This window comes from Triticum aestivum, chromosome 1A (assembly GCF_018294505.1).
Source record: "Triticum aestivum cultivar Chinese Spring chromosome 1A, IWGSC CS RefSeq v2.1, whole genome shotgun sequence".
In the NCBI taxonomy this organism is placed as follows: domain Eukaryota; kingdom Viridiplantae; phylum Streptophyta; class Magnoliopsida; order Poales; family Poaceae; genus Triticum; species Triticum aestivum.
In genome coordinates this window covers 262,695,194-262,767,282 of record NC_057794.1, presented here as the reverse complement: position 1 = coordinate 262,767,282, position 72,089 = coordinate 262,695,194, and the positions used below count along the sequence as shown (strand labels likewise).

At 45.5% G+C, this 72,089-nt stretch overlaps 3 protein-coding genes across 3 annotated transcripts; 1 reads left to right on the top strand and 2 right to left on the bottom strand.

Moving 5' to 3' along the window:
• Positions 1-47,027: 47,027 nt before the first annotated feature.
• On the top strand, positions 47,028-47,647 carry LOC123045228 (uncharacterized). The gene has a single exon (XM_044468192.1). The coding sequence runs from the start codon at positions 47,114-47,116 to the stop codon at positions 47,447-47,449; it is 336 nt and encodes a 111-aa protein (XP_044324127.1). The 5' UTR covers positions 47,028-47,113; the 3' UTR covers positions 47,450-47,647.
• A 464-nt stretch (positions 47,648-48,111) lies between these two features.
• Positions 48,112-51,417, bottom strand: LOC123045220 (uncharacterized). The gene is made up of 5 exons (XM_044468185.1): positions 51,126-51,417; positions 50,951-50,993; positions 50,729-50,826; positions 49,136-49,452; positions 48,112-49,030 (listed from the first exon to the last, which is right to left on the bottom strand). The coding sequence occupies exons 1-5, from the start codon at positions 51,161-51,163 to the stop codon at positions 48,252-48,254; spliced, it is 1,275 nt and encodes a 424-aa protein (XP_044324120.1). The 5' UTR covers positions 51,164-51,417; the 3' UTR covers positions 48,112-48,251.
• A 777-nt stretch (positions 51,418-52,194) lies between these two features.
• LOC123045212 (tyrosine--tRNA ligase, chloroplastic/mitochondrial) lies at positions 52,195-58,262 on the bottom strand. The gene is made up of 3 exons (XM_044468178.1): positions 57,608-58,262; positions 55,467-55,778; positions 52,195-53,919 (listed from the first exon to the last, which is right to left on the bottom strand). Exons 1-3 carry the CDS (start codon positions 58,260-58,262, stop codon positions 52,496-52,498), a joined length of 2,391 nt encoding a protein of 796 aa, XP_044324113.1. The 3' UTR covers positions 52,195-52,495.
• Positions 58,263-72,089: the final 13,827 nt, after the last annotated feature.

Here is a 72,089-nt window from a genome sequence, read left to right as displayed (position 1 = left end):
TGTACGTGCATGCATAAAGCCTAGTGTTGGAAAGGTGCATGCATGCAACCATTTCATTGGTTGTATTGAAAGCTATTGTTGTTGGTGCCATGGCTGAAAAGTTAATACACTTCATGTGTGCTTTTTCATTGGCTGCATGCATGTGAGAGAATGCATTGGGAGTGGAATGGAAGAATTAATGTGAGCAAATTACTATGTGTCTTGGTCTAAGAGAAATTGTCTTTAGGCCTAATAAACCTGGATGGAGGGAGTACGTGCAAATGCATGTTTTAATATTACGATGCGGTTTTTGTAAAAGTAGAAAAACAACACTAGTCAAGCTTGTGAAACGATTCAATGCAAAACAAATGCAAAAATGCTCATTTGATTGTTTACTTTTAGCTTCCTTCTCTGTGGTTATTTCTCTGTCGTACTTTGTACGGAGTATCTCACTGGTTGGAAAGGCATGCAAATTCCCAAGCCGCTTCCTACACCCTGTATCGAATTTTTTGCCTAACAAGTTGTGTCGTGCAATTGGAATTCCAACTTGAGTACTACTACTAGTAGGAGTACCAGGGGCCAGTTCTTTTAGGCTTCTAGATTAGTAATCCCATAACTACTACCTCCGTCCTGGTTTATTGGTCCCCATTGTAATCTGTGTCAAATTTTGATCATAAATTTAACTAATGAAATGTTAGTGCATGTTACATGCACTACTCCATCCGTCTAGGTGAGTAAGTCATCTTAGGCTGTGCACCGTGACCAAGGAGGAGGAAAACGAGAAACGTTAATGTTTATTTGCTAATTAATAGTATTGCATGCAATGAACTAACCACTGCATGTCGTGTTTGATATCTCAAGTCATTAAAAGCATGCACACTCTTTATCTCTTATTGGTTGATATGTCAAGAAACAAGAAACGAGGTAGAAGTTAATGCACCGCGCCTAAGTGTTTTGGGATTATTTGGTTTTCGTAAGATGACTTACACACCTAGACGGAGGGATTACAATGGTGAGGAATAAACCAGTTAAATCTTTGGTCAAAATTTAGCACAAATTACAATGGTGAGGAATAAACCAGGACGGAGTAGTAGTTTAGAAGCCCAAATAAATGAGTGAGGCGCTTATTGTTACTCTCCACTATGACTAGTCTTGTGGGAAAAGCTGGGAAGCCGCCAAAAGAACTGGCCCTAGGAGTAGTAGCTAGGGATCGAGTGTGCGAGATGAACCGGAGAAAGTAAATGCAGAGAGATGAAATGCAAAAAAGACGGAGGGATGTGATGGTTGCTTGTCCGTTTATTTTACCAGGCCACTTATTACTGGGAGTGGTTGGGTTTTGTGATATGACGGCTTTACTGCCGCGCCACGAGCGGGGTGAGAGGTGAGACTCCCGTGCAGCGCCGCCCTCTACACTTGTACTGCATCGGTCATGGTTTATTAGTCCCCATTGAATTTGACTGAAGATTTAACTGACAAAATGTTAGTGCATGTCAACAAAAACTATATCGTTGGATTCGTATTTGAACATAGTTTTGAATGATATAATTTTAGGTGACATGCATCAGCATTTATCGTACTATATATAATGTTAGTTCAATTTTTGGTCGTACTAATCTATAGTAGTAAGGTGCCCAAAACTTGCATCCAAAACTTGTGAAGAAATAACACTTATTGTGCTTTGCAAGAAATGATCTTTAAGAATTAGTTTTTGAGTATCGATTGTTATACATGTTGGCTACAGATGACATGGCACTTTCTTATAGTCAACAGTTGGCTATACTATTAAGTAATATTAACCATGCCCTTATACACCTAGACGGAGGGATTAAATCAGGATGACTTGCAAGCGGGCAGAGGAGATGTAAGAAATGGTTCATCGTAAGTCTTTCACCAGTACTGTAGTAAAAATTCATACATGGAAGATTCTAGACTAAACCATAAACGGATACACTTTTATTCATGCGCGATACTCCAATAGAGCAAGATCCTGCATGGAAGTCTCCACATGCTTAGACAGCGGATTACATTGAGCGAAGACTAATGATCAACATTTAACTTGATAATGCGTATGTCCAGGTGAACCTCCTTGGAGTCCCCGTGCACCGCGTCGGCGGGTAAAGGATGCCATGGGTTTTCCAAGTCCACATTGGCGGGATAGTCCCAGCTCCCCAGAGTCCAAGTCCGTTCGATGAGGCCGGTGTCGCCGCCCACGCGACCCAGAGGGGTAGTAACACTGACCATGCACCCGTACATCGGCCTCGTGTCAGTGTCAGCGTCAGCGGCGTCGCCCCTGACGCACATTACAGAGACGGGGCGGCGGCCTGCGCGGGCCTCGCCGGTGCCCACGATCAAGAGGAAGACGCTGCCGTCCTCCTCCAAGACTAGCAGGTGGCGGTGATCCTCCAGCTACTCCAGCATGGTGAACGGGTAGCACGTCTCGTACTTGATGTTCTCCGCCAAGGGCCAGCAGTGACCGCTGCACGCATCCGTGAGGTGATGCACCATGTCCGCCGGCGAGCCACAAAACGGCATCGGGCACTCATAGCAGTGGACGAAGGGCTCCTTGGAGGCATCGACCAGGCCGTCCATGAAACGGGAGTGGTTGTAGGGACGTTGCGCCAGTTGAATATATGAGCAAGTTACTATGAGATTTAATCTGAATAAGCACAAAATAAATCATGAATTCTACCACAATTTCGAACAGGAAGGACAGAAACACATACGGTGCAACGGGAGCAGCACCGTTGGCGTTGAGGTTGTCGCCCATGTCCAAACACCACGTAGACACGGTCTTTGAGCACGGTTCGTAGTCATTCCACGCTCGGGCATTGAAGTTTGTAACTATTTTAGATTAGAATATACCACTCCTCCGGTGCTAGTAGTAGAGCAGAGTCCTACTCTACTACTCTACTCAAGCAAGTTAGGGCATAGCAGCGTAAGGAGTACCAGTACTATGAGCACTCAAGCAAGTTGTCTGGAATCGACATGACCCTATGCTGCTGGTATGTGTCTCGTAAGTCAAGCGGCGTGTTGTAGTCATCATCACCTGTCCACTTCCCGCAACACATATCTGCTTCTCCATCTTTGTCCGCACATAATCTCGTCCAATCTTCCATCCCTGCTAAGGCGCCTCCCCCCCTCATCCGAAACCCAAGCACTAACAATGGCAGAACCGAGCAGCGTCCGCCGAAAGAGTGGCTGGAATTCGCTCCCCAAAGAGGTAATCAAGCTCATTGTTTCGCGTGTGGACAATCTTAGTACCATGCCGCTCGCCGTGTGCTCGTCAGGGTTGTACCGTTTACTCAAAGCCCTCAGGCCGGAGCTTTTTAAGCCAGCTCCTTGCTTGCTGATGCCGCCTAATCTTCATAAACGGCGTGTCACGTAGCATAACGACCGTAGGGTGACGAGCATCAACCCCCTTGACTGCGATCCGATCCCCGTCAGCCTCAACTACATTAACGGTATGTACTGGGTCGGCATGAACACGTCTTGGATGGTGATCGTCGATGGCCGCGGCAGCTGGATGCTCGTGGATGCTCGTGGAGGTCTTCACTCTTCTGGCCTGCTTACTGCTTCTGTTGCACCACCAGCCCTGGTTGCTGCTGTTGCTGTTGTTTTCAATGTACAATCAGTAGTATATTTTGTCTGTTGGTTGAATAAATGTGTTGTTAGAATGACAAACACAATGTTTTGGAAGTCGTTGCACGGTTCGATCCTTTAGTGCCCCGTACCTTACGTAGCGCATACTATTTTTTGTACGGAACACATTTTCCACTTGTTGATAACATGCAGCCCACTGATGAAGGCCCAATAGAGAAGCCCATAATTAACTGGAAGGGAGGCTCTCACATGAATCCAGCCCAGGTACATGCTCATGGTCCCCTAAACATAAATAAGTAAATAAATAAATAAATAAATAAAGCTAAATTCTCATGCACCAGTTCTTTGGGAAAATAGGTAGCCCAGTATTTCTTTTTGAAGAATACCCAAGCTAGGCCTATTTGTTTTCTCTGAATTACTGGGCTGCAAATCTTTCAAGACGAGGAGGGATGCATTCCGGCCTGGCTTAAGAGTATGGTCAATGTCTGTTAAAAGTAACATTAAAAGGGGTTGAAAATTCCAAAAAATTTATAGCAAATGGGATATAAGTTTCTTTTTTTAGTTTTTGTTCTTCACTGATACCTTATACGTATTTCATTGGATTTAACATGACATAGTACTAATTTATTTTTAAATTTGTTTTAGTATGGCTATTAGTTTTTGGATTAAGAATATTTCGTTCCCCAGCAAAAATTTACGATTTTTTTCAAAATTTCCCACATATTTAGTTGATTTTTTGATCCTCGTACTGACCAGAAAATGGCCAGCAATTCTAAAAATGGAAAACAGTCTGCAATAAATTCCATATGAATTAGAAAATGAGTAAAAAATTATAAAAATAATAGCAAATGGGCTGTACACGCCACAGATTTCGAGGTTGACTTGTTTATGCAAGGCTTTGTCAGTGAACACACGATTCTAGCAGCAGTGAATGTTGGATGTCCATCCAACGGCCGACGTGCTTCTTCAATCTCTGATCTTCCTGCTCTAGCTGCCTAAACTAGCGCTGGCGGGACTGCCTGCTCCCTCCTCTTGTGGCCTGCTGTGATGCCGCGCAGGCTTCCCCGGCCCACCCTACTCCCTCTGCTGGCCTAGCTGCACGCAATCAACTGCCTCCTTATTACGCGGAAAAAATGATTCCTCCCACTGACATCTGGGGCACGCCGGTTGGGAGGCTGACCTGTGGGCCTACTAAGTTGACACGTACGCAGGGCTTGTCAACTTAGTCAACAAACAATTCTAGCAGCAGTCACCGTTGGATTTGAATCGAACGGTCCTGCTGCTTCTTCAATCGCTGCTGTTCTTGCACCAACCGCCCAAACCAGCGCCGGGGAGACCGCCTGCTCCTGCCTCCAGTGGCCGAATGTGCTACCGTTGAGGCCTCATCGCCCCCTACTACTCCCACCGCTAGTCGGGCCGTGCGGCGACGGCAGCCTCACACCAAAGCCGAACCAGTGAACCCTCATACTCCTCTTCGCGTGGGCATCCACTGTCGCGTCTTCCCCGGCTCCACGTCGTCTCCTTCCTAGGCCTCGCCGTTGTCCACCGCCTTGGTGCTCTCGGCGCGGCATGGTCAACGTGGTCAACGACATTCCATCGAAAGAGTATTGTACGTGGAGAGGTTGACAGCTGGGTCCATGGCCACAGCCCAGTTTTTTTGTGATTTGCCAAGTAAGTCGCTTTGTCAGGCCTATTGGGCTGCAAATCTTTCAAGACGAGGAGAGCTTTCATTCGGCTGGCCAAGAAAATGGCCCATCAGTAATGAGAAATGGGTTGTACATTTTTAAAACACATCAAACCGACAATTAGTTTCAAATATCTTTTTTTTCATTTCGAGATTTTAAATTAAATTAATTTTTATGCGTGGAGAATTTGTTGGATTTTATATTGATATACATTTATTTTTAAAATCAGTTTGAATGTGAGTCGAAATTTCGGGATTAAAAACAGTTCGGACCGCACCGAAATATGTAAAATTTCGTATAGTTTTTTAACCATGGCCACAATATGGGCTGTAATGCTAACAAAAAGAATATGGGCTCAAAAAAACCTTAATAATTAGCAAATGGGTTGTAAATTATTAGAAATAATGGGAGATGGGTTGTATGCTGTTTTCCACAGATTTGAGGCTTTCCTAAAAAAAGGTTGACGCACAAGCAGTGACTGTTGGATGGTCATCCAACGGCTGTCATGCTTCTTCAATCTCTGCTCTTCCTGCTCCAGCCGCTCAAACAAGCGCCGGCGGGACTGCCTGCTCCCTCCTCCCCGTGGCCGGCTGTGCTGCCGCGTAGGCCTCACCGCCCCACCGTACTCCCATCATTGGCCTAGCCATCCCTCTACTCACCCACACCTGCTGTTATTCTCCGGCGACGGCAGACGAACCCGTAAACCCTCGTATAGTCGTACTCCCCTCCGTGTGGGAAACAACTGCCGAGTCTTCCCTGCCTCCGTGTCGTTCCCTTCCTAGGCTTCGCCGTAGTCCACCGCCCTGGTGCTCTCGGCGCGGCCTGGTCAACATGGTCAACGACCGACATGCATCTGAAGTGGACTGTACGTGGAGAGGCCGACAGCAGGGTCCACGGCCGCACGCAAGGAAATGCCTCCTTATTACGCGCAAAATAATGATTCCTCCCCCTAACATCAGGGACCCACCGAAAGGGCCTCTGTATTTCGCGAAAAAAACATTACCGTCGCTGACAGCTTGGACCCACCAGCTATATCTTCGCACGCAAGGAAGTGCCTCCTTATTACGCACAGAAAAATGAATACTCCCCCTGTTAGCTGGGACCCAGTATAGTGGCAGGCTGGCTTGTGGGCCTACTAAGTTGACGGGGACGGAGGGCTTTGTCAACTTAGTCAATATGCACGATTCTAGCTCCAGTGACCTTACGATGTCCATCCAACGGCCGTAGTGCTTCTTCAACCTCTGGTCTTCTTGCTCCAGCCGCCCAAACCAGCGCCGATCGTGCCTCGTGCTCCTGCCTCCCGTGGCCGGCTGCGATGCGACGGAGGCCTCACCGCCCCCTACTACTCCCACCGCTGGCCAGGCCATCCCTCTACTCACCCACACCCCCCTGTTATTCTGCGGCGATGGCAGCCTCACACCGCAGCGAACCAGTGAACCCTCGTACTACTCGACGTGTGGGCATCCACTGTCGCGTCTTCCCCAGCTCCACATCATCCCCTTCCTAGGCCTCGCTGTCGTCCACCGCCCTGGTGCTCTCGGCGCGGCGTGGTCAACGTGGTCAAGGAACGACTTCCATGGGACATGGACTGTACGTGGAGAGGCTGACAGCTGGGTCCACGGCCGCAACAAGGAAGTGCCTCCTTATTACGTGCAAAATAATTATTCCTCCACCTGACAGCGGGGACCCACTGCACGGGCCACCGTATTTCACGAAAAAAACGTTTCCCCCCTTACTGCTGGGACCCACCAGCTACATCTTCGCATGCAAGGAAGTGCCTGACAGTCGGGACCCACTTGGTCGAAGCTTACGTAGCGTTGTCATTCTGGTCGCGAACGTGTACATACATATATACTGGTGGATGTAGAGGCGCGCACATAGCATGTACACGTACATACAGCGGCCAGGGTGCAAGAAAGAAAATACGACCACGTATGTGTACATACGGGCGGGGTCTCGAACGCCTACTCGCGCATACGTACGACCAAGGCTTGTGTACATGGTTGGGTCGGAACGGAGAAACAGCGTCGTCGTCGTGTTCATGGGGAGGCAACGGAATACGTCGTGTTCATGGGGAGACAACGAAATGCGTCGTGTTCACGGGGAGGCAACGGAATGCGTCGTGTTCATGGGGAGGCAACGGAATACGTCGTGTTCATCGGGAGGCAACGGAACGCGTGGGAGCCAACTGGCTGTGTCGGAACGGAATGTGTGGTCGTGTTCATCGGAGGGCTTGGACAGAACAGGCGATGGAAATGAGGCATGGCGTACCGCAGAACGGAGGAAACGGCCTTGTGTTCAACCGGCCACATTCGAAACGGGATCCTGTTGATCAAGAGGGGTGTGGCGTACCACAAAACAGAGGAAACGGACCTCCTACGGTCGAAACGGGGTCCTGTTGATTGGGAGGGGTGTGGCGTACCGCAAAACGGATGAAACGGACCTCCTATGGTCGAAACGGGGGTCCTGTTGATCGGGAGGGGTGTGGCGTACCGCAAAACGGACGAAACGGACCTCCTACGGTCGAAACGGGGGTCCTGTTCATCGGGAGGGGTGTGGCGTACCGCAAAACAGGACTCCACAGGATACTGTTCATCTCCACAGTCGACCTCCTCTAGCCTCCACGGGCTACCGTCGACCTCCTCCAGCCTCCACCGCGCGCTACTCCACCAGCTACTGTTCAACCACCCCTCCACCGTCTACTGTTCATCCAGCCCTCCACACCACGGGGTCCTGTTCAACCACCCCTCCATGGGCACCCCTCCACCGTCTACTGTTCATCCATCCCTCCACACCACGGGGTCCTGTTCATCCAGAGGCAACGCCACCGCTCACTGTTCATCCACCCCCCCCCCCAACACTCACTGTTCACCCAATCGATTGGCTTCAGTTAGCAGCAGTAGCGAAGGAATCGCTCGATCGGGTTCAGTTAACAGCCATCTATCGATCGCTCGGGTTCAGTAATGCGTAGCCTGCAGTGCAATCGCTTGGGTTCAGTTAGAGCCCAACGCCTCGCTCGGGTTCAGTTAGAGCCAACGCCTCGCACACACGCGCGTATGTGTACGAGAGAAACGCGCATCGCTCGGCCCCCGACCTCCCACCATAACCGGGAACTCCCCGAAATTTTCCTCCCCTGGCTTCTACCACGGTTTTTTCCGTCATGTATGGCCCAAAGAATTTCATGCAGTTGCGTCTCCGGCTTGCCCAGGACGAAAAGCCCATTTTCTATCATGATTTTTTGTCATAGAAGTAGGAGCCCACCACATCTATGATGATACCGGGTTTTGTCACAATTATCGTCATAGAAGTGTCATATGTATGACAGAATTTTTTTCATTCGACCCAAAATGTCACGGATGTGTCTTTTTTTTGTAGTGATATAAGGAAATAAATAATAACTTTATTATTGCCTCTAGGGCATATTTCCTTTAGCTATCACATAGCATCCCACCTCATGCGGTAGTACCGTGGCATGCCACGGTAGTACCGTACCCCAAGAAAGTGCAAGTTTCGCAAAAAGAAAGGGAAACGGCCTTTGCAATGCAACCTTCAAGTCACCGAACACACACACAAGAGAGGCGAACACACGAGGCAACTCAAACACGTGCATGACAAAAAGAGAAAGGCAAAAGACAACAAGAACCAAACACGAAACACAACCTCTCTAAGGAGAGGGCGGTGGCTGAAGCCACCTATGTTTGAGTCAATTGGTATGGCACCACGAAGAATTATCCTTGGGCCCATGACCAAAACTCATCTTTGAGGCACAAGTACCATTAAAAATGGCTAATGTGAAAGAGTTGATCGATTTATGCATAATGGGGGGAGGGGGAGTTCATTGAGAGAACAACACTCCCTCCTATGTCCATGCCTACACCAAAACAAGATATCAAGTTGAGTATGGTGGGGTGTGCAAGGGTTCAAGCCACATTGGTCGAATCAATGATATTTAGCTCATGCCTTAACTCGCGAAATCTTGCTTCATCCAAAGGATTCGTTGTAACATCCCAATTTTCAATTTGGATGTCATACATAGGTCATCATATGCATATCATATTTTTATTTATTTTTGGTTGTGATCCTAGAAATTTTAAGCAACTCAAGGATCCAAGGAGAGAGTTGGAGGTTTCACAAATTTTCATATTTGAATTTAATTCAAATTTGAAAAGAGGATCAATTTGATTTTTATTATTTTCTCTCCAATTACTTCTTATTGCAAAACAAAATAAAAGAGAGAAGATAATATGACTTCTTCAACAGAAGAGAAATATTGGAGGGGAAATTTTAAAATAAATTTCTTATTTTATTTGTATTTTATTTGAATTAGAGAAAAAACTTGCATTTTTAAAAATTTGCATTTAGTCCACAAAATGTTCATCATGTCCTAAATATTAGGTTTGGACAGTGAAAATTGTTTCCAGGATTTTTAGGAATTTTTATATTTTATTAGGATTTTTCTTCCGTGGTGAATTATTTTAAAAAAAATCTCTTGGGCCGGCCCTGCTCGCCGCCGCCTCGACGAGTCTGCCTCGTGCACGTGCGCGCTGCAGCCAGAGTCCGAGCAAGACTCCTCTTCGCTGCCAACACCGTTGCCCCCTCCCCAAGCCACCACCCCCAGGCTTTAAAAGCCGAGCCCCCTCTCTTCTCACCGCAGTCGTCGTTGCCGCAGCCCCTCGCGCCGCCTCCCACGTCGCTAGCCGTCGCCACCTCGTTCCGCCTCGCTGGAGCTTGTCACCACCGTCGTCGGATCTCGCCGGTTTTCCGGTATAAACCGAACTGCCGTCTCGGTTTTTTTGGTTTATTTTTTAGATCGGTTTTCATTTTAGTTCGTTAGTTGACGAACATTCACCCCTTAGTTTATTATAGTGAACATGTTCGTACGTTAGCCTATGTTTGCGAACATTCGTTCGTTAGGTTTTTCTTTTTAGTTTTATTTTTGGCCAGGGACCTATCTGTGAATACTTTTATCATAGATTAGTCCCTGAACTTCAAACCTTTACTTTTTGCTCGTTTATCCAAATCCAATGAAACCAACGCCAAAATTTTCATCTTGTTCCCCTCTTTCCAGATAATCAACTTGAACATGATTTTGACAATTTAAAATTTGGTTTCAAGCAGATTTGATTTCGAACTTCTTTTGATCGAGTCTTGTGGGGAAAAGTGCGCAAACCTCTGTAGAGTGTACAAACTAATCATGATTAGCCATGTCCCCGGTTATGGACATCTTGATTATCTGGTACTTGAATTATTGATTTGATCTCATCACTTTACTTAATTAATTTGTTGGGTTATAATTATTATTTTGGGATTGAGTTGGAGGAACCTTCTCAATAATTTTTCAACCAACTTTGTAGTTAAATAAAATATATTCCTTTGTTGTACGGAAAAATTAGCTTTATGCTAATGATAACCATAGATCCTCCACCAGCCATATATGCATGTAGTGATAGCTGTTATTTGTTCATTGCTCTATAGTGTTATCTTGCCAGCATTTTCCATGTGCTGACCCACACAGGCTGCAACATATTATGTTGCAGAGTTTTCAGACGAAGAGTAGAGTGCGCTAGGTCGTTTTCATGCACTCAGTTTTGCCCTGGAGTTGGATGGACTCTTCTACCTTTGAAGCTTCTGTTGTTATCTTATTTAGATGGCCTTCAGCCATATTATTGTAATAAGTTCTCTTTTGAGACATTCGATGTAATAAGTGTGTGATTGAACTCTATTACAAATCCTCGAGTAATGTGTGTGTCAGCAATACCGATCTAGGGATGACACTTAAGCACAGAGACTTGACCGTTTGAGGTCGGGTCGCTACAAGATGGTATTAGAGCACATGTTGACTGTAGGACACGACCACTAGGATAATCCATATGACACTCTTCTCTATTCATTTCTGACTCTTCTCCATTTTCTACTCCATAGATGGCGGACCCAAGGAACAAGTTTGCTCAACCGGATGATGACACCCCTTTCGGATGACACTTGAAGGAAGCCACTAGGTACCTGAGCATCGGAATACCAAGCTTCACCGGGACCTACACCGCCACTCTACCTGAAGAAGAGTGTTGGACGATTCGAGTACATGTTCCAGGAAGGACATTCACACCAGTTACTGAGCTCGTAGAGTTTTTCTTTGATGCACCAACCTGGAGTCTAGGAAAGAGCATGGCCACCCACATCGCCATTGGACGCATAGGAGAGGTATACCACAAGGATGTTAAGGACACCATCTACCAGATATGTGGATGCCTAGATGAGCAATGGGAGATGATTTGCACCAGGAGGGATAAGTCCATTGCAGCCTACATCCAGGAGTTAGTACATTCGTCGTCGGGAGAACCAGATGTGCGCCAACATGATAGACATGAAGAAAGTGATGGCCAGGAACATGGAGCTAGAAGAGGAACTCAAGTCTACACGCGATGGATATGAAGAAGAAATTGCAGTATTACTGGAGAAGAATAAAGACCTGAAGAAGAAGCTAGGAGTATTCATGGGAGATCCCGAACCTGAAGAGGACAACCATCCTGAAGACTACATCATAATCGATGACACCGACTTCGACCCCGATAGTGATGATGATTATGAAGACGAAGCTGGAGTGGATATCATGGAGTCTTCCGCCAATCAAAATTTCTAGTCGGCCACCATATTACTATTAGTATCCCCCATGTATATAGTAATAGTCTGAGTATTTTGTAACGGTATTTTAGATCGATTGTATGATCTTGTTTGAATTGAGTGGTGTGAAATGAATGTGTTTGTCTCATGTGCATATGGGTAGTGATTTTCTCTCTAGACCTCACTCTATTCTATTCTCACCCCTCTAAACCCATCAGATGCCTTTGAGACATGACCCCGGATTTGTCTTTCCACCAGAGCTCACTCAGTTGATCCAACAACAGAATGCCTTGATGTAGTTGCTAGTCCAGAACCAAGGCAACAACAACAACCCACCGCCACCACCTCCAGTTGACAACTTAGCCCGTTTCCTAAGGTTGAATCCACCGGTGTTCTCTAGTAGCACCGAGCCGATTGTGGATGATGATTGGCTCCGTAGGATTGGAAGGGAGCTGACCACTGCATGTTGCACAGATGCTGAGAAGGTGCGCTTTGCCGCACATCAACTGGATGGACCCGCAGCCTCATGGTGGGAGAATTACACAACCACTTTCCCCATAGCCAATGTCACTTGGGATCAGTTCCAGCAAGCATTCCGCACTACACACATCTCAACCGGAGCTATGAGCATGATGAAGCATGAGTTTTGCAACTTACGCCAGGGAAACCATATCGTGGGGCAGTACGTGGATGAGTTCAGTAAGTTAGCTCGTTATGCCCCAGATGATGTGTCCATAGATGCCGCAAAGTAGGAGAAGTTGATGGAAGGGCTGAATGATGCGCTGAATATGCAGTTGATGGTGGCAACATTTGCTAACTACCAGGAGATGGTAGACAAGGCTCTTATGATTGAAGGCAAGCAACAGTAGATAGAGAGCTGCAAAAGGAAGTATGGACATGGGAAGTACAACTTTGGAGCTCAGTAGAAGCCTCGTTTTACTCCAAACTCGGGAGGACATACCCATCATAACCATGGAGGCCACACTCACAATGGAGGGAGTTCACATAACCACAATGGCCCCAAGAATGGTAATGGCGATGGAGGAAACAATGGTCAGAACCATTTCAACCCCACTACACCCGCCAAGAAGTATCTAAGTCACATTACTTGTTTTAAGTGCGGGAAGACTGGACACTACGCCACCGAGTGTCCTGAAGCAAAGAATGGAAATGGCAATGGAAGCTCAGGGAAGAAGCCAAACCCTTTCACCAGAGGTCAGGTGAACCACATCAACATGGAGGAAGTTGAAGAGCAGCCTGACGCAGTGATTGGTAAGTTTTTGATTAAGTCATTTACCGTTCTCATTTTTTTTGACACTGGTGCATCGCATTCATACACACTGGTGCGCATCGGTCCTAAACAAACGGGTTTTAACCCATTTCCGCGACGCCATTTGGAACCATCGCCAAGTGAGTGTGGGCGATAGGGGGTCCTTCCCACACGGCCCAAAAACCATCGGGGATATGCCCTCTTGGCACGCAGGCTTGGCAAAATGAGAACGTGTGCGATCAGCAAGGGCTCAAATATGGAAATATGTACAATAGAGCTAAAAAAATACAATTATACGGCAAAATTATTTCCGGTCGCAAGTACATCCCACACAGTCAGTCCCCGCTAAACGTTTCCGTTCGTATGTACATCCCACACAGTCTCTCCAAGGAAAACGTTTCCGTTCACAGGTACATCACACACAATTTTTCCCGTTAAATCGTTTGCGTTATTGAATGTATCACCCATGGTGCATAGAAGAAACTGTGTGGCAAAGGTTGTCCATCACACACACTTTTTATGTGGTAAACATTTGCGCAAGGTGGCCTAATGCAAACAACTTTCAAGAGAAAGCCGTGGTGCAGTGGAGATTGATCGCACACGTAGTGGATCCTAGAAATGTTTCTGATCTCCACGTATATCGCACACATTACGCTTTCGCAAACCGTGTGCAGTGTAATCCCTAATTAATCCATAATTTAAAAATCACATGTTTTGAATTTGAAAGTAGGCAATCACTTATTTCATATCCAACCATGTTTATTACAAATATAGGTTCAACCACGAATCCATAATTCGATGCACAGGTACATATACTAAAGAACTACAGAAGCACCAAGTAAAGAATGATGAACCACAGTTGTACTAAGGACTGTAAAGAGAGAGGCGAAAGACATTCTGGTTGCTAGAGAAGGTGAAGTGGAATGCCCATATTGTGCCCTCCTCCATGCGTAAGGCGCTCACGACTCTAGGCCAACCCCTTGTGATGGCTGCCCATCCATCCTTCACTATCTTCATTAGGACTTCTCGATGCTCCTTGTAGTCTAGATGAAATACTTTATCCTTCATTGTGTGTCCACCAATCATGTACTTTGCGAGGTAATATTGAGTGAACTGCTTCGGGAACCACTGGAATGAAAAAGATTTAGACATTGTTGTCTAACAACTCATTATGGGCAGTAAAAAGAGAAGGCTGCAGAGTTTGTAGTTACCATCCTACAGCTCGCTGTTGTGTTGGATAGAACATAAACAAATAATTTGCTTGCCACCATTCGTATCTTTTTGCTAATAATCCTTATCAGTTTCCTCACTTGATGCTTGTTCATCAATATCTCATTGCCCCATACGCAAAAAGGGTCGATGCATGGATCCTTGCCAAGGGCATATGTACCTACAAGAAACAAGTCAATATTAGAAGCTAACTAGTGTCCAGGCCTGGATCTATATGCACTACATTATGGAACGATGGGGGGAGTACAAGCCGAGGGATGAAGCTAACCTTGGCGAAAAATGGTGGCCACTCCCGTTGTTGTCCTGCATAAGTAGTGGAAAGGCATGATAAGTACAGCAATCTTAACATCAAACAAATATAGCAAAGGTAAACAACATCATCTCCAAATGATAGCTTGAATGTGTTGGTTTCAGCATGCTATTAAAGCAGATATAAAATGGAAGGCAATGTTACCGACACCAGGCTTAACAACCATCAAATATTGCAATTCGAACTGGTATTGTTTAAAATGAATAGAACGTAGGTAATACTTAAACATCACACTGCATAAATGTGTAAAACTAAAATAAAGGGCATGTGTTAACTACACCAGGAATAACTGGAACCAAATATAGCCGTTCAAACTGGTATTGATGTAGTCGAGCGGCACAGTTTCGACTTGCACATAATGAACACCGTGTTGTGAATGACTGAAATAAACAAGGCATAAATGACCAGTATAACAACCAAATATAGCCATTGAAAACTGGACAGAGTCTCACTGCAACCAACCTAACAAGCAAATACACATAAACAGGGCATATGCTTGAAAACTGGACAAATGCTCACTGCAACCAACCTAACAAGCAGATAAAGATAAACAAGGCATCTGCTTGATAATTGGACAAATGCTAAAAAAAGCAACCTAACAACCAAATACAGATAAACAAGGCATCTGCTTGATAACTGGACAAATGCTAAAAAAATGAAACCTAACAACCAAATACAGATAAACAAGGCATCTGCTTGATAACAGGACAAATGCTAAAAAAAGCAACCTAACAACCAAATACAAATAAACAAGGCATCTGCTTGATAACTGGACAAATACTCACTGCAACCAAACTAAGAACCAAATACAGATAAACAAGGCATCTGCTCGATAACTAAAAAAATGCTCACTCCAACCAACCTAACAACCAAATACAGATAAACGAGGCATCTACTCACTATAAACAACCAAATATAGCCATTCGTGAAACTAAAGTGGACAATTCATACTTAAACATCACATAGACCTATTGAACAATACATTTTTGCATAACTGAAATAGTTAAACATGGCACAGTTAAAGCACCGCACGGCAAATGCTACTACAAAAAAGGGTATAGGTTGGCAATCTAGAAAAGGTAAGATTTGCTGATAGAATGTTGCCTCACATTTCATGGATGGGATCCTTCCAGTTGGAAGAGCACAGACCCATGGTGCCCTCTCTAATGTCACAAATGGGTTGTTTCACCTTGGAAGAACCTTCGTGGGTGCCCTCCTCGAGGTCGTGGTCATGGTCGATGAGATCTGACTTAGCAATTGAGGATACCAAGCCACCGCCATAGAACGTGTCCTTCAGAAATGACAAAATGGGCTCGATGGTGTATAAAGCTTGCAAATCCTTGACCGCTTGGCAGAGGAGATCAGCGGTAGGGCCGTCGAAGAGATTGACGGTGGTTGAACCAGAGGGGTTGGGGATGGACCCCTTAACCTATGACATGGCCCGTGTGAAGCCGTCGGTGTGGACGAGCTTGATGTCGTAGCCAGCTTTCTCGAGATAGAGTAATACGCTAGCCCACAGAGATGAAGCCTTCGGCATGGCAACATAGTCAATGTCTTCGCCGGCTTCCGCTGCGATGTGTTGCTCCGGGATCAACAGGTCGGGGCGAACAGCGGCCACCTTGCCAACGTCCGCCGGAGAGGCCATGATAAACCTCTTCTTGGCCGAACGCTCATCGGGCTCCCCGGGATACATGGTCGAGCTTAGGCTGTGATATTCTGGAGCAGGGGATGTGGATCTAGCGGGGAGGGACACTGCATGCCTCATCTAAAAACTCAGGGGAATGGGGCGATGGTATGGGAATCGCTGGGTAACCTGAACTTTATTATCTAAGCTAGGAGGAACGTGCAGACCTGCAGGGGTTGGTGGCGGCGCCAGCGGCGGCCGCGAGCTAGGGTTCGAGGGAGGGAGGGGGGTTGGTGTTTGAGGATACACCACGTCTACTAAAATTTTTAGTAATGGTGGGTGGATATGGTGGTGGACGAGGGAGGGTGACGGTTCAAATGCCTCGGCTACTACAATTTTACTATAAGGTCGATGCTGGAGGAGTGTGGGCGACGGTTGAAGTACGACGGCTACTAAAATTTGGGTAAAGGAATTGATGCGGGGTGGGAGTGCCCAAGATCGCGCACGGTCCAATAACAATATGCGTGTATGATAATAAGGAAAAGTGGCGCGGATCCACCGATTTTTGCAACGCTCAAGGCGGGTAGTTTTTTTATATTTCTAGCTAGCTGGTCTATCGCACACGGTTCGTCCTAATTTCCAAATAAACTTACCCACCTTTAGCTTGCACAGGTGATGGTTTTACAGCGCACTTGCATCGCACATGGTTAAGCCAGTACCTCCACTCTTTGCTCACGCTTGCGCGGTCGTGGTGATTTCAGTGCACTTGCATCGCACACGGTTTAGCCAGTACCTCCACCCTTTGCTCGCGCTTCCGCGGTCGTGGTGATTTCAGCGCACTTGCATCGTGCATGGTTGAGCCAGTACCTCCACCTTAATTTGCTCGCGCTTGCGCGGTCGTGGTGATTTCAGCGCACTTGCATCGTGCACGGTTGAACCAGTACCTCCACCTTAATTTTCTCACGCTTGCGCGGTCGTGGTGATTTCAGCGCACTTGCATCGCACACGGTTGAGCCAGTACCTCCACCTTAATTTGGTCGCACTTGCGCGGTCGTGGTGATCCACATCGCACTTGTATCGCACACGGTTAAGATATTATACCTCGTGTCCATTGAGGGTCATTAGAGGCTTTGCAGCAAAAAATAACGTTAGAGAGGGTCAAAAGACAGCCACACCAGCATGTGGCCCAAATATATATATGAGTGAAAAGGGTGGTATGTGATGTTCAAAATTCCAATGCACAACTTTGACCCCGCGGGCCCATGGTTGGGCGTGTTATTGAAGATCGATGAGAGGGGCCAGAAGTCAAGAACCACCTGGGAGTGGCCAAATATATGTACGAATATTGGGGATGTTTAAAACTTTAAATACACAATGCATAACTTTGGTGGCACCTGCCTCACAAACCCGAAAGCACCCTAACAACGACCTAGATAGGATATATATAATGACATAATGTCGTACCTAGCTAGGATGCTTGGCCCACCACCTCCCACTTCGTGTTAGCGGGGCGGATGCACGTATTGATCGATACTTTGCTCATATATGCATGTCGCCATGACCTACCATAAGATGGACCAATGAATCTTTCGTTTGGTCAAATGATAGTTGTTGTTGTCGATAAACCACTTGGGCCAATAGATTGGACCATCATAAAAATTGCACGAGAGGGACCACAAAACCAGCACCTCTTGCATGTGGCCCAAAATGATGTACGTTGGGAAGGGGCGATGTGTGTTTTCAATATAGAATAATGTACAATTTAGATGTGGTGCCTACCTCTCGATACAGACAACAACCATGAAGGCAAGGTAGTTAAGGACGAGATACACACGCAGGGTTTGATGTAGGTCGAACCCAGCAATCCGAGCATCTGGGAGGGAATCCTGACAACGCATGAGCTCGAGCTATGGTTGACCGACATTTGACGGTGACCGGCCCTAACACGAACTAGGAGGAATCCATTCATAGCCAACACATACCCCTCATTATTGGTCAAAGGGATGATATATGCACACTCGGGGAGCCCATAGATATTCGTGTCGTCACAAAAGACCCCACACAAGGGAGACGTGGTCGATCAGAAGACCCCGTATACACTGCATGTGGCCCGAAAATATGTATGGGTATGATGGTGTATGATGTGTTTAAATCCCAAATGCACAACTTCGATAGGCCATGCCAACTACATTACAAACCGAACACCGTACCCGACTCCAAGCCTAGTTCAATACCTATGATGTCAGTTTCCCAACTTTGAGGCGGCGGCGGTGGGGAGGGAGGGTCGTCCCACGCATGCGCTCAAACTTTATTTTGTCTAGCATGGGACACATCTATATATATATATACATCTATACATCTATACACCTATATAGTGTGTGAATAACTATGAAAGTTGCTTGTTGGATGAAGCCAATCCAACGGTAGATAGATGGCAAATCCGAGCACTACTGGCCGTTGGATATCATCTACATTCCACCAGATTTTGCCACATGTGCAATCTAGAAGACTCCATGGTTGAACTTAAGCATAATGCACAAACCTCAAAACACAAGCACTTCTCCTTTGTTCTCTAGAATCTTCCATATCTTAATTGCCCAAACCTTTTTTCTAAATGAATTGTCATGTTTTGTTTTTACCTTTACAATGCACAATTCCGTGAATCTTAAAATAGTTTTTTTATAAAACTATTTGATTTTGGATGAGATGAACTATAAGAATTAAATGAACATCTACATCATGCATATTTGGGAGAAGAGGCGGGAAACCGATGAGAGGAGTGGCGAGAAACGGTAGCCTGTTTTGAATGAAAACCTAGTAGAGAAGGAAGCGTGAGCTACACGAGCATGCGCATAGTGCTTACCCATGTACTGCATGTGCTGTCGAAAGGGCTCAGGGTTGTCGTTCGATCTGGGAGCATCCAACGGTGCACACGTATGATCCGTGGGGTTTGGGTTCTGGCCAGTCAGAATGTAGTACTTAGATCATAAGTGCAGCGGGGGGGTATCATACGGAAATCAACATTCGGTGGAAACCGGTGAAAACCACGAGAAAAAGATGTTTTGAAGTTTCAAAAAAATGCAGGATGTTAAGAGGATGATGTTTTATTGCCACACAAAATTTCAAGTTGAAACACATTATGAGATGTGAGCTATAAAAAAGATAAAATCAGTGTTGAATAGTGCCGAATAGTAATGTCACTATTGAGGGCAAAATTTGTATTTTTCATAGCTCACATCTCGTAATGTTTTTCAACTTGAAATTTTGTGTCGCAATAAAACATCACCTTCTTAACATCCCACATTTTTTCAGTTTTTTATGAAACTTTAAAATATGGTTTCCATGAAGTTTTCGTTGAATATCGGCTTTCGTGAGTGAACTGTGTGCTATTTGAAAACATTTCGTGAGAAGAATCTCAGTTTTTAAATCCTTGTAAATCCAAAACTAAGCTGAAAAATGTGAAACCTGCCATGGTGTCATGACATCGCACTTATATGTCGAGGAATTTTTTGTAACGCCTAGGACACACCCATCGGTGGTTGTTACTCCTGGCGGGATCTAGACTGGCCCCACAGATCAATACTAGTCTTTTCTGCGCACTTTGTCCTCACTCGTGCGCACCCGGGAGCAACTTCCCGGTCGGTCACCCATCCTGACAGTACTCCAAGCTGAGCACGCTTAACTTTGGAGTTCTGTCCTAATGGGCTCCCAGAAAAGAAGGAATTCCTTATTGATATGAGTAGTCTATCATCCCTAATAAGCCAGGCCATCACATACACCCCCACTCAGAGGAACCGACGTCCTCGTCGGGCCACATGAACATTCCCTCTTGGCACATACGTTTGTGCATCCAGTCCGGTACATGTACCATGTCGTGTGCCACGACGGGTCACAAACTTCATGAACAACATGACCGCGCACCTGTCCGCAACCATCCGTGTAACCGCGAGGGTCGGCTCTGATACCAACTTGTAACGCCCCGGACACACCCGCCGGTGGTCGTTACTCCTGGCGGGATCTAGACTGGCCCCACAGATCAATACTAGTCTTTTCTGCGCACTTTGTCCTCACTCGTGCACACCCGAGATCAACTTCCCGGTCAGTTACCCATCCTGACACTACTCCAAGCTGAGCATGCTTAACTTTGGAGTTCTGTCCGAATGGGCTCCTGGAAAAGAAGGAATTCCTTATTGATATAAGTAGTCTATCATCCCTAATAAGACAAGTCATCACATTTTTTCGTCCATTGCGGCGCAAGTTTTATTACAAGCCTCTTACAAACTAGAGCTTCTCTCAAAGAAGCCTCGTGGTTCTGATAGGGAAACGTATCCCCCTTGGGCGAAACGTAATCACTGCCTCTTTTCACCTTCTATTTTCTTATACGGGCAACATAGAACGACAGGATATATGTGCTGAAATTTAAACTTATTCAGGGTTCGTTTGGCCTTTTTATATAGTAATTGAGTTTCCTAGGCATTTAATGTCCATAATTCAAATCTGAACTACAAATACATGCTCCAGTTCACCAAAATGGCTAGAAAAATTATACATGTGTCCTTGGGTGCATGTTTAGGTCCCATGCCAGGAATGGGAATGAATTACAACCGTACTGGTGTCATGGCTCGTCCTCAAACATTTCGAATCTCGGTTTTTAAGTCCCCATAAATCCTAAACTCACCAGAAAGTCATCAAAGGTGGCATGGTGTCATGTCATGGCACATATATATCATGGTAAAAACATTGTCCAATTTGGGCCAAGCTTTATTACAAACCTCTGACAAAAACTTGAGCTTCTCTCAAAGAAGCCTCATGCTTTTGATAGGGAAACGTGTTCCCCTTTGGGCGAAATGTAATCACTGCCTCTTTTTGCCTTGTATTTTCTTCCACGGGCAACATGGAACGACAGGATATCCATGCTGAAATTTAAACTTATTCAGGGTTCATTTGGCCTTTTTATACACTAATTGAGTTTCCTAGGCATTTAATGTCCATAATTCAAATCTGAACTACAAATACATGCTCCAGTTCACCAAAATGGCTAGAAAAATATACATGTGTCCTTGGGTGCATGTTTAGATCTCATGCCAGGAATGGGAATGAATTACAATTGTACCGGTGTCCTGGCTCGTCCTCAAACATTTCGAATCTCGGTTTTGAAGTCCCCATAAATCCTAAACTCACCAGAAAGTCATCAAAGGTGGCATGGTGTCACGTCATGGCACATATATGCCGTGGTAAAAACATTGCCAATTTGGGCCAAGCTTTATTACAAACCTCTTACAATCCGGAGCCTATCATAAGAACCCTCATGGTTTCGATAGGGAAATGTGTCCCCTTGTGGGCCAAACCATAATCACTCCCTCTTCTAGCCTCGTATTTGCTTCTACACGAGACATGAAACAACTAGAGATTCGCGCTGAACTTTGAAATTATTCAGGGTTTGTTTGACCTTTTTTATTCATTAATCGAGTTCTCTAGGCATTTAATGTCCATCATTCAAATCCGAACTACAGATGCATGCTCTAGTGCACCAAAATGGCTAGAAAAAATGTACATGTTTCCTTGGGGTGAATTTTTAGGTCCCATGGAATGAATGGGAACGAATTCAACCATCTCGCCATCCTGGCTAGGCCACAAACGATGCGAATCTTGGTTTTTAAATGTTTGTAAATCCATAACTCACCAGGAAATCATGAAACTTGGCATGGTGTCACTACATGGTACATATAATTGTCCAATTTGGGCAAAGCTATATTACAAGCCTTTTACAAACCGGAGCATGTTGCAACCCTCGTGGCTCCGGTAGGGAAACATGCCCCTATTGTGGGCGAAACAATAATTGATGCCTCTTCTCGCCTTGAACTTTGTTTTCTACAGGCAACATAGAATAATAGGAGTGTCGAGCTGAAATTTGAAACTGTTCAGGGTTCGTTTGGCCATTGTATATATATTACTAATTACTAAGTTTTCTATGCATTTAATGTAGTCCATAATTAAAATTTGAACTACAACCACATGCTCAAGTGAAGCAAAATGGGTGGGAAATCGTACATGTGTCATTGGGTGCATGTTTAGGTCTCGTTTAAGGAATGAGAATGAATTACAAACTTGTCGTCGCCCTGAAACAATGAGAATCTCAGTTTTTAAATCCGAGTAAATCAAAAAATTCACCCAAAAACATGAAACTTGGCATGGTTTCATGACATGGCACATATATGCCATGGTAAAAAAAATCGTCCAGTTTGAGAAGAGGCGCACACATCAGTAGCCAACGAAGTCCTTTTTGAAACAAAAAGCTGACACGTTAATATCACAAACAGTTGTATTATATTAACCGTGTCGAAATTTAACCATACTTGGTGGTGTGCGTGCAGCTGTTTGATTAGACGGGACGAGCGCGAGAAGTCCGCCATGCAGGCTTGACAGGACGCATGCGAGCAGTCCGCCGCGCAAGCTCGATGGGACACGTGCATCCTGTCCACTTCGCAGGCTCGACGGGACACGTGCGAGCAGCAAGGCCGCCCATGCTCACCGGGAAGCGAGCTCTTTGACCTCCATGCACTAGCCGCCGCCCGCCTCGCTCACAACTTCTCCATTAATGAGTTAATTAAAGCACCTGGACGGAGGGTGTTTGCTTGTGATCCCATGGTAGCATTTGCTTTCTTCGTGTTTTCAACTCGTATTCCGCCCTAATTTAAATTGCCACATAGGGCAATGGATAATACGACCACAAATAAAATGGCAACGGATAATACGACGACAAATTTACAATGGTGCAAATAATAATTGTCTTACATATTCCGGATAATTTAAAATGCCACATGCGGCAAAGCCCGGAAGACATAGGGGCAAGAGAAGAAGGAAATTGCAGACAACAATCTGGATCGCTACTGTCTCTACTCATCGATGGATCACCGGGCAGCAAAATCCTCCAGCTCCTTTTTCAATTCCTCATGACTTTGCTTGAAAGCAGCCATAGATTCCTCCACCTCCTGCTCGCGCTTGATCTAGAGCTTCCTCAAGCCACCCATCAGTTCCTCGACGACCGCTTTCAGCATCATCTCAGAGGCACTGCTCTGCTCATGCATCATCTTCTAGTCGGCGGCCTCCTCCTCCTTCTCGGCGACCAACTTGAGGAGCTTAGCATTGTCATCCATGAGTTGCTCGATGAGGCCGGTCGCCTTGTCAACCGAGGCATCGCTGATCTTGAGCAGCTTCATCAAGCCGTCGACCAGCTCCTGCTGCATAGTGACACCAGCGAGAATGTCGTCGTCGCTGGCGAAGGACTTCAGGAACGCCAGCTTGTCGCGATGGCCGACGCTGCGAATGCGCTTGTGAGAGCCCTCTTATGCCTGTGAGAGCTCGTTCGAGGGCTCCGCGGCGCGCCGAAACATCTCTGTTGTGGCTGCGGCTTCACGACAGGACCTCCCTGGTGCTTCTATGGCCTTGGTCTTTGCTGCCTGGTTATATGTCCACCCTAAACTCCTCCTACCGGTCATGGCGGAATGACTTGATAGAAAAAGAACAGTTTTGTGGGTGATGAGGAGAGGAACTGTGAAGTAACTTTCGCGTGGGTAGTTTTTATAGCCCAGTGCTAAGTGTGAACACATATTAGTTTGATAGGTGTGAACAGATTTGCAATTACTTATTGCGTTGTAATCAGCAATGTGACGAGAAACAAGGTCAAAATTTATTGATGGCAGAAGGTTGACCACGTGGTTGCTCACTGTTGAGGCGGCCGCGGCACGCTCCACTCTGGCGTCCCTGCGCGCGCTCTGCTCGCTGTTCAGGCAAAGTTACAATGGCAACGGTTAATAATTCTTAATAATTGTGTTACATATTCAGGATAATTTAAAATGCAAAATGTGGCAAGGCCCAGAACACTCACTACCTACATATGCATACAATTATAATAAAATATAAGCTCTGAGCTGGCGGCCTTCCGACGATGGTCTTCTCGGACTCCATGATCAGCATAGCACCCTTGCGGCCGTTCACTCCGAGTGTCCCGACCCGCCTCCGCGTACGGAGCTATTGGCGCTGATGGGAGGCACTTGGGGCTGCTGGGCCTCTTCCATAAGAGCTTGACAGCGTGCAATTGCATGCATGACAACTCCGCGGAACCACTCCATTTCCATGCCTCTGGCCTGGTAGCAAATTCCGTCGATCACCTGCATCCTCAAGATATCACGTTGGCGATGTTCTACTTCGTCGGGGACGTCACCTCCGCCAAGGATGCGGTCGAGCCTGGCCACCACATCATCGGGATTGAGGTTGACACGGCCACCGCAGGCAATGATGAAGCCACAGGCTGCCTTTGTCTTGACTGAATCGCAGAGGTCCTCTGCCCATTCCTTGTGGGGCATCAGGCTCTCGATGAGCACTGGTGACGGCGGTTCTTCGGGTGGGTCATCGATCATGCCGCCGAGCAGCTCTGGATCTTTTGCACAATGGATGGCAAACTGCTCATCACACCTCATCTGCAATATGTCGATTGTACTCCCAAGGACTGTGACGCCGATATCGCTGCTGATGGGCCATGGTGCCTGCACCAGCCGATGAAGCTCTTGCTCCCCGATCTGCTCCGGCTTGTTCTCCTCGCCGAAGATATAACGCGGGTAGGCGTCGACGTCGAAGCTTTGGTCGTTGCCTGGCATGCTTGGAATAACTAATGGTAGATGGGTGAGGACTAGATCTTTGCAGAGTGTCGCGGCGGTGCATTGCCGCCTAGTTTATATGCAGCAAGCCGTTAGCTGGTGGCGGGAAACCGGTGAGAGAATAGGCATGGATTTTATAATTCACCCATGTGGAGCGCGAGAAGCATTCGCTGGAGCGCGGGAAGACTAAGTGGAGCACACACACAACACGAATATCGTATCCAGTGCCACGTGTTAACATAAGGAAATGCATGTGTAACTTACTAATCATCGCACACGAGTACTCGTAGACGCATCGTGTGCGATACTCCTAGCCACCGCAAGCAACTAGTTTGCATTTTTTTAAAATTGTACACACAAAATCGCACACGAACTAACTGTATTAACCGTCTGTGTTGTAAATTCTCATCGCAAACAGTTCATCCGAGTCGGCTGTTTGCCACGTATCACACACATCTTGTTAAGTTGAACCATTTCTATTGTGTTCGCTAATCGAAAATAGTTCGTCCGAGTGAACCGTATGCCCTATATCACACACACCTTGATCTGGCTAACTGTTTATGTTGCACTCACTAATAGCAAACGATTCATCGAAGCGAACTGTATGTCGTATATCGCACACACATTGATATGGCTGCCCGTTTCTGTTGTTCTACCTCATCGCAAACAGTTCGAACGGGTTAGCCGTGTGCCCTACATCGCACACGCAACTAAAATCTGAACCGTGTTTGATGTGTCCTCCATCGCAAATGTTTTGCACCTTTTTTGACGGTTATTTTACACCACCGTTTGCGATTATGACATCGCACACAGTTTCGTCGAAGGGTCTCTGATCGTAGTGTCATGTTAGCAGCATCCTGCAGTAGTGACATATCAAGGGGATTTGTGGACAAGTTTAAGTTGCCAACCTTAGCCCTTAGGTCACCCATGTTAGTAAGCTCGCCAGGAGCAGAGTATATGGCCAGCCGATGGTGTGATCGGTTACCATTAACCATTGGTAGCCATGTTTTCCCCTCAGACCTAGTAATTTTGGACTCACAAGGATTGGATATAATACTAGGCATGGATTGGCTATCGAAGTATGAAGGAAATATCGCGTGTGCTAGTAAGTCGATACTACTCACCACCCCTGAGGGAAAGAGGATCAAGTATGTATCTAGGCATGCGCCAAGGAGGACTCAAGTAATTTCCCTCCCGGGAGTTGTTCAGGAGGAAGTACCAGTTGCGAAGGATTACACTGATGTATTTCTAGAGGAATTACCAGGCATGCCACCAGATCGAGAAATAGAATTTTTGATAGAGTTGTTGCCACGCACTGGACCAATATCGAAGAGACCGTATCGGATGCCCGCAAATGATCTGGAGGAAATTAAGAAGCGGAGTAAGGAGTTATTGGAGAAAGGTTATATTCGACCAAGTTCATCACCATGGGGAGCCTCAGTGCTCTTAGTCGAGAAGAAGGATGGATCTTTGAGAATGGTTGTTAATTATCGTGCATTGAATGAAGTGACGATCAAGAAAAAGTACGCACTACCGATGATCAATGATTTTTTGACCAGCTACAGGGAGCCAAAGTGTTCTCCAAGATCGATCTTCGATCAGGATACCACCAGTTGAAGATCCGAGAACAGGATAGACCTAAGACAGCTTTTACCACAAGGTACGGGCTATATTAGTACACAGTCATGTCTTTTGGATTGACTAACGCCCCTGCCTATTTTATGATTATGATGAATAAGGTGTTCATGGAGTTCTCGGATAAGTTTGTTGTGGTGTTCATAGACGACATATTAGTGTACTCGAAGAATGAAGAGGAACACAAGGAACACTTGCGCTTAGTTCTTGAGAAGCTCAGAGAACATCAGCTATATGCCAAGTTCAGCAAGTGTGAATTTTGGTTGAAAGAAGTTGGATTTCTTGGACATGTTATATCAGGAGAAGGTATAGCAGTAGATCCTACCAAGGTTCAGTCTGTTACTGAGTGGTTGGCACCCACCTCAGTTGGGGAGATCCATAGTTTTCTGGGACTCGCAGGATACTATAGGAGGTTCATTGAATTTTTTTTCCAGGATTGCGAAACCCATGACAGAGTTGTTGAAGAAGGACACCAAGTTCAAATGGACCGAGGAATGTGAGGCCAGTTTTCAGGAGTTGAAGAAAAGTTTGGTTACAAACCCCGGTGCTAATTCTTCCGGATATACGCAAGGACTTTCAAGTGTATTGCGATGCTTCTCGCTTGGGACTTGGAGGTGTACTTATGCAAGACGAAAGAGTTGTTTCATATGCCTCACGATAGCTTCAACTGCATGAGTTTAATTATGCCACGCATGACTTGAAGTTAGCAGCCGTAGTGCATGCACTCAAGACCTGGAGACATTTTCTTATTGGAAATTGTTGTGATGTATACACGGACCATAAGAGTGTGAAGTATATCTTCACACAGAAGGAGTTGAATCTCAGGCAGAGGAGATGGTTGGAGCTAACAAAGGATCATGATATGAAGCTACATTATCATCCAGGAAAGGCCAATGTCGTAGCATACGCTTTGAGCCGCAAGAGTTATATCAATACCCTCGTAAGCGGAGGATTACCGCAGGAGTTAGTTGACGATCTCCAGGAACTTCGTTTGGAGATAGTTCCAAGAGGATTTGTTGCAGCAATGGAGGTTCAGTCTACGTTATCGGGAAGGATTCAAAAAGCTCAGAAGGATGATAAGGAGATTGCCGAGATAAAGGAGAAGATGAGCGAATGAAAGGCCAAAGGTTTTCGTGAAGATGAGCACGAAACTTTATGGTTTGAGGACCGTGTTTACGTGCCTAATGACTCAGAGATCAGGAAGTTAATACTTCAGGAGGCTCATGACTCACCATACTCGATTCACCCCGGAAACACTAAGATGTATTTGGATTTGAAGGAACGTTTCTGGTGGACAGGTATGAAGAAGGATATTGCCGAGTATGTAGCAGTATGTGATGTATGTCAGAGAGTTAAGGCAGAACACCAGAAGCCAGCAGGATTATTACAGCCTATGCCGGTACCTGAATGGAAGTGGGATAAACTTGGCATGGACTTTATCACCGGATTACCCAGGACAAGATCAGGTTATGACTCCATCTGGGTAGTAGTTGATCGCTTGACCAAAGTGGCTCACTTTATCCCCATGAAAACCACTTATATGAGCGCGAAGTTGACCAAGATATATATGACCAAGATCGTATGTCTGCATGGAGTTCCGAGGACCATCGTATCAGATAAAGGAACACAGTTTACTTCGAAGTTTTGGAATCAGCTGCACCAGACTTTGGGTATCGGGTTAGAGTTTAGTACAGCCTTTCATCCACAGACAGATGGACAGACCGAGAGAGTCAATCAGATTCTGGAGGACATGTTGAGAGCTTGTGCGCTGGATTATGGATCTAGTTGGGATGATAATTTGCCTTACGCAGAATTCTCATAGAACAACAGTTATCAAGCTAGTTTGAAGATGGCCCCTTTCGAAGCTTTGTATGGAAGAAGGTGCAGGACACCATTGATGTGGGATGAAGTTGGCGACTGTCAGTTGTTCGGACCAGATTTAATCAGAGAGTCTGAAGAGAAGGTTAAGTTAATTCGTGGTAGACTGAAGGTAGCCTAGTCCACGCAAAAAAGTTATGCTGATACGAAACGCAAGGAGGTAGTCTATGAAATCGGATACAGGGCATATCTTCGTGTGTCACCATTGCGAGGAGTTAAACAATTCGGAGTTAAAGGAAAGTTAGCCCCAAGATTTGTAGGACCATATCGAGTTTTGGAACATATGGGAGAAGTGGCCTACAAGTTGGAGTTACCAGAAGGATTGTCAGGAGTTCATGATGTGTTTCACCTTTCCCAGTTGAAGAAGTGCCATGCTGAGATGACCGATATTCCTCTGAGAGATGCCGTGCCCTGGAAGCAATTCATTTGGAGAGTGACCTAACCTACAAGGAGAAACCAGTTAAGATTCTCGAGTTTGCCAGCCGAGTTACACGCAGCAAGGTTATCAAGTTTTGCAAAGTTCATTGGAGCCACCATACCGAGGAAGAAGCCACCTGGTAGTGAGAAGAAGACCTACGGAAAGACCACACACACCTATTTTCTAGCCAACCCAAATCTCGAGGGCGAGATTCATCTTAAGGGGGGTAGGTTTGCAACATCCCAATTTTTCAATTTGGATGTTATACATAGGTCATCATATGCATATCATATTTGTTTTTGGTTGTGATCCTAGAAATCTTAAGGAACTCAAGGACCCAAGGAGAGAGTTGGAGGTTTCACAAATTCTGTGTCCAATTAAAACTTCATACCCATAAATATTGCGTGAGTGTCAGCAATTGTGAAAGACTAAAAGATGGTTGAGTATGTGGACTTGCTGAAAAGCTCTTATATTGACTCTTTCCTATGTTATGATAAATTGCAATTGCCTCGATGACTAAGATTAGAGTTTGTTGGTTCTCAATGAAGTTTATGATCCATACTTGAAATTGTGATTGAATTATTACTCTAGCATAAGAGATTATATGACAAGAATTATATAAGTTGATGTTCTAAAAATGATCATGATGCCCTCATTTCCATATTTTATTTTAATCGACACCTCTATCTCTAAACATGTGGACATATTTTTCGATTTCGGCTTTCGCTTAAGGACAAGCGAGGTCTAAGCTTGGGGGAGTTGATACGTCCATTTTGCATCATGCTTTTATATCGATATTTATTGCACTATGGGTTGTTATTACACATTATGTCACAATACTTATGCCTATTCTCTCTTATTTTACAAGGTTTACATAAAGAGGGAGAATGCCGGCAGCTGGAATTATGGGCTGGAAAAGGAGCAAATATTAGAGACCTATTCTGCATAGCTCCAAAAGTCCTAAAACTTCACGGAAGTTATTTCCAGAATATATAAAAAATACTAAGCGCAAGAAGTACCAGAGGGGGGCCACCCACCAGCCACGAGGGTGGGGGCGCGCCCTACCCCCCTGGGCATGCCCCCTGCCTCGTGGGCCCCCTGGTGGCCCTCCGATGCCCATCTTCTACTATATGGAGTCTTTCGTCGAGCAAAAAATCATAAGCAAGCTTTCGGGACGAGACTCCTCCGCCACGAGGCGGAACCTTGGCGGAACCAATCTAGGGCTCCGGCAGAGCTGTTCTGCCGGGGACACTTCCCTCCAGGAGGGGGAAATCGTCACCAATGATCCTGTCATCGGGAGGGGGTCAATATCCATCAACATCTTCACCAGCACCATCTCATCTCAAACCCTAGTTCATCTCTTGTATCCAATCTTTGTATCCAAACCTCACATTGGTACCTGTGGGTTGCTAGTAGTGTTGATTACTCCTTGTAGTTGATGCTAGTTGGTTTACTTGGTGGAAGATCATATGTTCAAATCCTTTATGCATATTAATACCCCTCTGATTATGAACCTGAATATGATTTGTGAGTAGTTACGTTTATTCCTGAGGACATGGGAGAAGTCTTGCTATTAGTAGTCATGTGAATTTGGTATTCGTTCGATATTTTGATGATATGTATGTTGTCTTTCCTCTAGTGGTGTCATGTGAACATCGACTACATGACACTTCACCATTGTTTGGGCCTAGAGGGAGGCATTGGGAAGTAATAAGTAGATAATGGGTTGCTAGAGTGACTGAAGCTTAAACCCTAGTTTATGCATTGCTTCATAAGGGGCTGATTTGGATCCATATGTTTCATGATATGGTTAGGTTTACCTTAATACTTCTGTTGTAGTTGCGGATGCTTGCAATGGGGGTTAATCATAAGTGGGATGTTTGTCCAAGTAAGGACAGCACCCAAGCACCGGTCCACCCACATATCAAATTATCAAGGTACCGAACGCGAATCATATGAACGTGATGAAAACTAGCTTGACGATAATTCCCATGTGTCCTCGGGAGCGCTTTCCTTCATATAAGAGTTTGTTCAGGCTTGTCCTTTGCTACAAAAAGGATTGGGACATCTTGCTACACCTTATTTACTTTTATTACTTGCTACTCGTTACCAATTACTTTATCACAAAACTATCTATTATCGATAATTTCAGTGCTTGCAGAGAATACCTTACCGAAAACTGCTTATCATTTCCTTCTACTCCTCGTTGTGTTCGACACTCTTACTTATCGAAAGGACTACGATAGATCCCCTATATTTGTGGGTCATCATTGTGCTGATGGAACTCTCCCTCGTCCTCAACTGGATCAAGAGATCGAGGGACGTCATCAAGCTGAACATGTGCTAAACGCGGAGGTGCCGTACGTTCGGTGCTTGGATCGGTAGGATCACGAAGACGTTCGACTACATCAACCGCGTTACTAAACGCTTCCGCTTTTGGTCTACGAGGGTACGTGGACACACTCTCCCCGCTCATTGATATGCTTTTCCTAGATAGATCTTGTGTGATCGTAGGAAATTTTTGAAATACTATGTTCCCCAACATTGGCATCCGAGCCAGGTCTATGGGTAGATGTTATATGCACGAGTAGAACACAAAGAGTTGTGGGCGATAATAGTCATACTACTTACCAGCAACGTCTTACTTTGATTCGGCGATATTGTTGGATGAAGCGGCCCGGACCGACATTACATGACCGCGTTCATGAGACTGGTTCCACCGACGTGCTTTGCACACAGGTGGCTGGCGGGTGTCTGTTTCTCCAACTTTAGTTGAATCAATTTGACTACGCCCGGTCCTTGTTGAAGGTTAAAACATCACACTTGACGAAAAATTGTTGTGGTTTTGATGCGGAGGTAAGAACGGTTCTTGCTAGAAGCCCGTAGCAGCCACGTAAAACTTGCAACGACAAAGTAGAGGACGTCTAACTTGTTTTTGCAGGGCATGTTGTGATGTGATATGGTCAAGACGTGATGAGATATAAATTGTTGTATGAGATGATCATGTTTTGTTAAAGTTATCGGCAACTGGCAGGAGCCTTATGGTTGTCTCTTTATTGCATAAGATGCAAGCGCCATATAATTGCTTTACTTTATCGCTATGTGATAGCAATAGTTGCAAAAGTAATAGTTGGCGAGACGACCATGTGATGACACATTGATAGAGATCAAGATGATGGAGATCATGGTGTCATGCTGGTGGGGATGGAGATCATGATGGTACTTTGGAGATGGAGATCAAAGGCACAAGATGATGATGGCCATATCATGTCACATATTTTGATTGCATGTGATGTTTATCTTTTATGCATCTTATTTTGCTTAGTATGATGGTAGCATTATGAGATGATCCCTTACTAAAATTTTAAGGTATAAGTGTTCACCCTGAGTATGCACCGTTGCGATAGTTCTTCGTGCTGAGACACCACGTGATGATCGAGTGTGATAAGCTCTATGTTCACATACAACGGGTGCAAGCCAGTTTTGCACGCGCAGAATACTCGGGTTAAAGTTGACAAGCCTAGCATATGTAGATATGGCCTCAGAACACTGAGACCGAAAGGTCGAACGTGAATCATATAGTAGATATGATCAACATAGAGATGTTCACCATTGAAAACTACTCCATATCACGTGATGATCGGACATGGTTTAGTTGATATGGATCACATGATCATTTAGATGACTAGAGAGATGTCTATCTAAGTGGGAGTTATTAAGTAATATGATTAATTAAACTTTAAGTTATCATGAACTTAGTCCTGATAGTATTTGCAAATTATGTTGTAGATCAATAGCTCACATTATAGCTCCCTGTTTATTTTTGATATGTTCCTAGAGAAAAATAAGTTGAAAGATGATAGTAGCAATGATGCGGACTGGAACCGTGACCTGAGGACTATCCTCATTGTTGCACAGAAGAATTATGTCCTTGATGCACCGCTAGGTGACGGACCTATTGCAGGAGCAGATGCAGACGTTATGAATGTTTGGCAAGCTCGGTATGATGTCTAATTGATAGTTTAGTGCGCCATGCTTTACGGCTTAGAACCGGGACTTCAAAAATGTTTTGAACGCCACAGAGCATATAAGATGTTCCAAGAGCTGAAATTGGTATTTCAGACTCATGCCCAAGTCGAGAGGTATGAGACATCTGACAAGTACTTTGCCTACAAGATGGAGGAGAATAGCTCAACCAGTGAGCATGTGCTCAAAATGTCTAAGTACTATAATCGCTCAAATCAAGTGGGAGTTAATCTTCCAGATAAGATAGTGATTGATAGAGTTCTCTAGTCACTATCACTGTAACGCCCCGATACCGATGTGCCAGGTGTCGTCCAGTTATTCGCTGTTGTTGTCTTGTCATTGCTTGCGTGTCATGCATTGCGTATCATGTCATCATGTGCATTTCATTTGCATACATGTTCGTCTCATGCATCTCAGCTTTTTCCCCGTTGTCCGTTTTGCAATCCGGCGCTCCTATGTCACCCGGTGTCCCTTTCTACCTCTTTTCGTGTGCGGGTGTTAAACGTTTTTGGATTGGACCGAGACTTGTCATGCGGCCTTGGTTTACTACCGGTAGACCGCCTGTCAAGTTTCGTGCCATTTGGACTTCGTTTGATACTCCAACGGTTAACCGAGGGACCGAAAAGGCCTCGTGTGTGTTGCAGCCCAACACCCTTTCGAAGTGGCCCAAAACCCACCAAAGACCTCTCCATCATCTCAGTCGTTCGATCACGATCGTGTGGCCGAAAACCGCATCTCATTTGGACTCTCCTAGCTCCCTCTACCTATAAATATGTGTGCCTCCCCGGAGTTCTCGCGGATGAACCCTAAACCCCGCTCCTCTCGCGCCAGCGGACGCGTCCATCCAGCCGGCCACGTCGCCGAACCAATCAGCGGCTGACACGTCGTCACCGCCGCCTCCCTCCTCCTCTAGCACGCCGCCACGTGTCTCCCAGCGCCCCACTTCGCCGCGGGCCCGCCGAGCCCATCTAAGGCCCGCGCAGGCCCGGATCCCTGCCACCGCGCCCGTTCCAGGTTTCCGCTCGAGGGGAGGAGCCCCTCGATCCTGCAGCTCGTCGCCGGCCTCGCAGGGGCTCGCTGTGCCGCCGCCGGAGATCTCCCAGGCGAGCTCCCCGCCGCCTGCCTTTCTTTCCTTCCTCCTCGTCGCCCTTCCTCTTGCTTCTCTCTCTCTCTCAGATCTCTCTCTCTCTCTCTCTCTCTCTCTGCAGAACCCGCCGCCGATGGTCCTCGACCCATTTCGATGCCGGGAACGGGTCCCCTACCTCGCCCTCCGCCGGATCCGCCAGAGCCCAGCCTCCCCGCCGTCCAGGGGCAGCTCACCGGAGTTCCAAGGACGACGCCGGCGCCCCTGCCTTGTCCCCGTCCAGGAACAGGGAGGACGAGGAGGCCTCCCCGCGTGGTCCAGCGCCTCCCAAGGCCCACCTCCATCGCCGGCCCACCTGGCCTCTTCTCCGTCTTGGGCCAAGCCCATGGTGAGGCACCACCTAAACCCCGCCCAGGACACATTATTATATATAGCGCTCCTCTTGTTTTTTTCGAAAACGGCTAAGTCCTGAAATTTCCAGATTCACATGCCCATATTCATCGCATCATAACTCCCTCATCGTAGCTCCGATTTGCGCGTGTAGCATATCAAAATGTTCGCCTCAACGAGTACATCATTTCATCTCATTGCATAATTTTCATTTGAGCTCATGTTGATGCCTGAAATGTTATTGGAAGAGGGCTATGTGAGTAATTTGTCAGATCTGTTTCAACAAATGGCATTTTGTCATTTTTGCCATGATTAATGTGTGCATGCTATGATCCTGAGCTCTACATGTGTTTTGTTAAATGTCATGCCATCTTTACAGGGGTGTATACCATGTATTTTTGTGATCTTTGTGGTGACTAGTACAAGCTTGCAAAGTAGCGTAATCGGTAATGCTGATTTCAGGGACTTAGAATCTCACTATAGTCCTTGTCCTGATTTTGTTGTTATGCCATATGTTCATGTTGTTTCCTAGTGATCCGTGCCTCTTTTGAGGATGACCAGTAAGGATGTTTTGTTAACATTGTGGTGCTCGATCCATCCATGTCTTTGTTTGCAATTATGGAGCAACCTAGCTTGAGTCAATCGAGCTCTACTTTTGCTATAAAATGTTCCTGACAGATTGTTAACATGTTTAGCGATTTTGTCGGGCTCGTTGTTATTGATCCGTGCATGCTATGTTGTTTTTCTTGCCATGTATAGCTTCTATGCCATGTCTTCTTGATGGGTGTATGCTTAGTTTGTCATGCCATGCTCTGTACTGAGTGCGTCGAGCTCGTAAACATGCCTACTCGTTATCTGTTTTGCATGCTCCAGTTTTTCACCAAGTCTGAATCTGTTTATGTTTTTCCATGTTCACATGCTTGCAATTGTATTTTTCTGATCCCTTTTGGCTCAAGGTCACTAAGGTACTTTTGCTAAGTGCTTTGAGTAGCTTTATGCCATGCCTTGCTTTGCCATGTTAAGTTCCTGTAGCATGTAGTTTTCATGCTCTAAAGTGTGCTTCCTGATGATAAATTCCAGACTTGTGTTAATTTCACTAAGTCTGAAACCTGTTATCGTTTGCACTTTTGCCATGATTGTTTGAACCTGTTAATGAGTGAATTAGACGTAGCTCAGTGTTCATCTTTTGTCAAGCATCATGAGTGGATCCCTGCCATGTATCTTGTTGCCATGTTTGAGTGCTGTAGCATATTTATCTTGATGCATTTAGTTGGTCACTTGCTGATTATCACAGACCGGTGTCATATTTGTTTTGCTTGTCATTTCCAAACCGTGCATCCGATTCCGGTGATCTTTATATCGATTTCAACCAAAATCACCTCATCTTTCCAGTGGCACTTTTCGATTTCCAAGTTGAGTCCAGGTTCAATCATTCCTTTCCAAGTCATGCATATGCACCGCATATCGCATCCCGCATATCATACCATGTTCGTGTGTGGTTTGTTTACTATGTTGTGTGCTTCTTTCCGGTGTTGCTTCTTCGGGTTGGTTCCGATAACGTCGCGTTTGTGAGGACCCATTCAACTACGTCCGTTTGTCTTCTTCATGGACTCGTTCTTCTTCCTTGCGGGATTTCAGGCAAGATGACCATACCCTCGAAATCACTTCTATCTTTGCTTGCTAGTTGCTCGCTCTTTTGCTATGCCTATGATGCGATACCTACCACTTGCTTATCATGCCTCCTATATTGTAGAGCCAAGCCTCTAACCCACCTTGTCCTAGCAAACCGTAGTTTGGCTATGTTACCGCTTTGCTCAGCCCCTCTTATAGCGTTGTTAGTTGCAGGTGAAGATTGGAGTTTGTTCCATGTTTGGAACATGGATATTTTGTTGGGATATCACAATATCTCTTATCTAATTAATGCATCTATATACTTGGTAAAGGGTGGAAGGCTCGGCCTTATGCCTGGTGTTTTGTTCCACTCTTGCCGCCCTAGTTTCCGTCATATCGGTGTTATGTTCCCGGATTTTGCGTTCCTTACGCGGTTGGGTTATAATGGGAACCCCTTGATAGTTCGATTTGAATAAAACTCCTCCAGCAAGGCCCAACCTTGGTTTTACCATTCGCCACCTAGCCTTTTTCCCTTGGGTTAGGCCAGCCCAAGGGTCATCTTTATTTTAACCCCCCCCCCCCGGGGCCAGTGCTTGTCTAAGTGTTGGTCCAAAACAGAGACACTTGCGGTGCCACCTCGGGGAAACTTGAGGGCTGGTTTTAGCTGTACGTAGTGTTCATCCAGTGTTGCCCTGAGAACGAGATATGTGCAGCTCCCATCAGGATGTTGGCGCATCGGGCGGTCTTGCTGGACTTGTTTTACCATTGTCGAGGATGTCTTGTAACCGGGATTCCGAGTCTGATCGGGTCTTCCCGCTAGAAGGAATATCCTTCGTTGACCGTGAGAGCTTGTGATGGGCTAAGTTGGGACACCCCTGCAGGGTTATGAACTTTCAAAAGTTGTGCCCGTGGTTATGGGCAGATGGGAATTTGTTAATGTCCGGTTGTAGAAAACCTGAAGTTGACCTTAATTAAAATGCACCAACCACGTGTGTAACCGTGATGGTCTCTTCTCGGCGGAGTCCGGGAAGTGAACACGGTGTTGGAGTTATGTTTAACGTAGGTTGTTCTAGAGTCACTTCTTGATCATAGTTTCTCGATCGTGCTTTGCCTTCTCTTCTCGCTCTCATTTGCGTATATGTTAGCCACCAAATTTGCTAGTCGCTTGCTGCAGTTCCACTTCATACCTTTACCTCACCCATAAGCTTAAATAGTCTTGATCGCGAGGGTGTGAGATTGCTGAGTCCCCGTGACTCACAGATACTTCCAAAACTAGCTTGCAGGTGCCGTTGAACCGTGCAGATTACGCAACCAAGCTCAAGGAGGAGCTCGATGAAGACCTTGTCCTTTGTGTTGTTTTCCGTTTCCAGTTGATCAGTAGTGGAGCCCAGTCGGGACGATCGGGGATCTGTGTAGCATTTGGGGTAGTCTTCTTTTATTTTGATTCCGTAGTCGGACCTTGATTGTATCTGGTTGATGTAATGCTTTATTCATGTAATTGTGTGAAGTGGCGATTGTAAGCCAACTATGTATCTCTTTCCCTTATGTATTACATGGGTTGTGTGAAGATTACCTCACTTGCGACATTGCTTTCAATGCGGTTATGCCTCTAAGTCGTGCTTCGACACGTGGGAGATATAGCCACATTGAGGGCGTTACAATCACCAAGTTACTGGAACTTCGTGATGAACTATAATATGCAAGGGATGACGAAAACGATTCCCGAGCTCTTCGCGATGCTAAAATCAGTGAAGGTAGAAATCAAGAAAGAGCATCAAGTGTTGATGGTTAACAAGACCACTAGTTTCAAGAAAAGGGGCAAAGGAAAAGAAAGGGAACTTCAAGAAAGAATGGCAAGCAAGTTACCACTCCCGTGAAGAAACCCAAATCTAGACCTAAGCCTGAAACTGAGTGCTTCTAGTGCAAAGGGAATGGTCACTGGAAGCGGAACTACCCCAAATACTTGGCAGATAAGAAGGATGGAAAAGTGAAAGGTATATTTGATATACATGTTATTTATGTGTACTTTACTAGTGGTCATAGTAACTCCAGGGTATTTGATACCGATTCAGTTGCTAAGATTAGTAACTCGAAACAGAAGTTACAAAATGAACAGAGACTAGTTAAGGGCGAAGTAACGATGTGGGTTGGAAATGATTCCAAGGTTGATAAGATCACCATCACACACTCCTTTTACCTTCAAAATTAGTGTTGAACCTAAAATAAATGTTATTTGGTGTTTTGCATTGAGCATGAATATGATTGGATCATGTTTATTGCAATACAATTATTCATTTAAGTCAAAGAATAATTGTTGTTCTATTTACGTGAATAAAACCTTCTATGGTCATACACTTAATATAAATGGTTTATTGAATCTCAATCGTAGTGATACACATATTCATAATATTGATGCCAAAAGATGCAAAGTTGATAATGATAGTACAACATACTTGTGGCACTACCGTTTAGGTCATATTGGTGTAAAGCGCATGAAAAATCCCATGCGGATGGACTTTTGGAATCACTTGATTATGAATCACTTGATGCTTGCGAACCATGCCTCATGGGCAAGATGACTAAGACTTCGTTCTTCGGAACAATGGAGCGAGCTACTAACTTATTGGAAATAATACATACTGATGTATGTGGCCCGATGAGTGTTGAGGCTCATGGTAGGTATCGTTATTTTCTAACCTTCACAGATGATTTGAGAAGATATGGTTATATCTACTTAATGAAGCATAAGTCTGAAACATTTGAAAAGTTCAAAGAATTTCAGAGTGAAGTATAAAATCATCGTAATAAGAAAATAAAGTTTCTATGATCTGATCAGGGAGGTGATTATTTGAGTTATGAGTTGGTCTTCATTTGAAACAATGTGGAATAGTTTCACAACTCACGCCACCTGGAACACCATAGGGTAATGGTGTGTCCGAACATCGTAACCGTATTTTATTAGATATGGTGCGATCTATGACGTCTCTTACCGATTTACTGCTATCGTTTAGGGGTTATGCATTAGAGACAACCGCATTCACGTTAAATAGGGCACCATCTAAATCCGTTGAGACGACACCGTATGAATTATGGTTTGGCAAGAAACCAAAACTGTTGTTTCTTAAAGTTTGGGGTTGCGATGCTTATGTGAAAAGGTTTCAAACTGATAAGCTCGAACCCAAATCGGAGAAATGTGTCTTCATAGGATACCCAAAGAAGACTGTTGGGTACACCTTCTATCACAGATCCAAAGGCAAGATATTCGTTGCTAAGAATGGATCCTTTCTAGAGAAGGAGTTTGTCTCGAAAGAAGTGAGTGGGAGGAAAGTAGAACTTGATGAGGTAATTGTACCTTCTCCCGAATTGGAAAATGGTTCATCATAGAAATCAGTTCTAGTGATGCCTGCACCAATTAGTGAGGAAGTTAATGATGATGATCATGAAACTTCAGATCAAGTCACTACCGAATCTCGTAGGTAAACCAGAGTATGATCCGCACCAGAGTGGTACGATAATCCATGATGAACCTACGGACTATGAGGCAGCGGTGATGAGCCCAGATTCTGACAGATGGCCTGAGGCCATGAAATCTGAGATAGAATCCATGTATGAGAACAAAGTGTGGACTTTGGTGGACTTGCCCGATGATCGGCAAGGCATTGAGAATAAATGGATCTTCAAGAGGAAGACGGACACTGATAGTAGTGTTACTATCTAGAAAGCTTGACTTGTCGAAAAGGGTTTTCGACAAAGTTCAAGGTGTTGACTACGATGAGATTTTTTGACTCGTATCGATGCTTAAAGTCTGTCCGAATCATGTTAGCAATTGCCACATTTTATTAAATCTGAAAAATGGATGTCAAAACTGCATTCCTTAATGGATTTATTAAAGAAGAGTTGTATATGATACAACCAGAAGGTTTTGTCAATCCTAAAGGTGCTAACAAAATGTGCAAGCTCCAGCGATCCATCTATGGACTGGTGCAAGCATCTCGGAGTTGGAATATACGCTTTGATGAGTTGATTAAAGCATATAGTTTTATACAGACTTGCGGTGAAGCCTGTATTTACAAGAAAGTGAGTGGGAGCACTACAGCCTTTCTGATAAGTATATGTGAATGACATATTGTTGATCAGAAATGATGTAGATTTTTCTAGAAAGCATAAAGGAGTGTTTGAAAGGAGTTTTTCAAAGAAAGACCTCGGTGAAGCTGCTTACATACTGGGCATCAAGATCTATAGAGATAGATCAAGACGCCTGATAAGATTTTTTCAATTAGTACATACTTTGACAAGATTTTTAAGTAGTTCAAAATGGAACAGTCAAAGAAGGAGTTCTTGCCTGTATTGCAAGGCGTAAAGTTGAGTAAGACTCAAAACACGACCACGTTAGAAAATAGAAAGAGAATGAAAGTCATTCCCTATGCCTCAGCCATAGGTTCTATAAAGCATGTTATGCTGTGTACCAAACCTATTGTGTACCTTGCCATGAGTTTGGCAAGGGGGTACAATATTGATCCAAGAGTGGATCACTAGACAATGGTCAAAATTATCCTTAGAAGAATAAGGAGATATTTCTCGGTTATGGAGGTGACAAAAAGTTCGTCATAAAGGGTTACGTCGATGCAAGCTTTGACACTGATCCAGATGACTCTAAGTCTCAATCTGGATACATATTGAAAGTGGGAGCAATTAGGTAGAGTAGCTCCGTGCAGAGCATTGTAGACATAGAAATATGCAAAATACATACGGTTCTGAATGTGGCAGACCCGTTGACTAAACTTCTCTCACAAGCAAAACATGATCACACCTTACTACTCTTTGGGTGTTAATCACATGGCGATGTGAACTAGATTATTAACTCTGGTAAACCCTTTGGGTGTTGTTCACATGGCGATGTGAACTATAGAGTGTTAAATCACATGACGATGTGAACTATTGGTGTTAAATCACATGGCGATGTGAACTAGATTATTGACTCTAGTGCAAGTGGGAGACTGAAGGAAATATGCCCTAGAGGAAATAATTTATATTTCCTTATATCATGATAAATTTTTATTATTCATGCTAGAATTGTATTAACCGGAAACTTGGTACATGTGTGAATACATAGACAAACAGAGTGTCTCTAGTATGCCTCTACTTGACTAGCTCGTTAATCAAAGATGGTTAAGTTTCCTAACCATAGACATGTGTTGTCATTTGATAAACGGGATCACATCATTAGAGAATGATGTGACGGACAAGACCCATCCGTTAGCTTAGCATAATGATCGTTTAGTTTTATTGCTATTGCTTTCTTCATGACTTATACATGTTCCTCTGACTATGAGATTATGCAACTCCCGAATACCGGAGGAACACCTTGTGCGCTATCAAACGTCACAACATAACTAGGTGATTATAAAGATTCTCTACAGGTGTCTCCGATGGTGTTTGTTGAGTTGGCATAGATCGAGATTAGGATTTGTCACTCTGTGTATCGGAGAGGTATCTCTGGGCCCTCTCGGTAATGCACATCAATATGAGCCTTGCAAGAAATGTTTCTCATGAGTTAGCCACGGGATGATGCATTACGAAACGAGTAAAGAGACTTGCCGGTGACGAGATTGAACTAGGTATGATGATACCGACGATCGAATCACGGGCAAGTAACATACCGATGACAAAGGGAGAAATGTATGTTGTTGTACGGTTTGACCGATAAAGATCTTTGTAGAATATGTAGGAGCCAATATGAGCATCCAGATTCCACTATTGGTTATTGACCGGAGATGTGTCTCGGTCATGTCTACATAGTTCTCGAACACGTAGGGTCCGCACGCTTAACGTGCGATGACGATTTGTATTATGAGTTTCGTGTTTTTGATGAACCGAAGTTTGTTCGGAGTCTCGGATGAGATCACGGACATGAAGAGGATTCTCGAAATGGTAGAGACATAAAGATTGATATATTGGACCATGTTATTCAGACACCGGAAGTGTTCCGGATAGTTTCGGATAAAAATGGAGTGTCGGAGGGGTTACCGGAACCCCCCGGGGGAACTAATGGGCCACCATGGGCCTTATTGGAGAGAGAGGAGGGCAGCCAGGGCAGGCCACACCCCCCTGCAGTCTGAATTGGACAAGGGAAGGGGGCGGCGCCCCCCTTTCCTACTCCCTTTCCCTCTCCTTGCTTCCCCCTCTCTCCCTTTTGGTGGAATCCTACTAGGACTCCTAGTCCTAGTAGGACTCCCCTCTTGGGCGTGCCCTATGGATCGGCCGGCCCTCCCCTCCTCCCTCCTTTATATACGTGGGGAGGGGGGCACCCTAGAACACACAAGTTGATCTTTTAGCCGTGTGTGGTGCCCCCTCTACAATTACACACCTCGGTCATATCGTCGTAGTGCTTAGGCGACGCCCTGCACCGGTAACTTCATCATCACCATCGCCACTCCGTCGTGCTGATGGAACTCTCCCTCGTCCTCAACTGGATCAAGAGATAGAGGGACGTCATCGAGCTGAACGTGTGCTGAACGCGGAGGTGCCATACGTTCGGTGCTTGGATCGGTTGGATCGCGAAGACGTTCGACTACATCAACCGTGTTACTAAACGCTTCCATTTTCGGTCTACGAGGGTACGTGGACACACTCTCCCCGCTCGTTGCTATGCTTCTTCTAAATAGATCTTGTGTGATCGTAGGAAATTTTGGAAATACTACATTCCCCAACATTTACCTCTTCGAGAGGGTTGAACCTGGGTAAACATCGTGTCTCTTGTTCATCCTGTTACCATCTAGCCAAGATCACCAGGTCGGACCCCCCTACCCGAGATCAGCCGGATTTAACCCCAACTTCGGCAAGGAAGCGGCGGAGAAGGAGGCGACCGGGACGGCGGTGATGGTAGATTGCGCATGGAAGCTCAGATTACCAGTTCGACATGGTAGAAATGTTTTTTTTGCATGGACTATCGGACTGGTGTTTTTCTTATGATCGGGCATGATGCATACTAGCCCATTTTTGTTTTGATCGAGCACTGATGTGAGCAAGCGCTTATGGATTTGAATTTCAAATTAACCGTACTGACGAACATTTAGGGGATAGCTTTGAATTGCTGGCTCTCCCATTAGTATTCACAGACTGGCCCCACCAATCCGCGGACGGTGTCCAGTTTGAGGTGAGCATTGCAGTTTGGATCTGAAGTATTCTGCCCACATCAACTATAGAGAAAATGTATCTCAAAAGCATCTCGTCCCAAAGTAGCCGGATCAACAACTCGTTAACAGTCTGGAGCAGGATCAGAAAAAAACTCAACTTTTCTTTTGCTCCATTTTTCTAAACACAACGTGTTTGGTTCATGCGAATTAGAGACGAGATGGAAGTTGAGGGGTGAGGAGATTAAAATCCGTTGATTGATTAAGTGGGCAGAGAAATGGAAGTTGAGAAAGCCAATTCGCACTGTTTTCTTCCCATGGGATACACTAGGCAAAATTTAATCCCACACTAATTCTCATCGTATGCCAAATAAGAAAATGGGAGTAAAAATATATTTCTCATGAAATCCCTCGGCAATCTCTTTTGTGCAAACTCCCCTTTCCCTCTCCAAGCGGTTGTTGGAAATGAATTGATAGTTTGCAGCTCTTTTTCTTTGAAGGAGTAGATTTTTTCTATAGGTCTTGCTCTAGTTTCGCCGCAAATCAAACTAGGCCCCGGAAAGTAGAGGGTTCCCCAGCCATGGGGTACTCCCAGTGCTCCAATGTCAAAAAACATTTTTAGATATTTCGAAAAATTCAAGTCCAAACTCAAAACGCACATTGAAAAAAAAGTGAAATCTAGCATGAATAGTGTAAAAAAGACAAAGCAACATTTTTTGCAAATAAATTCCTATATTACTCCAAAAACTCAAAAGTTTACAATCAAGTTCAAAAATTTCTAAAGTGCCAGGGGGCTGATCCAAGCCAAACAAACAGTGTGGCGTTCGGATCTCCCAAAATTTGCCATGAAATGACTAGATTTATTTTGGCGATGACGAATATGAGAAATACAAGAATCTCGTTCCTCCATGCTTCTTTTGATATCCTCAACCAAAAAAGCGTATTCAATTTGTTGCCTTCTCTAATCTTGATCATCATGACTGCCTCAAGGCAATCGCTTTCAATATCCAGTAGATGGGAACAGCACTGCAGTGCAAGAGATATACCTCCCTGAATGGCTAGAAGTTCATATTCTAGGCCATCATTACAAAAAAAATAATTGCTTGCACACACTGAGTATAATTGACTCCTCATGGTCTCTGAGAACCATGCCTGCTCCTGCTTCATTGTTGAGGAAAGAACCATCAACATTCAATTTATTTTGGCCGTACACAAGGCATGACCACATCACATCAGGTTGCAGCCTTTTATTGTGTATTGAATCAACATGTTGAAAGCACAAAGTGGTGGCTGCTTTTCCTTTAACATGTTCAAAATTTGGGTATGTGCTAATGGAGTATAGTGTACGGTAGCTACATAAAAAACTTTTTGACACGTCATCTAGCGGAGCTCTTTTGAATGCACAATCTCATTTCCGACATACCACATCCTCTAGAACAGCAGTAGCACTTGTGCACGCATTACTTCTTCCAGATTGCAAAAGAACCCTGAGAATCAATCATCCCCAGTCGCACTAATGCATGTTAACGCTGGCAAAGACCAATCCAATAGCAATGCATTCCAAAGTTTCCTAGCATTGGACAGGAGCAGAATACATGGAAAGTGTCCCCCATCTCCAAAACCACAAATCAGACATGTCGCACTCATAGCCATATTTCTTTCCATCTTGTTACTCCAGGTCGTCAGTGTTAGTAGCTAGTCCCCAACCAAAAGAAAGGACCTTTTGGGGGGGGGGGGGCTGGGTAGACCAGATAGCTTTCCATATGTCCCGCCCCCTTGAATGTTGGTATTGGAAGAGCTAATCGATGCATCATGAAGTTCATTATAAGCCAGCTTATAAGCGCTTTTGACCGAAAATTGCCTAGTTTTTTTAGGCGCCCACCCAAGGAAGTTAGAGCCAAATCTTGGAGATGGCTGGATCTTTTTTATTCCCATGAAATCCATTGGGAGAGAGAACTGTTGCAGTTTAACATCATCCCACATTGCCATTATGGTCCAGAAGCTCTGAAACCCACGGAATCGACATTTACCTTTTGGTGTTATAAGGCCACCTGTGGGAACACGAGCTATCCACCTTTTTTTGAAATAAAACGAAACTTTATTCATTAGAAATAACCAATACATCGTTTGTGAGGATGAGTACAATTTCATTGATAGGTTCCTCGAACCAATCCAAAGTTGAAGAAAATCTAGGTAATCTAGCAAGTTCATGTGCTATTCTATTTGCCTCTCTATTACAATGTTCGAATCTAGTCATGATGAAATCACATGCGTAGTGGAAGCAGTCATCGAAAATTGCCGCCGCCGCACCCGTTGACTGTCCTCCGTCCTGCATGGTCTCAATCACCTCTAGATTATCTGAGTTGATGATTAGGCGATTGCACCCCACCCTTTGCGCTAGTGTTAGTCCAAATTTGAGGGCTAAAACTTCTCCCATCAGAACATCCGCGCAATGGTCAATCTTTCCATTTCCTCCTGCAATAAACCTACCTTTGTCGTCTCGCAAAACCGCCCCCATCGTACCCTTCAACATGTCCTGGTCAAAAGAGGCGTCAACATTGAGTTTCACGAAACCCCTAGGGGGACAATGCCAACCCCCCTTTTTCATGGACGCCTTTGAAGATGATGCATTTACAAAATTGTATGTGAGGGCTATGATCCCCATTGATATCTGAGTTGCATTCTAAGTTGTTTCCTTGTGCACTAATTTTCGTCTCTCCCACCATAGATACCAAGCTGAAATAGCTATCATTTCTCGTACATTTTGGTACCCCATAATACGCAAATCTTGATCTGGGAGAACTAAAAGGTATTCCAGTATCGCTTCTCCAGCACGATCAACCTCACAAGCTCTATCAATAATCTCATCTAATCCTAGCCTCTTCCAAACCTCCTTTGCTTTAGTACATAGGAAAAGCATGTGCTTCGTGTCTTCTACACCCTGAGAGCAAGTAGGACAAAGGGGCGAGACCTTCATGTGTCTATTAGCAAGTGTTGCCCGGCATGGGAGCGTGCCATGTAACGTACGCCATATAAAAATTTTGACTTTTGCCGGACAAGATAACTTCCATATCTGACACCAAATAGGGTTAGGTGTGGTTCGCCTCATCCCATTAGAGTGTTTTAGTTTACTCCCATACTGATCATTCCACTCCACGGAATAAGCAGACCGTACCGAGAACATACCATTTTTTGTATAACTCCAAGCAATGAAATCTGACATGTTATGTTGCGAAAGTGGGATTGAAAGAATCTGTTGAGCGTCAATGGGCCACATAGTTTGTCTAATCAGATCCTCATCCCAATTATTGGAAACAGGGCCAATCAGATCAACCACTCTTGATAACAATTGTCCCCCCTAGGAGTCACAATTTTCCTAGTGGCACAATTTGGGATCCATGCATCTTTCCAAATATTGATGTTATGTCCATTTTCCACTCGCCAAATATAGCCATGTTTCAGAGTAGTAATGCCTGCCATAATGCTTTGCCAGGTGAAAGAAGCATCATGATTTGGCTTGGAATTCAGCAGATCGCCATCAGGGTAGTACTTGGCCCTTAGAATAGTGACACACAAGGAGTCAGGATTATCAAGGAGACGCCATGCCTGTTTGGCCAGCAGGGCCAGCACGAGCTATCCACCTTAAATTTGGTGTTATAAGACAAAGCAACATTAACACTATTCACATTTGGATTGTTTTTTTATTTCTCAATGTGCATTTTAAGTTTGGACTTGAAATTTTTAGAGGCTGTACTCACATTCCTTATGAACATCAGATTTTTTTTCCGGAATTTCTTGAAACATCTAAAAGTGTTTTTGTGACATTGGAGGATCTGTGTTCTGTGAACACTGAACACCCGATACTTTCCCCTCCTTCCGCTGCCCGTCCTCACAGAACGGCTTCCTGTCACACACCCCATCATCCTAAAAAAAAAGGAAAAAAAGTCAAACACCCCATCGAGATGGCGGACAGGGAGGCCCCACCTGGGTCCGGGTCCGGGAGGAAGCGGAGATGCAGGGACGCCGGCGCCGCGGCGGGCCTACCTGACCCGGCCGCCGCCGCTGGCGGCGGCAACAGGCTCCTGGCCGGGTACCTCGCTCACGAATTCCTTGCGTGCGGCACGGTCCTGGGTGAAAGGCGTGCGCCCGGCGGGCCGGACACGGGTTCCGAGGCGAGTCAGGGCCGGGGGCAGGCCGCGCGCTACGAGGCCGTGGCAGCGCTGGTGCAGGTGGGCGGCGCCTGCGTTCCCGGGGTGGTGAACCCCTCGCAGCTCGCCGCGTGGGCGACGACACGGTGAGGAGGCCGCGGGGAAGGCGTACATGTATGTAAGTGTAGCTAAATCCCTGCCGATCATCCGGAGTCTCATTAGTTAGAGCTTATGCTGACGATATAGGTTGGATGAGCTTGAGATCTGTACAGCTATGTTCTCAGTGATACCATACGGTTGGAGTACTACATATATGGTAGTAATATTGCCTTGCTGTGGTTGGTTCTACTAGTAGTGTCTGATCATGTTGGTGTTCATCGACTACTGCATTGATTTTTCTTCTGATCTAGTGATTCCCGAGGACTGAATCTAGGAAAATTAGTGCCACTTGCCTGTTGTAAGTTTCCTATAGGTGCGTAATTCTTAGTTGAGGAAAGGCTACTCTTAGGCTGGTCATAGTGGAGAGTAACTTAGACTAGTAACATACATATGTTACTAGTCTATGTTACTACCTTCATAGTGGGTAGTGTCATAGGTGTGGTAACATAGTTGCCTTTATTTATTACTTTGTAGACTCATTATGCATTGGAAACCGCTATGTGATGGTAACATATTATGTTACTCTATTTGCCTCTCTCCTCATTAACTACTTGCCACATCACTAATTTTGCTTATGTGGCATCTATGTTACTACCTATGTTACTCCCACTATGACCAGCCTTAGGCCAAAAACTATTGCAGCAAGCACAATCTGAAAACCTCGGATAGGTCATAGGTGATCCCCTATCCATCCACAACTGAGCACAGTAATAACCAGATAAATGTATATGATGGATGTAACCAATGATTACATCTTGAGCATGCGGTTCAGCATACAAAGGGCACACATGTTCTACCCTCGCTGCGTGGGAACTGTGGTGCGCCGCAGCCCGTGCCGCTCCATGACCCTTCTCATCGCAAGGGCAGCCGCATCACCAGCCTGCACAGTCCCTGTCGCCATGATGGCCACAAACTCCTGCTTTAGCTCCTCCTGTGCTCGCCTCTTCGCCTCTCCGAGGGGGTCTGAAGCTGCTGCCGCTGGCAGAGTCACCTTGGCCACCGTCGCTGCTGGAGCAGCAGGTTGCACGGCTGGCGGGGTGACCATCCTAGTGCCCTCGTCCACTGTATGGAGCTCAATGCTATTTATGGAGGTCTCTGTCTGCGTCGCTGCTGCTGGAGCAGCTGGTTTTGCCGGAGGCGGGATGATGCCACCATCACTGTCAACCATTTCATCAGCGCCAGTTTCATTGGCGGTGACTGATCTTGACTCTATCTGGTCCTTGTTCATGGAGGGCTGTGTCTGCCCCGCTCCCTTGGGAGTGAGTAGCACCACCACAGGCGGGATGATCCCGTCATTACTCACTGTCTCATCCGTGGCAATTTCATTCTGAGTGCTACTTGCGGAAGGCTGCACCTCCCCTGCTTCTTTGGGAGCAGGTATGATTCCACTGTCATGGTCCGCCGTCTTGTCAGCACCTGGTTCATCGGCGGTGACTGATCTCGACTGCATCTGAATGTTATTCGTGGAAGGCTGCGTCTGCGCCGCCGCTGCAGGAGCAGGCACGAATTGTGGAGGCTGTTGTGGAGCAGCTCCGGCTTTCATGGTTGTCTCCAGCCCCTGAATCATCGGCACTGGAAAGCCAAAGATAATAGTTTCCATTAGACCTAGACTAGACCGTCGCCCCAAAATTCAAACTCTTAAACCGGGAAAAGGCTAGTGGGGAGAAGAGATCTTACTTATCAGCGCGCCAATCGGGCTCTTCATTGCCTCCTTGGGCTGGTCGAGGATGTAGCTCGGAACCGTGGAGCCAACGAGGAACTTGACCACCTCATTGCTGAAGTGGTTGCAGTTGTTGCTGAGGAGGTTGTAGGTTTCTGGTGTGTAGCGCGGGCTGATCTCGTGCAGAAAGTCTTCAAAGTCCTCCTTGCCGACATGCGTGACCCCAAAATGCTCTACTCGGGCAGGAGTCCCGTATGGCGTCCTTCCAGGCCGGTCTTGCTGGACGCCTCCCCCGAAGAAGTACTCTTTGCCATGAACCACCACGCCTGTGTGCCTGTGATGGTAGGGCCATTATCCATCAACATTAGGAGTCGTCAAGTTTGCAGAATATACATATTTAGCGCGTAAAAAGGGCGCTTCATCCATAATCCGCAGCTACATGCAATTGCATAAGAAGAGCAGAAAAGCCTGGAGATGCATCTTGTGAAATGTAGGATGTGCACTGGGAATTCCAATCTGCACCAGGGTCCCTTCCTACTCTATTTTCGTCAGATTTTTTGGAGCAGGAACGCACTGGGGTAAAGAAAAATTGTTTTGCGGTAATATACCGGGGGAGTAAAATCTGCTCAATGGCATTTCCTTTACGTGATTGTGTAAGAAATCTACTGGAGTCCAGTAGGTAAGAAACAGAATGGTGCCACCAAATTTTGTTGATCTATATAAATTCGGCAGATGTTACAACTGAGTTATTAGCCTGCATTGAGTAGATGCATGTAAAATAGACAATCAAGACTACAGATGTGCCCAGAAATCTAGAGTTTGCAGAATTCAACTGTAATTTCTATTCGAATCTAAGGTCCTGCAGACTCAAGATAAACTTTTGTTGACAAGGTGAAAACCGAAAATGCAAATGGAGACCGAGCTCCATGGAGGTCTTAATTTGAAATCATCAAAATTTAAACTTTTCAGTTTCAAAAAACTCAAACAGACACACATATACCTAGAAACATAATATACATGTGTGTAAATTCAGGTCGAAATACGTTAAAATGAGAGCTACAAAAAAATGAATCTAAGGCTTTTTAGCACATGTAGTGTTCCTCCTCAAATTCCATGATTTTGTTTTTGTGTGCGCAGCTCGCAATTCAAGGTATTTCATCTTGAAATTTTACACACATGTACATAACATCCTTGTATCACGTGTATTCTTTTCAGAATTTTTTGAAACTGAAAAGTTTGAATTTTGATTTTTTCAAAATTAAGGGCTTCATGGAGCTCAGTCTTGATGTAGCCAACCAAGTTAAACACCACGAGTGAATTAGCGGCGGCAACTTTTATGTTACAAATTTTCTACTCCCCGTCCCATAATATAAGATGTTACAAATGACATGTTATTACAAGCAACAAATATAAGAAAACTTTTATGTTACAAAGTTTGGTACGGCGAGACGTGCATGTATACATGTGGCTTATTAATTACTCCCTCCGTCCCAAAGTTGAGTCATTTACTTTGGGACGGACGGAGTATTATATAGGGAAAGAAAAGAAAGTCCTATTCCCGATGGTCGTCAAGAGGAAGAAAAAGATTTGCATGATTCAAGGATGCTCACCAGATGGCATCGATAGGCTTGCCGAGCACCGTGGTGGAGAGCTGCCGCGCCATCCCCCGACTGAGATCGTAGATATGCAGCTTCACCGGGTACTCATCCTGCAGGGCACCCCCAACCATGAATCATCTCTCAGCTCCAATGCTCCATGCAGAGCTGAGACATCACCAGCTTAATTCCAACGGAAAACATAGGCACAGGCACAACAATTCCTTCCTTCCTTACCTCTGCCACCTTCCCCCGAGCCTGGCCTCCGAAGCATCCGCACCTGGCAACAACAGGCAGCTTCCATGACGACAGAGAACAACAGCATGCCCGCTCGAAGCAAGACCGCCGGCCGGCAGCTTCAAATTTCTACGGGGCACATAGAAAAGAGTAAGGATGTCGAAGGAAGATATACCCGGCGAAAGTGAATCTGCTCCGGCGTGGCTTCGCCATGTCCGAGCTCGTTGGATGGAGTTTGCACGCACGCACCAGAAGGCGAGGTCGTTGAATAAAAGCAAGCGGCAGCCGCCCCAGCTCCGATTGGTTTGGTTCTGTGCTGGTCAAGGACTCGATCGCCTTTGGTTTTCTTTCTTTCTTTCTTTCTTGCGCAGGGGTTTCTCCTCTCCTCCTACTCCTCCTGTCTGCGTTGCGTGGAGTGGAGAGGACTTCGGCCCAGACAAGGCAAGAGGAATGCTACCCTGATGTTTTTTTTTCTTCTTCTTTGGATTTGGATTGGAGGCGGACAGGTCGGGTGGTTGCTTCTTGTGTTGGTGCGGGAAACAAGCAACCATCAGTGATCAGACCAACCGCCGTCTCATCTCCGTTTCCAGCAGCAGCTGCTGGTCATGGTCAGGCACACACACAAACAAAACCATATTGACGCAATCGCCTTATACTACATGGTTTCATTTGTAGTTTTTGTACAAATCACTCGACTAAATTCTGCAGGGATCCAAGCCCAGCCGTGCACTGCAACTCTTGCTTGCTTTTACACCAAGAAAACTGAAACCAGCCAAGTCCCTGCATGTATTTCCATCGTACTCTATCTCTGCTTTCAGAATCCCGCAAAACAATGGAAAACCCCTTCAAAGTTAACGCACCCGATACATCATTGGTTTTTGGTTACACTGAAGACTTTTATCTATTTGTATGTATCGAGGTGTACCTTTAGTGGAACTTAAGAATTCAACAGGTTGAGCCCCGCTTAAGCCCATGGCAACAAGGCACCAATGATTCCAGGGCAAGAAGCAGACTATTAGGAAATTTGTATCAACAACCAGAGTGATTGATGATGTCTCAGCAACCTGCATCTACACCTTACATGGGCACATATCACGCGCACATTAGTTTACACATAATTTGGTCTAGTCTAGTTTGCTACCTATGCTTACATGTCCGAATGAACAGTCCTTTCAGTAATGTCACCAAATAATTGTTTAGAGATACTGAATGTGCAAGGACTGCGCCATCCAAAGATGCTGACATAAAAACTGCCACCGACTATCCAAATTCAAATGTTACAAAGATCGACGAAGAGTGAACAAAAGGTCAGGAAACTTATAAACAAATAGCAAACGCGTGATATACTAAAGCAAAATGACCAGTACAAGGGGCAATGCCGCTCACAGCAGCCATCAGCAAGCCAAATATCCTGACCAAATTATTGGTGTAGCATTTCCAGTAAAGCAATGTGTATGTTCACGGGCAGCTAATCTGAGTACAAGGCTCATGCTGTTACTTTTTCTCCTCGCCAGCAAAAAATTAGACACAAACATATCAGAACAATTAAGATATCCGCACAACCATCTTGTTCTTCTTTCCGGCAGATAGCAGCAGCACCTTCCCGTCAACTATATCACCTTCCTCGACCAACTTATCCTCACTATCGATCTTCTTGTTATTCAAGTATAGACCACCCTGCTTTATAAGCCGCCTAACCGCTGACTTGCTTGCAAGTAAACCTGTAGAGGCAGCCAGATCAACCAGGGGAGACTTCAATACTTGGTCGTATGGTAAGGAACAAGACGGTACATCATCTGCTATTCCCTCAATTGTTTGTGAGTCCAACTGTGTCTGTGCCCCAGGCCGCAAGGCCTCAGTTGCCTTCAAGGCCTCCTCCACTCCCTCCTGGCCATGGACGAAGCGTGTCACCTCTTCTGCAAGCCTCCTTTGAACCGTGTTTGGCACATAGCCGGGTTTCTTCATCGATTCTTCCAAGTCATGAATCTCATCCAAGCTCAAAAATGTAAGGATTTTCATAAACCTTACGACATCAACATCCGGGACTGAGAAAAAGTACTGGTAGAACTTGTAAGGGGAGAGCATCTTTGGTGAGAGCCAAATCGCCCCATCTTCTGTCTTCCCAAATTTGGTTCCATCGCTCTTCAGCAAGAGTGGGAATGTCAGACCGTGCGCTCCCTCAACCTGGAGAATTTTCCGGATCAAGTCGGTACCTGCGGTGATGTTTCCCCACTGATCACTACCCCCAATCTGCACATTGACACCCATGTTCTTGAACATGTACAGGAAGTCATAGCCCTGGAGAAGCTGGTAGGTGAACTCAGTGTAGCTCATACCATCCTCTGAATTGAGTCGCTTCTTCACACTCTCCTTGGCAATCATCGTCCCGACACGCGCGAACTTGCCCACCTCCTTGAGGAAATCAAGCAATGTGATGTCTTTCCACCAGTCGTAGTTATCCAAGATAACGAAGGAACCCATACTTTCCCCCACATTGCCCGATTTCTCTGATAAATCCTGGTCAGAATTGGCAAGAGCATCTTCATGTTTGTCCAAAATCGCTTCTTTACCAGATTGGGCGAGATGAGATGGCTCGGGGGCGCGGGTGAGGATCTGAGCGATGAGCGACTTGATCGCGTCAGAGTTGGCGACCACGGCGGCGAGGTCTAGCTCAGGGCGCTCGGCGCTTTTTCCGGAGGGATCTCCTACGCGGCCGGTCGCTCCGCCGACGAGCGCGACGGCGGTGTGGCCGCAACGACGGAACCAGGAGAGCGCGACAAGGCCGAGGAGGTTGCCGAGATGCAGGCTCTCGGCCGTGGGGTCGAAGCCGCAGTAAACCTTGAGCTTCTGCTGCTCCCCTGAAGCTGCCGAGGAAGAACCGAGCGCCTCGGAGGTGGTAGCCTCCACGAGCCCGCGCTCCCGGAGAACGTCCACTACTCCGCGCCGGACGGTCGTGGCTGCGGCGTTTGCTGAAGCCAAAGCACTGGCGGAGAGGTGGCGGCGGCGGCGAGGGTCAGGGAGGAGGAGGAGGCGATGCGGACGGAACAAGGCTCTGGAAGAGGCGGCCATGGCGGCGGAAGCCATCGCTGGGAGAGGAGGCGGAGGTGAGGGTTCCGGGCCTCGAGCTGTTGATAGGGCTTGCCGGGTTAGCCAGACGCCGAATGATTCCGCATGAGCAGCGCCACATCGGATCACACACTCCCTATACTTTATGGGCTTTTTGTAGGCCGACCTACTGGGCCGTCATACACTCATGTCCATGTTCATGGATTGTCATCACAGGTCTCTTTATCACTGGTCATGTTTATCTCAATCATCACAGGTCTCTTTATCACTGGTCATGTTTATCTCAATTAGAACAATGCCCGTGCATTGCGACGGGATATAAATATTTTAATATGTTAATTTGTGATTTACCTGTCAATAATAATGCGATTGTGTAGATACTCATTAAATTATGTACGTGAATTATCTTATATTTTGATTAGAAATTTGGTAAGTAAATTAAAGTGAAATTGGTTCAGAAGATAAGTAAACTAAGGTGATTGATTATCATATGCATGAAAGGTTGGACGAAGGGGTGATGGAAAGAAAGATGAAATGAGAACCTTACATTCTTTTTAAGTAGTAGAGATGATGTAGGGTAGAACCCTAGTGGCCCGATCTTTCACGAAAGGAGCGGATCCCGCGAAGAACGCGAAGAACACGAGGAGGGAAACGAGGGGAAAATCACGAGGGGGACACAAGAGAACACTCAAACCAACAAGATATGGTCACACATATGCTAGATCCTCGAAACACAAAGAGATACACGATCCAAATCCAACAAGGGACGATACAAAGGGTAGCCGGTTCTTCTCCGTGAGGAGGTCTTGAATCCACAAGGGGGTCTTCACTTAAAGGGGTTTTGAATCCAAGGTGGATCTTCTCCTAAGAGGGGCCGCAGTCTCTCTCAAGGAGTAGATCCGATATGCATGAGCGAAGCTCTATCTCACAAATGAGCTAACACAACGCTAACCTTAGAAAGGAGGAGGGAGAGGTCTATTTATAGTCTTAGTGCAAATGGCGGGTGAAGTGAAGGGGTACATGGCCAAAGGCCCGCGGCTGCACACAGGCAGGTAGCGGACATCCGCTGGGGACCGGACATCCGGTGGCTCAGTATGGTCCGGACGTCCGGCGCGCGTCGAACGTCCGCTGATTCTTCTCGGGACAGGTGGCGTCGGACGTCCGGTCGGCGTCGGTCGTCCGGTCGCTGGGCTCGGTCTGTGGCTGGTCGAGGGAGTGTCGGACGTCCGGTGGACGCCGGTCGTCCGACCGCTGTAGAGTGTCGGACATCCGGTGGCACGTCGGACGTCCGGCTGTTGTAGACTCCGCAACTCCATCTTCTTCCGTCTTCGCTTCCACGCTTCCCTCGCGGATGGTGTAGTTGTTCCTTGGCGCTTGCACTCCTCCTCGTCGTCCGTAGTGTTCCGACAATACCTATGCATGCACATAAGTGGAGTGTCAAGTAGTATACCATCCTCGAAGAGGTTAAGTGAACACGGGTAAAGGAGATGATTCACCTTTGTGTATGTGAAGTGGATGTCGAACGTGTCACTTGACAAACGGACTCTTGACATGGTGATGTCCGTAGGATGCTCCGCATCATCTCCCCTCCCTTGGGAAAGATCCGACCTCGGATCAAAAACCAAATCACCATGGGAAAGAGATGGCTTCGACGTGTAGAAGTGGACATTCACCAAGTTCTTGTCATCTTGAAGCTTGAAATGGGCACTCTTCAATGTCGCACCGTCTTTGATTCCTTCAAAAGGATTAAGGACAACGAACACTTGGAAAAACAAATGTGGTTAGCGCTAGTGCAAAACCAAGCATTCAAGAGTTTATTCACCAAACAAGTATCGTCATCATGCAAAGCATATGGTGTGACAAAGGATTGTGACATGGCATGTACGCATATCAATCGAGCACAAGCAAATAAATCATGGGTTCAAGCATGTGAATGTGAGGTAGTGATGCAAATATGTGTGACAAGAGAAGAAGCATCTACCTCAAGTTCATAGCTAGCATTCACAATTTTCTCAATGAAAGGTCTATGGTAGGCATAGGAATCATTCACAACACCAAATAAAATGAAGTGTCTAAACACATGTGTCAAGTGCAAGACAATCCAATCATAATGTGCATTGGGTGTAGTGAATATCGTGTGGCACTCAACACAATAGAAAGAGCAATTGTTCATCATGTGTGAGGCAATCAAGTCAAGCATAGTAATCAAGTCGTGCAAGCTAGTAGTGCGAAAATGCAACATACTAGAGGAAATCATGGCAATCATGTCATGTGAGCAAATAATAGACATAGACAATGCACATGACATATCGCAAGTACGAACACAAAGCAAAATGAAAGTATCATCATATGCATGGGGCACAAAGAAAACATGGCAATAACAAGCAATATCTCCGCCAAGCTTGCAAATACACATACAAGTATGAGAATCTATCATCATGTGTAATGCACAGCATGAGTCACGAATGCGTGGCAAAAACATAGTAATGAGCATAGCATGCAAAGTGAACATGGAAAGATGGGCATAGAATATGTAATGGACAATAAGCCATAGCCAAGTGATGTTCATGTAGAAGAAATGCGCGAAGTCTTTGCGCGAAGAGAGTGGTGGGAAAAACAATCCATGGGATCCCAAGTCATCATTGCTCTCTAGAGCTCGTTTTGTCAACTCGTGGGATTGCGAGGTTGACAAGTATTCATGGGTACCTACACAAAAGAAACACAAACGAAAGAAATTGTGTGTGTGGTAAATGTACACATCATCCACCATGATGTGTATGTGCACGTGAGAGTTAGCACAAGATAAGCATCGCTCAAAGAAATTTAATGCATGGTATAAGAACATGTCATCCATCATGAAAGAATAGTTATTGTGTATAACATGATGGGGATGCAAATTGAGCATACAAGTATAAGGATCATGCAATGGATGGGAGTGATCAAAATTTCCTAAAATGTATGAGGAAACTATGGGGGTCTCCTCATGTGCAATATTGGAAACATCATATGGAGAAAATGGGTAATACCCAAAACAATGCATATCCGAAGCTAGGTGGTCATGGCATGGCATATGAGATAAAGGATGCAAAGGGAGCATACCAATATCATCACAAAAAAAACAAATGCCGATAACCATGGGCTTGTCATCTATGCCATATGTGCAAATTGGGTTCATTTTAATAGCATATGCATAGTCACTATGAAGAGATTGCAAATATGACATATGATTGATCTCATGCATAGCATATGACAAGTCAAGCGGATTGGCAAACATGATGTGACCGAGAGAATTAGCACAAGAAATCCTATGTAACATGGCATCACAACTAATAGACTCCACATGGCAATCATCATACTCATCATAAATGGGTAAATCATCGCATGGGGAAGTCACACTAGCATGAAGCATGGAAATAGGTTGATCAACATCATGCAAGCAATCAATGTCATGATAGTCCACTAGTGGGACAAGAGCATCACCTTCACCTATGTTACCTTTGTCATTCCACTCACGTGGTGTAGGTGAGGTGGGTAAGACCGAATGGTGGTCAAGATCATCATTGTGATGGAACCATGTGGGGGGTGCATCACATTGCACCATGGCCATCGTCTTGTCCAAAGGTAGGACGAAGTCGTCGAGAATCGGCGCGTCATCATATAAGGGACCTAGCACCAAATGAGAAGACACAATAGAGGTAGAGGTCAAGTCGTTAGTGTTAAAAGTGGCCTCACATGACCTATCAACTATCTCACTCTCTCTATGTGGTGGTTCACTCACTCCCACAAAATAGGTGCACTCAATCTCACATATGGTGGAGTCACTCATCTCACTCGAATGGTGGGGGTTGTGGCTCTCCTCACATGGGAATTGACGCAACACATCATATATGGGGCTAGTGGTGAAGTCACTCTCACTCTCAATATGGTGGCAAAAGTCACTCAAGTCATCAAACGTTGTCGTGGTCGAAGGGAAAATCCCATGCTCAACCATCTCATCGTTGTCGCCATGGATGAAGGCCGAAGATAGCACATCATCACTCTCGCCTCCTAAGATAGAAGCATCATCCTTGCTCGCCACCTTGTTGCTCACCTTCAAAGCTTGGTCCTTGAGGGTCTCCGTAGTCGTACTCGTCGCCGCACCGTCTTGAAAAAGAGTCAAGGAGGACTCGGCATCGTCAATGCCACAAAGAGGGATGGCGTTGAACTTGGGAGTATCGTCTTGGAGCTCGTCGGGCTTGGACATCATGGTGGTACTAGCCTCATGCTCATTCTCATGGAGCTTGGTCGTTGTGAAGTGAGCTTGGGGTGGAGAAACTTTGGCCTTCATGAGTTCTTGTTCCGCCTTGAGAGCACCAATGTAGTTGTCATCGAGGGACTTGTAGTTCTCGAGGAAGATCGTCTTGGAGATGTCATTGTGCAATCCCATCATGAAGTGGAACTTCATCGAAATGGGGTCGTCCACGCCGGCTCGTCGCAAGGCAATCTTCATCTCCTTGAAGTACTCGTCGATGGACTTGGATCCTTGGATGGTGTTCTCCAATTGGCGTTGAAGTTGTTTCGTGTAGGTTGGAGGCACAAACTCTCGCCGCAAAGCTCTCTTCGTCTTGGGCCAACTCATGTCGTAGCTCTCCGAAGGTGTGTGAAGCCACCATGTGGACGCCTAGTCGTGGAAGTTCCTTGTGGCGCACTTCACTTGATCTTCGGGAGGGACTTGATGTAGCTCGAGGTAGTTGTCCATCAAACGCTCCCACTCGAGATACTCCTAGGGTTCTTGAGTCCCATATAAAGGAATCGTGTGGTCGATGTCGAGGTCGTAGTAGCTCGTGGAAGTCGCGGACATGAGCTTGGGGAGCTTCTCTTGAGCGTAGTCTTGAGGTGCTTGTTGGCGAAGATGCCATATATCCGAAGGCAAAGATGCCTTGAAGTCGCTTGGCGAAGATGCCAAAGTGGTTGGTGTAGCCGTAGCTCCGTCTTGGTGGTGCTTGTCTCGCGATCTTCTCTTGTGGTCATGAAGTTTGGACTTGTTGTGAAGTAGGGCTTGTTGCGACTTGTAGGTAGGCGCATCTCGAGCATCTTCATGATGATGTTGTCGTTGTCGTGCTTGAGCTCGATGTAGATGTCGTTCGTCGTCGTTGTGCACATGTTGCTTGGAGGTGACTTGCCCTTCATGACGAGGTGGATCACGAATGTGATGGTGGTCGCCATGGAGATGTGGACGAGGACGACTTGCGCTTGCATCATTTTTGTACTCCGAAGACTTGTGACTTGAACGTCGCCGCCTTGAGGATGATGAAGGGGAAGAACGGTTGATCAACAAGGTACGAATCTCCTCCATCCTTGCATCTTGCTCCTCCTTTTGTGCGGAAAGCTTGTTGTTGATGTAGTTGTACACGCCGTCGTTGTTGTGGAAGACCGGAGATGAAATGCCTTGCCTATCCATCACAAGATTCGAGCCAATATGAGTGGAGAAAGAGAAGAACGAATACCAAATGTACCTTGACCGAAGATGAAAGTGGATCAATGATCACTCCAATGTGGACAAGGAAATAGCACAATTGGTACCAATTCTTGTTGGTTTCTCACACCTACACAAATAAGGCTTATGGTGAAGCTCGGTGAGGATAGTGGCACAAAAATTTGATGTAAAATGTTAGCAAGAGTCAATAATGTTGAAAGAGATTCACAAATTCGCAAGTGTAACAAGTAGACCAATAGCAATATGTGGCACACGGAAACACACACACGGATAGATAAATGGGGTCGTGCAACCAAGGATGAGCACAAAATGTGGAATCGACGGAAAACGCTCATGTTGCACAACTCAAGAGAGACGCTAGCACGATTGCTCTATAGGCGGATACGACACTTGTGCACAACTTATGATATGCAAAATGGATAAACTTTCTATCCCAAGTATGCTATGTATGTATGGTTCCCGGTGTTTGATCCAAGATGATCGGATATGACAATCTTATGCAATGTGGTGGATGCTATGGCTATTGCTTACAAGCTTCTTTGCTCTTTCTCTTTTGCTTAAAAGCTTATTCTTTTTTTATCCACTTTGCGAAATGCACAAACCAAGATAGTAATTGTGTATATGCGGGAACAAACTTGAGGCACAAGGGATGATATGATACCAATATGATATGGTATGTATGCAATGTATGGTGTAGATCACTAATGTGCACAAGTAATGTTGCCGGCAATACTCAAATGGCTAGTCTCGATAGGCAAGTAACGCAAAATGGGCTAGGGGTTATCAATGCAATGGCAAGGGAATATATAATGGAGGGGTACCACGATACCAAGATGATATGGAGGTTACCGTCCGTGGTGATGATGAGTGGCGGTGATCTTGATGGAGATACCAAGATGATGGAGACTCGTCCCTAAGTAGCCGAAACACCTTAGGAAACGGAAAAACCGCGAACTCAAAATCTCAAACGTCAAATGTCAAAATGGTGGTAGCGGGATGCGGTGGTGGTTGCGGAAGCTCAAAGGGATTGCGAAAATGCAATGATGGGTTGTGGAGTACGCAATGCGGAGGTGGAGGGTAAGGTGGTGTACTATACACGGTGTCGGAGTTGGAAGCACGGTCCCTAAGTAGCCGAAACACCTTAGGAGACACAACTCACAACACTAACAAAATTGGGTTAAGTTGACGTGGCGGAAGTGTATAGTGGTCAAGCCTTTGCGAAAGTGGTGGTGGTGGTTGATGAAGAAGCAACCGTCCCTAATTAGCCTATACACCTTAGGAGACTCAAATCACTCCTCAAGCAACCACTAATACGATGGGGAACAAAATTGGTTAGGTTGCGGAAGTCGGTGGTGGTGTAGCGGATGATATTGTGGAAGTCCTAGACAAAGATGCCAAAATTGTCAAAATTGATGTAGTCAAAAGATGTTGGTGGTATTTTTGTGGGAAGGAGGATGTCAAGAGATTTTCAACGAGCTAAAGAACGTCAAAATCGGACTCCGGATGAATTAGTTATGGCCGAAACAAAATTTGAGCGAAGTTGATATCTACAGGTAGCGGACGTCCGGAAAAAACGGTCGTCCGGTGGCCGGACGTCCGGTCGGGTCGGAAATCCGCTGATTCTGCTTGGGTTAGGGGGTTCCAGTCGTCCGGTAAGGTCGGACGTCCGGTGGTTCCTGCGGCTCCGGACGTCCGGTAAAGGGCCGGTCGTCCGGTGTATCGGGGTCAACTCGAGATCCGAGATTCGGGACGCGATTTTGGGCGGAATTTGGGGATTTTGAGGTCAAAATTGATGAGATTTCATGGATGAAAGATGTGGAAACTTGGGGAGATGCTAGATCCACTTGAAACCAAGCAAATCCATGGATCAAAATCAACAAAACATCATCAAACCAACAAATCACAAAAAAAATTGGGGCTATTTTTGGTGGGGATTTTCGAATTTAGGACGAAATCAAGCAAAAGAAGGCTAGAAGACGGTGGGGGAGGCTCCGAAATCGTGATCAACATGGCTCATAATACCAAGATGATGTAGGGTAGAACCCTAGTGGCCCAATCTTTCACGAAAGGAGCGGATCCCGCGAAGAACGCGAAGAACAAGAGGAGGGAAACGAGGGGAAAATCACGAGGGGGACACAAGAGAACACTCAAACCAACAAGATATGGTCACACATATGCTAGATCCTCGAAACACAAAGAGATACACGATCCAAATCCAATAAGGGACGATACAAAGGGTAGCCGGTTCTTCTCCGTGAGGAGGTCTTGAATCCACAAGGGGATCTTCCCTTAAAGGGGTCTTGAATCCAAGGTGGATCTTCTCCGAAGAGGGGCCGCAGTTTCTCTCAAGGAGTAGATCCGATATGGATGAGCGAAGATCTATCTCACAAATGAGCTAACACAACGCTAACCTTAGAAAGGAGGAGGGAGAGGTCTATTTATAGTCTTAGTGCAAATGGGGAGTGAAGTGAAGGGGTACATGGCCAAAGGCCCGCGGCTGCACACAGGAAGGTAGCGGACATCCGCTGGGGACCGGACATCCGGTGGCTCAGGATGGTCCGGACGTCCGGCGCGCGTCGGGCGTCCGCTGATTCTTCTCGGGACAGGTGACATCGGACGTCCGGTCGGCGTCGGTCGTCCGGTCGCTGGGCTCGGTCTGTGGCTGGTCGAGGGAGTGTCGGACGTCCGGTGGACGCCAGTCGTCCGACCGCTGTAGAGTGTCGGACGTCCGGTGGCACGTCGGACGTCCGGCCGCTGTAGACTCCGCAGCTCCGTCTTCTTCCGGCTTCGCTTCCACGCTTCCCTCGCGGATGGTGTAGTTGTTCCTTAGCGCTTGCACTCCTCCTCATCGTCCGTAGTGTTCCGACAATACCTATGCATGCACACAAGTGGAGTGTCAAGTAGTATACCATCCTCGAAGGGGTCAAGTGAACACGCGTAAAGGCGATGATTCACCTTTGTGTATGTGAAGTGGATGTCGAACGTGTCACTTGCCAAACGGACTCTTGACATGGGGATGTCCGTAGGATGCTCCGCATCAAGAGATTTTAAGTAGTAGAGAAAAACAAAATCACTGGTCATTCCATGTTCATGGTGTGTGAGGCATAAGGTGATGGGTGGTACTAGGCGTCGGCCCAAAGTTTCGACCGGTCGCGCGTGGGCCATTGGATCAGGCAAAAAACTGTTCTCCCTGAGCTTCTTCCTCGCATTGGTCCCGCATGTCGCGCGGCTCCTCGGATGTGCGGCGTCGCAATCTGTTGCCTCCGGTCGCAGTACCGCGCCGCCCGTCGCTCCAAGTTAGATAGTTATCCTACTCGTCGTCGCGCTCGTCACTGCCGTCGTGGTTCGCAGCAACCCACCACCGACATCTCGCCTCCCGTGAAGCACGGTGGGAGTTCATGAATGGATGTAGAAAAAAGCACCGATAGTAGCAAAAAATTGATATGGTTGCAGCAAAAACTTCTGCCGTTGCTGGTTGTAACTATCCGTGCAAGGCGTAGCATCGTCGTCTCTGGGTGTTGTGGGTTGCAGCTTCTTGACAAAACGATTGTAGCATCTGATGTTGCCAGTTGCAGCCTTTGTTGTCCATAGTTGTAGCATTCGCCGTCGCTGGGGTCGTTCATGGTTGTAGCATTTGTCATCCATGGTTGTAACATCTTGTCAAAGGGTTGTAGCATCTGTTGTTGCCGGTTGCATCCTTCGTAGTTCCATGGTTGTAGCATTTGTCGCCCGCCGACAATTGGCCATTATTGTAACATCTGTCAAAAGGGTTGTAGCTCCTAACTGCGCTGGTTGCAACCCTCGCTGTAGTTTCCAGCAAAACAATGTTTGCTGTGGTTGTAGCAAATTTCCAACGTGGTTGTAACTCCGACATCAGCCGGTTCTAGGAAATTTCCACTATGGTTGTAGCTCAACGTCAGTTAGTTCTAGCATGTGGTGACCGCGTCTCCAACCTCGGGCTGCCAGGCCGCATCTCCGGCATCGCTAGGTACACCGCCTGGCTTGCTGGTCGGTTCTCGCTCCTCGTCGCGTGCGGCCATGGCGTCCTCTACATGGAGCATGTGAAGAGCCCAATAAAAGTAGTAGGGGTGGGTCTGCGGCACAAGGGGAAGGCGGGGGGATGCTGTTGGTCAACGACGAGAGTTAGAAGGGAGAGAGAGAGGATTGGTGGAATCATTCGTTTATTGCTTGAGCCTCGTGGGTATATATATAGGAGTACATGGTCATCTTGGAGTACAAGGCAAGCCAGAATATTTCCTAGTCTATCATTATGTTTCCAATCTAACAATGATACTCAACATCCCCCCACAGTCACAACGGTAGCGACGTAGACGGTGAGACTGGAGAAGAATCTGAAGGCAAGCCAACGGACACCCCCCAATAGTCGTAACGGTCGACGCATGATGGAAGTCATGGCTGGAGTGGAAACCGACGAGGTTGCTCAAGCAAGGCGGTATCCCTTTGTGCCGTTTGTCGATGTAGCCGAGAGCGTAGGGTGGTGTAGCCGTGGTTGAGGTAGCCGTGCGAGAGACGCCGTGGCTGATGTCGAGTCGGGGGTCGCCGGTGTCGAGGTAGTCGCCGTGTTGCCGTGAAAGAAGAGCAGCGGCAGCCTTAGGAGGTGGCGGCGGCTAGAGAAGGAGCGCGGCGGCGATGCTCAATGTAGGCGATAATGAACCCGATAGCATGACGAAGACCGACGCGGACAGTGATGTTCCCGCGCTAAGGGAGGCGGCGCGACGCATATCACATGGAAGTCGACGCGCGTGAACGGCGGTGGACCGCGGGCCGCAACGCTACGGCCCGAAGGGACGACGCAGCGGCGGCGGGCAGGTCGGGGCGACGGTGGGGAAGACCTCATGGCGGTTGCAGGGATCGCGTGCCACACTCGCTACGGCCCGACGGGGCGACGTAGTGGTAGCACGAGGGTCGGTGCAGCCTCAGGGACGGCCTGGAGCGAACAGCCTTGGTGCGGCAGTTGACCGCGGGCCGTGGCACTACGACCTGAAGTGGCAACGCAGCAGCAGCACGCGAGTTGGTGCAACCGCAAGAACGGCCTCAGGATGGCGGCGGGGACCACGTGCTGCGACGCTATGACCCGAAGGGGTGACGCAACAGCGGCGCGTGTCGGCGTCCTGGGAACGGGGGTACCTAGACTTGCCTGCCTGCGGCCCATGGCGTGGCTCCATCAACGGCCTAGTACGACCCATCTTCAGCAGCAACAACTCAAGACCCTCGCGAGGGGCTGAACTCGCGAGGCGGACGACACCAAGACCTCTGTGGGGGCAGCCTCGCTAGGTTGGCTCCCGAGGACCGGAGATATCTATGCAAGGGGCACCTCGCGAGGTTCGCGTGACGTGAGCCATGACGACCGAAACCAGGAGGGCACCAGCGTGCGTAGTGTACCAGTTTTTCTTTGGTGCTAAGGAGACAAGCGCAGGCGCGGGGTCCCGAGGAATCAGGCAAAGGTTTCCATATCTGTGCAACAAGACCAAGACCAGCAGGATGACATGACGGAGGTCATCGCGTAGCCCACCGCAGCGTCACCACCAGAGCCTTTGGCAGGCGAAGACTACTTTTGTCAGGATAGCTTATACTAGTTGTCCCCCTTCAAACTTGGTCGTTGTGGGATCCCTTCCCGCCTAAATACTTGGGAAGAGGACCAAGGCCACTATAAATAGGACCTAGCCACCACCATAGAAAGGGACGGATCATTGAGATCACCCCCTCAACCACCAGCTCGTTTAGCTCAAGAACACTGATACGTCTCCAACGTATCTATAATTTTTGATTGTTCTATGCTGTTATATTATCAATCTTGGATGTTTTATAATCATTTTATAGTCATTTTATATCATTTTTTGGTACTAAACTATTGACATAGTGCCAAGTGCGAGTTCCTGTTTTTTCTGTGTTTTTTACATAGCAGAAAATCAATATCAGACGGAGTCCAAATGCCATGAAACTTTATGAAGATTTTTTATGGACCAGAAGGAACATGTTGGGCCCTGGTTGCACCTGGGGGAGTCCCGAGGATGGAACAACCCACCAAGGCACGCCAGGAGGCCCAGGCGCGCCCTGGTGGGTTGTGCCCACCTCGGGTGCCCTCGGACCGCCTCTTTGCTCTATAAATACCCCAAAAATACCAGAACCCTAGGGGAGTCGACGAAATATTCATCCATCCGCCGCAGAGTCCAGAACCACCAGATCCAATCTAGACACCATCTCAGATGGGGTTCACCACCTCCATTGGTGCCTCTCCGATGATGCGTGAGTAGTTCTTTGTAGACCTTCAGGTCCGTAGTTAGTAGCTAGATGGCTTTCTCTCTCTCTCGCTGAATTCTCAATACAATGGTCTCTTGGAGATCCATATGATGTAACTCTTTTTGCGGTGTGTTTGTTGGGATCTGATGAACTTTGAGTTTATGATCAATCATATCTTTTTATATCCATGAAAGTTATTTGAGTTTCTTTGATCTCTTATATGCATGATCTCTTATAGCCTCGTATTTTTTCTCTAATATTTGGGTTTTGTTTGGCCAACTTGATCTATTTATCTTGTAATGGGAAGAGGTGCCCGGTAGTGGGTTCGATCTTACGGTGCTTCATCCCAGTGACTGAAAGGGAACCGACACATATGTATCGTTGCTACTAAGGATAAAAAGATGGGATCTATATCTACGCAATAGATAAACGGATCTTGTCTACATCATGTCATCGTTCTTATCGCATTACTCCGTTTTCCATGAACTTAATACACTAGATGCATGCTGGATAGTGGTCGATGTGTGGAGTAATATTAGTAGATGCAGGCAGGAGCCGGTCTACTAATCTTGGACATGATGCCTATGTAATGATCATTGCCTGGATATCATCATAATTATTTGAGGTTCTATCAATTTCCCAACAGTAATTTGTTTACCCACCGTTTGTTATCTTTCTCGAGAGAAGCCACTAGTGAAACCTACGGGCCCCGGGTCTTTTTTCTCATATATTTGCTTGTGATCTACTTTTCCTTTGCATTTTTATTCAGATCTATTAAATCAAAAATAGAAAATAGTTTGTTGCACTTTATTTTATTTGCAATCTATTATTTCAATCTACTACAAATTTTTGGCATCGTTACCCGAAAGGGATTGACAACCCCTTTAACACGTCGGGTTGTAGGTGTTGTTATCTATGGGCAGGTGTTGTTTACGTTGTGTTGCTTGGTTCTCCTACTGGTTCGATAACCTTGGTTTCTTCACTGAGGGAAATACCTATCGTCGTTGTGCTGCAGCATCCCTTCCTCTTCGGGGAAATACCGACATAGTCCTAGCAGACAGGAGGTTTTCTGGCTTTATAGTCAGAGAGCAAACAAAAGGAATTTCTAGTGTCGTTGCCGAGGAGGATCTTCAACATAACCAGGTTCCTAATCACAAATCTCATCTCCTTGCAATTTACATTATTTGCCATTTACCTCTCATTTTCCTCTCCCCACTTCACGAAAATTCGTCGTTTTCTTGCCGGGTCTGTTTTTGAGTGCAATCTTGTTGTGTGGTCATCATGACTGAAGAGAACACCAAGTTATGTGATTTCTCAAACACCAACAACAATGATTTTATTGGCACTCCGCTTGCCCCTCCCGCCGCTAGTGCGGAGACTTGTGATATTAATACTGCTTTGCTGAATCTTGTTATGAAAGACCAATTTTCCGGTACTCCTAACGAGGATGCCGCGTCCCATCTTAATACCTTCGTTGAATTATGCGATATGCAAAAGAAAAAAAGATGTGGACAATGATGTGGTCAAGATGAAATTATTTTCGTTTTCTTTGTGTGATTCTGCAAAAAATTGGCTCTCTTCTTTGCCTCGCAATAGTATCGATTCTTGGAATAAGTGCAAAGATGCTTTTATCACAAAGTATTTTCCTCCCGCAAAAATTATTTCCCTTAGAACCCAGATCATGAATTTCAAGCAACTTGAACATGAGCATGTTGCACAATCTTGGGAAAGGATGAAAATGATGCTAAGGAATTTCCCAACTCATGGGTTAAATCTTTGGATGATCATACAATTTTTTATGCAGGATTGAATTTTGTTTCTCGTAATCTTTTAGATTCCGCTGCGGGTGGTACTTTTATGGAAATTTCTTTGGTGAAGCCACCAAATTGCTTGATAATATCATGGAAAATTATTCGCAATGGCATACCGAAAGAGCTCATACTAGTAAAAAAGTTAATTCGGTGGAAGAAATTTCTTCTTTTAGTGAAAAGTTGATGCTCTTGAGAAATTGGTTGCTAGTAGAAGTGCTCCTATTGATCTTAATGATATGCCTTTGTCTACTTTGATTGAGCAAAATAGTGATGCCATTGATGTGAATTTCATTTCTAGAAATAATTTCAACAACAATGCTTATAGAGGTAATTTTAATCCTAGGCCTTTTCCTAGTAATTCCTCTAATAATTATGGTAATTCATATGGGAATCAATCTTACGATAATAATGGGAATACCTTTGATCTTGAGAATAATATTAAAGAATTTATCAACACGCAAAAAATTTCAACACTTCCATAGAAGAAAAGTTGAATAAGGTTGATGATTTGTCTAGAAGTGTTGATAGAATTGCTCATGATGTCGAAAATCTCAAGATGGAATTTTTTGTGCCTAAAGTAGATGAATCAATTAAGGCTCTTTATGTTTCTATGGATGAAAGTAAGAAAAGAACTGCTATGCTTAGAGCTAAAAGAGAATTTTTGGAAAAGGCATTTTCTAGTGATTTCTTTCGTAAAAGTGATGAAGATCTTAAAATGGTTGGTGTTTCTTCTATTGATTCCTTCTTCACTGAAGTTAATATTGATGAAAAAGGGACTGGAGATGAGTCAACTTTAGGTAGAAGGCGTCCCAATATTTCGGAGGGTGAAAATCTTGTTGAGAAAAATGATAAAAATGGGTTTGGAGAGGTCAAAACTTTAGCTAGTGATGTGCCCACTCTTTTGGATTAAAAAGACTTTAATTATGATAGTTGCTCTTTGATTGATTGTATTTCTTTGTTGCAATCCATAAGACCATGATAAATTCACCCCATGCCTATGAACAAAATAAAGCTTTTACTAAACATATTGTTGATGCTATGATGAAAGCTCTTGAAGAAAAATTGGAATTGGAAGTTTCAATTCCTAGAAAATTGCATGATGAATGGGAACCTACTACAAATTCAAGATTAAAAATTATGAGTGTTTTGCTTTGTGTGACTTGGGAGCTAGTGTTTCTACAATGCTAGTGTTTCTACAATTTCGAAATCTTTATGTGACGTGCTTGGTCTTACCAATCTTGAATCGTGTTCTTTGAATTTGCACTTGGCGGATTCTACTATTAAAAAGCCTATGGGAAGAATTAATGATGTTCTTATTCTTGCAAATAGTAATTATGTGCCCATAGATTGTTCTTGATATTGATTGCAATCCGTCTTGTCCAATTATTCTTGGTAGACCGTTTTTACGCACTATCGGTGCCGTGATTGATATGAAAGAAGGCAATATTAAGTTCCAATTTTCTTTGAGGAAGGATATGAACACTTTCCTAGAACTAGAATTAAGCCACCTTATGAATCAATTATGAGGGCATCTTATGAATCTCGAACCAAAGATGACAAAACTTAGATCCTTGCTTTATGCCTAGCTAAGGGCGTAAAACTATAGAGCTTGTTGGGAGGCAACCCAATGAATAAAATTTATTTTTGCCTTTTGCTTTCTGTTTTTGTGTGTTATAACAATTATTCTACTGTTATGATTGTGTTTTTTATGTTTTAATTAGTGTTGGTGCCAAGTAAAGCCTTTAGGATCTTCTTGGGTGATAGTTGTTTGATCTTGCTGAAAAAACAGAAACTTTTGCGCATGCTAAATCAATTTTCATTTTTTTACCATAGAGTGATAAAATACCCATTCCACTTGCAGTAGATGAATATACATATTTCTCAGGTCGTCCTATTTTTTCACAATTTATGGAGTTACAGAAGTATTCGAAATAGTCAGATTGCTACAAACTGTTCTGTTTTGACAGATTCTGTTTTCTTTGTGTTGTGTGCTTATTTTGATGGCTCTATGGTTTTCTTTGATTAGTTTTTTCCATAGAAAAGTTGGAATACAGTAGATATAATACAAAAAACAAAATATGAATTGGTTTGATACAACACTTATAGTAGTGATTTATTATTCTTATACTAACGGATCCCACGAAGGTTTTGTTGAGTTTTGTGTGATTGAAGTTTTCAAATTTTGGGTTATCTTACGATGGATGAAGGAAGGATGGAAGAGGCTAAGCTTGGGGATGCCCCGACATCCCAAGCTATCATCCAAAAATGATCAACCAACTAAGCTTGGGGATGCCCCGAGTGGCATCCCGGCTTTCTTCCAACAACTATCGGTATTTTACTCGAGACTATATTTTTATTCGTCACATGATATGTGTTTTGCTTGGAACGTCTTGTATGATATGAGTCTTTGCATATTTTATTTTGTGTTTTAAGTCATCAATCCTTGCTGGACACAACTATTTGAGAGAGCCAAAATTATGTCAAGACTTGTTAGAATTGCTCTATGTGCTTCACTTAAATCTTTTATGAGTTAGGACTTGCTCTAGTGCTTCACTTATATGTTTTTGAGCACGGTGTGCTTAGTATTTTTGAAGAAATGCTCTCTTGCTTCACTTAGATTTATTTTAGAGTTATTAATTTTTTTAAGAAATTCTCTCTTGCTTCACTTAAATTTATTTGAGAGAAAGAAAAATTTATTATGCTCATGATCTTCACTTATATTTGTTTGAGCTTATGAAAAGCAACATGTGAAAAGTAGTCCCAAAGTGATAGATATCCAAGAAGGATATAATAAAAACTTTCATGAAGATCATTGGACAAAACAAACTTGATTCTTAGTAATAGTTTTGAGATATGATGATGTGATATGTGAGTCATCTTGATGAGTAATTATGCTTTAGTAAGAATATTGGTGTTAAGGTTTGTGATTCCCTATGCAAGTACGAAAGTCAATAGTCATGCAATGAAATTATATCCGATTTATGGTGCATTATTCGGTGTTATTTATGCTTAATGCTTGCTTATGAGATTATATGTTTCTTAGTTGGTCGCTTCCCAATCTTTTGCTAGCCTTCATTTTGCACTAAGTATGATAACTACTTGTGCATCCAAAAACCTTTAACCCAGTTTTGCCACATGAGTCCACTATATCTACCTATATGTGGTACTCTTTTGCCGTTCTAAGCAAATTTGCATGTCCCTTCTCTAATTTTCAAAATAAACTTCTCTTTTGTGTGTTTGTTTCGCTCGCGGAGCGGTGAGGGGTGGCTAATATTTTCCATGCTAGATATGTTATTCTCAAGATGATTGTTTATTCACTTGTCATTGCACGAGAGTAAGGCAAAGGTATTAGGGAAGCCCAGTCCCGAAATGCAAAAAAATGAATTTACTTTATGTTGTCAAATAATAAATTCCTTGGAAAGTGTTGGTATGGAGGTGTTGGGTTATGTAGTAATTTCAAAAAAATTCCTACGCACACGCAAGATCATGGTGATGCATAGCAACGAGAGGGGGAGTACGATCTACATACCTAGTAGATCGACAACGGAAGCGTTTGGTTGATGTAGTCGTACGTCTTCACGGCCCGACCGATCAAGCACCGAAACTATGGCACCTCCGAGTTTTAGCACACATTCAGCTCGATGACGATCCCTGGACTCCGATCCAGCAAAGTGTCAGGGAAGAGTTCCGTCAGCACGACGGCGTGGTGACGATCTTGACGTACTACTGCTGAAGGGCTTCGCCTAAGCACCGCTACAATATTATCGAGGACTATGGTGGCGGGGGGCGGCGCACATGGCTAAGGAATAGATCACGTGGATCAACTTATGTTCATGGGGTGCCCCTTGCCTCAGTATATAAAGGATGGAGGAGGAGGAGGCCGGCCACGGCTAGGTGCGGCCAGGATGTGGAGTCCTACTAGGACTCCAAGTCCTAGTAGGAGTCCACCAAGAGGGGAGGAAGGGAGAAGGAAGTGGAGGAGAAGGAGAGGTGGCCGGCCCCCTTTTCCCTAGTCCAATTCGGACTAGAGGGGAGGGGGGCACAGCAGCCCCTTGGCCCTTTCTCCTCTTCCCACTAAAGCCCATAAAGGCCCATTGCTTCTCCCGTAACTACTCGGTACTCCGAAATACCCGAATCACTCGGAACCTTTCCGATGTCCGAATATAGTCATCCAATATATCGATCTTTACATCTCGACCATTTCGAGACTCCTCGTCATGTCCCCGATCTCATCCGAGACTCCGAACTACTTCGGTACATCAAAACTCATAAACTCATAATATAACTGTCATCGAAACCTTAAGCGTGCGGACCCTACGGGTTCGAGAACAATGTAGACATGACCGAGACACGTCTCCGGTCAATAACCAATAGAGGGACCTGGATGCCCATATTGGCTCCTACATATTCTATGAAGATCTTTATCGGTCAGACCGCATAACAACATACGTTGTTCCCTTTGTCATCGGTATGTTACTTGCCCGAGATTCGATCGTCGGTATTCCAATACCTAGTTCAATCTCGT

Bases quoted from the DNA above. Each gene is read 5' to 3' on its own strand.
- LOC123045228 (XM_044468192.1), top strand. From the start codon at position 47,114: ATGGCGGACAGGGAGGCCCCACCTGGGTCCGGGTCCGGGAGGAAGCGG.
- LOC123045220 (XM_044468185.1), bottom strand. From the start codon at position 51,163: ATGGCGAAGCCACGCCGGAGCAGATTCACTTTCGCCGG. The intron at 50,827-50,950 runs GTAAGGAAGGAA...GGTGCCCTGCAG, and splicing joins CTCGGGGGAAGGTGGCAGAG to GATGAGTACCCGGTGAAGCT. The intron at 49,031-49,135 runs GTAAGATCTCTT...TTGGCTTTCCAG, and splicing joins CCCGATTGGCGCGCTGATAA to TGCCGATGATTCAGGGGCTG.
- LOC123045212 (XM_044468178.1), bottom strand. From the start codon at position 58,262: ATGATGTCCAAGCCCGACGAGCTCCAAGACGATACTCCCAAGTTCAAC. The intron at 55,779-57,607 runs GTGATGCACCCC...TGTTTTTCCAAG, and splicing joins GACGATGGCCATGGTGCAAT to TGTTCGTTGTCCTTAATCCT. The intron at 53,920-55,466 runs GTATACTACTTG...CTTTGGCTTCAG, and splicing joins ACTTAACCTCTTCGAGGATG to CAAACGCCGCAGCCACGACC.